Source organism: Nicotiana tabacum, chromosome 21 (assembly GCF_000715075.1).
Source record: "Nicotiana tabacum cultivar K326 chromosome 21, ASM71507v2, whole genome shotgun sequence".
Classification (NCBI taxonomy): Eukaryota; Viridiplantae; Streptophyta; class Magnoliopsida; order Solanales; family Solanaceae; genus Nicotiana; species Nicotiana tabacum.
In genome coordinates this window covers 101,297,632-101,369,720 of record NC_134100.1, presented here as the reverse complement: position 1 = coordinate 101,369,720, position 72,089 = coordinate 101,297,632, and the positions used below count along the sequence as shown (strand labels likewise).

The 72,089-nt window shown below is 37.9% G+C and overlaps 3 protein-coding genes across 3 annotated transcripts; all 3 read right to left on the bottom strand.

The window, feature by feature from the left end:
- Nucleotides 1–31,589: 31,589 nt before the first annotated feature.
- Nucleotides 31,590–35,886, bottom strand: LOC142175494 (uncharacterized). The gene is made up of 4 exons (XM_075242359.1): nucleotides 35,594–35,886; nucleotides 35,261–35,416; nucleotides 34,095–34,338; nucleotides 31,590–31,879 (listed from the first exon to the last, which is right to left on the bottom strand). Exons 1-3 carry the CDS (start codon nucleotides 35,793–35,795, stop codon nucleotides 34,121–34,123), a joined length of 576 nt encoding a protein of 191 aa, XP_075098460.1. The 5' UTR covers nucleotides 35,796–35,886; the 3' UTR covers nucleotides 31,590–31,879; nucleotides 34,095–34,120.
- Nucleotides 35,887–47,197: 11,311 nt separating this feature from the next.
- On the bottom strand, nucleotides 47,198–50,849 carry LOC142175391 (uncharacterized). The gene is made up of 7 exons (XM_075241976.1): nucleotides 50,586–50,849; nucleotides 50,166–50,372; nucleotides 49,881–50,064; nucleotides 49,338–49,721; nucleotides 48,913–48,941; nucleotides 48,420–48,848; nucleotides 47,198–48,148 (listed from the first exon to the last, which is right to left on the bottom strand). Exons 1-7 carry the CDS (start codon nucleotides 50,847–50,849, stop codon nucleotides 47,198–47,200), a joined length of 2,448 nt encoding a protein of 815 aa, XP_075098077.1.
- A 1,157-nt stretch (nucleotides 50,850–52,006) lies between these two features.
- On the bottom strand, nucleotides 52,007–59,558 carry LOC142175527 (very-long-chain aldehyde decarbonylase CER3-like). Its single transcript, XM_075242472.1, has 12 exons — nucleotides 59,434–59,558; nucleotides 59,059–59,227; nucleotides 58,471–58,691; nucleotides 58,148–58,380; nucleotides 57,801–58,020; nucleotides 57,521–57,648; nucleotides 55,330–55,586; nucleotides 55,129–55,236; nucleotides 53,975–54,181; nucleotides 53,040–53,150; nucleotides 52,768–52,941; nucleotides 52,007–52,424 (listed from the first exon to the last, which is right to left on the bottom strand). The coding sequence occupies exons 2-12, from the start codon at nucleotides 59,107–59,109 to the stop codon at nucleotides 52,248–52,250; spliced, it is 1,887 nt and encodes a 628-aa protein (XP_075098573.1). The 5' UTR covers nucleotides 59,110–59,227; nucleotides 59,434–59,558; the 3' UTR covers nucleotides 52,007–52,247.
- Nucleotides 59,559–72,089: the final 12,531 nt, after the last annotated feature.

Sequence of the window (72,089 nt, the reverse complement as noted above, 5' to 3'; positions counted from 1 at the left end):
CTTCTCTCTAGCCTCCTTAGGTCTTAGATGTGTCAAAAGTCTAGAAAATACTATTTTTCCATATATTTATACCAAGTAGGGTCGGGCCCAAATGAAATCACCATTTCCTAGACGAAATAGGAAAACTTGCAAACTTATTATATTTCATGCGTCGCACTGTGCGTAGCATTAGTGCTTTTTCCTAACAGACCCCAAAAACCCAGTCTCTGAAGTTTGCTATTTTCTGACAGATATTTACACTGATGCGTCGCACTATGCGTAGCAGGGTGCATAGCATCCGTATATTTTTTTAGCAGATTATTCTTCCTTGAATTTTGATACCCAGAAGTGATCCTCGACCCCCGAATACGATTTTGGCTTATTCCTTTGGGCTTTTACTCTGACTTCAAAGCTCCAATTACCTCGAATTAGTTCCATAACATCCACATAACTTGGAATCGCTCCTACAAGGCATTAAACATACAATTAGTGAAAAACACTAGCAATTAATGCTCAAACTCAATTAAAGTGCAGTAAATTGGAATGTAATACGCGACTAAAATATGAGATTATAGTCTACCATCAAGGACGGGTATGATATATTTAGGGTTAGTGGTTCACTCTCCTAAGCACTTTAACACATCACATGATAAACTTTAAGCAAAATTTTTTAATCCACTTCAATTTCACAAACAATATCACTCCCCAATTTCACAAACAATATCACTTCAATTTCACAAACAATATCACTCCCCACTTCAATTTATTCATCTATATCTTTTTTCTTTAATTTTCTCTAGTGGTGTATTATTCTACAAAATAAGTACACCTTTCTTTCTTTCATTGGTTCCACTCGAAAGCCACCCCACACTTAGTACTTACTTCTTCTAGCGCTCATTTCACAATTAAAGTGCTTTCAGAGGTAACATGATAAAAAAAAAATATCAATTCATAACAAAAAGGGTATAGGCTCGTAATGTGGGTACCAAACAAAATTCTATAGTCTCAAAAGGGTTTACTAGGGATATATTTTATTTGTGATAAGCAATTAAGCTAAAATAGATCAAAGAAGGCCTAAAATTATTTTTCAAACCAAGCATCACCTAAAATTTTGCTTCTGACTCATATACCGGATAAGTTCTAGACTCAATCACAATAACATGGAATACACAAAAACCTTACTACATACATGGCACATGACTCACTAAGAATAAGTCAGTTAGTGTTACATTCTCTGTGAAACAAAATATTTGACAATTAGTTTAGGAGGTTTCTTATAAGCTTTGATCATCAGAAGTGTTATGAAAAAATATTTTTCAATCAAACACCAAGGAAAAGAAGTGTTTGAGTAGGTTAAAACTCTTCTTCAAATATTTTTCATCACGCCTTTAGTTGGTATCATTCAACCCCTTATCAGTTTTTTTAGTTTTTTCTGTTATTCTTCATTTGTTCTTCATTTGTTTTTAGTGGTTCTGGCTGAATGTAAACATTTAAAAGTTTATTTGATGATTTTGATTTGCTATTCACTTTGGCATATTGTCATTCTAAGTTAACAAGTGCTTGAAGGGGTAACGACTTTATTTATCCTTTTTTGCAGGTGAAGAAAATAAAGACGGAAGAAGTAAAGATCTAAACCTTACTTAAGAAGATTTTGGAATGTTGATGAAACTTTTGATGTCTTAGAAATCTTTTGTTATCGAACACTTTGAACCTTATGTCAACTCTTGAATTGTAAAACTTATGCACCATGGTTTAGAATATTTTGCTTTTATGGATATTTATTACTACCTTGTTGGATAATATGGATTTGGATTATTGAAGTTTATGAATAGTTTTATTTTGTGAATTATATGAACGGTAAAATGGCAGTTTACAATTTATTATATATGTAAATATTTATTTATAATCAGGGTTATATTATTGTTTCAGCTAAACCTCAGCAATAGGTCTGTTGCAATAGACTAAAAACAACCGTTGCAATAGGTAATAAAAAAACCTTGCAATAGATTCAATAAATCGTTGTAATATCCTCATATAGCCGTTACAATAGCTTCTAGAACGGTTGTATAAAATTATATGGTAACGGTTTAGAAATGCTGCAATAGTCTGGAAAAATTCGTTGTTGCAGAAAGAGTAATAACCGTTGCAATAGATGGGGATACAACAACGGTTATCACAGCCGTTGCAAGAACCGATGCAATATAGCTATCACAATGCGATCTGATGTGACAGACCCTATAGCGTTGCTATAGGGAAACGACAACAGTTTAATTCTCTATGCCAACGATTTTGCATGTGTTGCCATAGACTCATTTTCAAGTAGTGGCAACTCTCCTAACTCATTACATCAAGAATATTTAAAATAGACTAAGCACAATAGTGTAACATCTTCACCTAAAGAACTAACTCAAAAGTACCATGTATTATTTACAACTTACTCACTTATTCTAATATAGAGGTCAACAACATTGCCTTTTCTTCATGAATCAAGTGCCCTCACAATAATAGAGAGTAGTTCCACACACATTAAAATTTAAGAATAATTAGGAACTCAAGATAGAAAGAATTCACTCACTCTCAGAAATAATATTCATATGCCACAAAATATGAACCATAGGCTTGCCCGTAGTGTAATACTCAACTAATCAAGCCCATTCAGTCAAGGATCAAATAGGAATTTCATTGGTTGTAATGTAAGCTGCAGGATGAGTAAGATACATTTAGATATAAGAGTGACTACACCTCCCTAAGCACTTTAATACGTACATTTCATTTTTTGAAACCCCACACTTATGTCGAACCAATACTCCACTTTTACATCAATTTACATTAACTCCCAACTTCTTTAAGCACAATTACATCAAGAGTTACCACTTATCAAGGAATATTTTTCACAATCGTACAACTAATCTCCTTCTTCTTTTTTTTTTTTATTTTTTTTTCAATTCAAGTGGCTCTTATGTCACGATCCAAAATCCAACTAGTCGTGATGGTACCTAACCCAACCCGTTAGGTAAGCCGATTACCAACTATCAAATTTCAATAATAATTATTAAAGCAATTTAAATGAATAAAGGTCTTAATCGTGTACAATCCCCAAGAACTGGTAGTACAAATCATGAGCTTCTAAGAATAGAGTATACAAAGCGGAAATGAAATAAATACATAGTCTGCTTGAATAATATATAAACAGAGCTTTTATAAATCTAAGGCAGTAGCCTGAACAAAAAGCAGCTACAACAGGAACGCAGGTACATCTTCAAGTCCCGCAACCATCGAGTACAACAACAACAACAGCCAACATCTACACGTAATGTGCAGAAGTGTAGTATCAGTACAACCAACCCCATGTACTGAGTAAGTAACAAACCTATCCGTAGGTTGAAAGTAGTGACAAGATTTTACTAAGGTCAAGTCCAAAACCAATAGTCCATAACAACAATAAACAAATAACACCAGAAGTAACTCAGAGATAAAATGCTTAGCCAAATCATGATTTCAAAATAATAGTTCTTCCTTTCAAATCCATCAGTAAAAACTCAAATCTTTTGCCGGAGTTGCCAAAAATGTGAATAGTTTGAAAACATAAAATTCCTCCCAATATCTTGCCAAAAATAAATAAGATGTTTCATTTTCCTTTCGGATAACCCGTGTAAAAACAAATGCATCACTATGCCCATCTGTCAAAAATGTGTGAAAAATCATGAATGATGTGATGTTGTACAGCATGAGGAAAAATACATCTCTATGCCTGTATGTAATGTGTGTATGCCAATGCGATGCAACTAAGTGATAAAATCATAAACAGCCCCTCGGGCAGAACAACACTCATATACAGCCTCTCGGGCAAACCTCACAGTCACTCGTGCCACTCGGGCATACCTCACAATCACTCTTTCCATTCGGGCATACTTCACAATCACTCATGCCTCCCAGTCACTCAGCACTCGGCACTCGCACTCAGTAGGTACCTGCGCTCACTGGTGGTGTGTACAGACTCCGGAGGGGCTCCTACAACCCAAGCGCTATAATCTGCACGGACAACTCACATGCTGCACAGACAACTCACGTGCTATAATAATAAAGTATGCTGCAAGCGGGCAACCCCGATCCACACTCATCCTCACAATCAGGCTCTCGGCCGATATCAACATGTTGCGGCGTGCAGCCGGATCCTATAAATATCCTCACAAATTAGGCCCTCGGCCTCACTCAATTATAAACCTCTCAAGCCACTCGGGCATTTCAGTAAAACAGGGCATTCGACCTAAAACATTTATATGCATCAAAATAGAGTCATAAAACTGAGTTATGATATGCAATGAAATGAATATGACTAAGTATGAATTTTTAATTTAACACAATAATTCACAGCAATATGGCCTCCATGGGTTCCAATAATACTGGCACATAGCCTCAACATGTTTTTTTAATATGCTTTTCAGCTCAATTTCTTTAATACATAAAACCGCATGGGAAATTCCAAGGTTATTTAACTATAAAATTCCACAAAAATAATTATGTCACAATTTCTATAGTGCACGCCCACACGCCCGTCACCTAGCATGTGCGTCACCTCCCAACAATTCACAAAATACATATATTCGATCCTATTCTTGCATTTGCGGGCCTCGCAGATGTGCATTCCCCCTTCGCACATGCGGTCGCCTCACGCCAGCCTCAGTCCGCATCTACGCAACACTTTCACACATGCGGCCTCGCAGATGACTTGCACCTGTGAGCACTTCCCAGTTCCACTCTTGGCCGCTTCTGCGACTGATCTCACGCACATGCGGCTTCGCACCTGCGATCAAAATCTTCGCAGGTGCGATCACACCAATAGGCAGCAGTTCCAGCATTTCCTTAAGTCCAAATTTGATTCGTTAACTGTCCGAAACTCACTCGAGGTCCTCAAGACGTCAACCAATTGTATCAACAAGTCCCATAACATAACATGGACCTACTCGAGGCCTCAAATCACACCTAACAACATTGAAATGACGAATTACACCTCAATTCGAAATCATTGAACCTTGAAACTTCAAATTCTATAACTTGCGCTGAAACACCTCAAATCACGTCCGATTGACCTCAAATTTTGCACACAAGTCACATTTCACATTACAGACCTATTCCAATTTCCAGAATCGGATTCCGACCCCGATATCAAAAAGTCAACCCCCTGGTCAAACTTTCCAAAAATTTAACTTTCGGCAATTCAAGCCAAATTCTACTACGGACCTCCAAATAATTTTCCGGACACGCTCCTAAGTCCAAAATCACCATGCGGAGCTATTGGAATCATCAAAACTCCATTCCGGGGTCGTTTACACATAAGTCGACATCCGGTCACTATTTTAACTTAAGCTTTAAACCTTGGAACTAAGTGTTCCAATTCATTCCAAAACCTCACCGGACCCGAACCATTTACCCCGACAATTCACACAACAACTGTAAAGTAAAATTTGAGCAGAAAAGGGGGATGTGAGGTTGTAATACTCAAAACGACCGGTCGGGTCGTTACATTCTTCCCCACTTAAACATATGTTCGTCCTCGAACGTGCCAAGAGTTGTTTCCAAGCCATCAAATCACCGTTCCATCTTACCACACACGTACCTGGGGGTGAACCTACGTCACCCTATCCCACATAGGCTTGACTACACAATACAACTGAAAATCATTAATTTAACCTTAGCTCATAAACCTTGGAGTTTAACTTCCAACCTTTAGAATTTCTTTCAAGACGCAAATCTTACATTTACACACCGTATAAGTCTGAACAAGTTGCATCGAGCTATAACTATAACCACGGATATAATCAAACAACATATTACACAACTCGCATGCTCGTAGCACCATTCCTGATTGTAGTGACTACTCCAAAACCAACTGCATACTAGTATTAAACCCATATCGAACCAAACCTCATCCCAAAACCTTCGTACACTGTTGATAATAAAAGAAACACGCAAAATTTCATGACCACTTACCAGATCAACAAGTCACGGAGCCCTCTCGCCCCAACCAGAACCATAATCCCTTTCTGAGCCGACTTTCAATATTATACTCCCGAATATACCAAAATCAAACCTGATAGTACCCATTCTAGGTCCAATGACCTTATATTACTAAACACAACTGTTCCATAGACATGCCGCACCAATATAACTCAGAGCCACAACTCGTGTCATCCGTGCACCAATACGCAACAATTCAAATGTACCCAGTCATGAAAAATGACTCAAATGAGAGAACTGCCCCGCCAGATTAACAAGTACCGCCGCACCGAAATGATGAAAATTCATCATACACCGTAGAACCATCACCTGATTCTAACACAAGGTTCATGCCTTAACATAACTCCGCTGCAATACGTGACCCCATCCAAACGTTGGTCTATATTATCTACCTCGAGTCACCCTGCTCAAAATCAATAACCACGCGCAATCCGACATCAAGTACTCAAAGTGCATTACCATAACCATGTAGAAGCAAATGACACAATGCCACACAAACTCGAAAGAACATAATCCATATGCAATCAATCATGCAATACCCAAATGCTCATATTGTTCAAATTCCGCCATAAGGCCCCAAATAGAACCGCGCCATCTGTGCACATAACCAATGAATCACAACTCCTCATAGCATAAAGGAATAAATCACAGATCATTTGAGAACACGAATAAGTTCAACATCAACCGAATGACACATTCCTCAATAATAGCAGTATGGAGCCAACCATTCCGGCTCGGTGTAAAATACACATCTTAATTGGGCCTATCAATGGACCCCCAAATCAAATCGGGTTACCCACAAATAGGTAAAAAACAATCCCTCCGAAAATCCATAATGACTGAATAATAACACATTTCATCATCTGGCTAGCTCCGGCCACAACTTCACAGTCCACAACCATGAAAAAATCTACTCGTGGGAACTCCCAATCTCCAAATCCATAGAACACGCGAATCACCATATTTGATTCCACCTCCACCGCCCGAATGCCTAACACTTCTCTCATACACGATCATCCCACGAGAAATACTTTAAAAGTTCTTCCGTGCCACTTGACAAAATTTGAATATCAACAGTCTATCAACCATGTGAGTTTCGCAATACTAATTTATACATCTGTAAGTCAAAATACAATGCGCCTTTTGAAGTTTGCCCCTTTCTCATACAACACCAAGTAGTAATAGTACTCGTCTAGTTTTTTGAAACCGTCCATGTTGTCCAACATTCGTTACCTTCTCTTTAAGACTGTACTGCCACCTTGATATGAAAACCTAGCTTTCGTACAACACATAATATCTATCTTGCCATCATGTGAAAAGCATAAGAATCTTATTATCAACTTTGAGTCACCAATAATTTACATACCATTTTAGTTAGAACCCTTTCTCTTGCTTCTTTCCAGGAGGAAATCACAATTCACAACACGTTCTCCACACCGGTAGAAACCATCAAGAAACTTTGGGATCCATTTGCACATAATCAAGCCCTTAAAACTAAATTCCTCTAACTCGACCAAGCCACGCAGGTCTCCAAGTCCAGGTGTATTGCCACAAGCACATGTAGAAAACCCCCACGTCATAAGCACCCAATGAACCGATCATATCCATTACCATACTGATCCAACCTACTACCCAGCTATCCTATTTTCTCCGAGTCCCTTCTGAATTTGTCTTTCGATTGATACTTCTTCTTGCTAAAATACCACGATCTTTAACCACAACTCACCCTACAAACCTTAGCATATAACCACAACGCCCCACAGCCCATAAGCAAATGTATTCTTCTTAAGCACCTTCAAAAATACCACAACTATAACACTCACTCTGAAAATACCTTATGTGAATTTGAAATTGTTCTTCTTGCCTTCCTTATACAAAAACGTAGAATCCCTAGTCATACAGAACTTTCGTAAGTCCAGGCACCATCAAATACAAATATCAGGTTTTATCCATACACAAGTCCGGAGAAATTATTAATTGCTATATAAAATTCTCAAACCCACTAGAATTTTTCTCGGAAGTCACCCACTTTGCTCCAATCTAAATTGCACCGCCCAAATGGGCCAAAAGACACGTGCCCCATTAGCACCACAACACTCAAAGAAGTAGCTCTACTTTAACACCACATATCAAATTCATACTCCGTACGCACTACATTATTCACCAATAACAACTCACTCATCCCGCGAATTTCATTTACTTATACGTGCAATATAATCATTAACCAGGAATTTTCCTATTCGAGTCATCCTCGATCTCAACTTTTGCAAGTCATAGCTAACCCACAAGTATGCCTCAGACCAAAATTAAAATTTAACACCTAACCATGAAATCAAATTGTCAATAGCAGACTCCCTCACTTGGCTCAAAGCCATAGATTAAAACACTTCATAATTCACAATACCCATACCCTATTACTGTCATAATACCGTAGTCAGTGCCACAAAATTCTTCTCAAGTTCATGCAACACCAACCATAAAATACCTCAATCATCCACTAAGTATGTGCTTATTTCTCTTAACACACAAGTCAACTTTCTCAACTAGATTCAGATTCAACTCTCCACCCATACACCCCGTCGGCAAAAAAGAAACTCTCTACTCACATCATCAGGAATAATCCTACGTAGATTTCTCCGCAGGGGATAATCCACCTGCTTAGCCTCAATCTGGTATCTTGTTATACCCTTTCGCATTCACAATTACTATGCAATCACTTAGTCTATTTGAGTCCAAACTCATTAACTAGACGTGAGAATTTTGTTTTATCCCAAAATTTAACAATGTGAAAGATCCTTCAAAACATTCATACTGGAGACTGTACGCCACATCAATTCGAAAGTCAAGCACCCAATGGACTTTCTTTTACATTTCAAGGAAACACTTCTCGTCATATACAAATCGTCTTAACACATCCCGCATTTGCATCATACTCATCACAAAGCCATTCTGCCGCACATCGATCCACAACTTCCACTCATAGGGATATTACCGGACATATGAGTCCAAATATACAGGTTACAACTGAAGCTACCAAGCTCAAGTTGTGGTCTAACCATTGCCTCAAGTCCTCCAGACTGGCCCATCACCAAAACACAGAATACGCACCTCGAACCTCGTTCATAGAATCATAAGTCGGCGATGCACCGCTGATACCGAGCGCTCATGTGCGCATACGAATACATGGAAGGAATTCAAAAAGTTATATTTCAAGCTGAATCAAATCCGCACGATAAGGAAGGAAGGATTGGAAGTATATATCCTAAATGCCCTGTAGCCTCTCGAAGATAAGTATGGACGTCATCATACCGATCCGCAAGACTCTACTAGACACTTGCTCATGACTTGTAGAACCTATGAACCTAGAGCTCTGATACCACCTTGTCACGACCTAAAATCCAACTAGTCGTGATGGCACCTAACCCAACCCATTAGGTAAGCCAATTACCAACTATCAAATTTCAATAATAATTATTAAAGCAATTTAAGTGAATAAAGGTTTTAATCGTGTACAATCCCCAAGAACTTGTAGTGCAAATCATGAGCTTCTAAGAATAGAGTATATAAAGCGAAAATGAAATAAATACATAGTTTGTTTGAATAATACATAAATAGAGCTTTTATAAATCTAAGGCTACCCTGAACAAAAGGCATCTACAACAGGAACGCAGGTACATCTTCAAGTCCCGCAACCATCGAGCACAGCAACAGCAGCAACCAACATCTGCACGCAATGTGCAGAAGTATAGTATCAGTACAACTGATCCCATGTACTGAGTAAGTAACAAACCTAGCCGTAGGTTGAAAGTAGTGACGAGCTTTCACTAAGGTCGGGTCCAAAACCAACAGTCCATAACAACAATAAGCAAATAACACTAGAAGTAACTCAGAGATAAAATGCTCAACCCAATCATGATTGCAAAATAATAGTTCTTCCTTTCAAATCCATCACTGAAAATTCAAATCTTTTGCCGGAATTGCCAAAAATATGAATAGTTTGAAAACATTAAATTCCTCCCAAAATCTTGTCAAAAATAAATAAGATATTTCATTTTCCATCCGGATAACCCGTGTAAAAACAAATGCATCACTATGCCCATCTGTCAAAAATGTGTGAAAAATCATGAATGATGTGATGTTGTACAACATGAGGAAAAATACATCTCTATGTCTGTATGTCATGTATGCATGCAAATGCGATGCAACTCAGTGATAAAATCATAAACAGCCCCTCGGGCAGAATATCACTCATATACAGCCCCTCGAGCAAACCTCACAGTCACGCGTGCCACTCGGGCATACCTCACAATCACTCTTGCCACCCGGGCATACCTCACAATCACACTTGCCACTCGGACATACCTCACAATCACTCATGCCTCCCAGTCACTCAGCACTCGGCATTGACACTCAATAGGTAGCTACGCTCACTGGGGGTGTGTACAGACTCCGGAGGGGCTCTACAGCCCAAGCGCTATAATCTGCACGGACAACTTACGTGCTATAATAATAAAGTATGCTGCAGGCGGGCATCCCCGATCCACACTCATCCTCACAATCAGGCCCTCGACCGATATCAACATGGTGCGGCGTGCAACCCGATCCTATAAATATCCTCAACAATCAGGATCTCGGCCTCACTCAGTCATAAACCTCTCAAGCTACTCGGGTATTTCAGTAAAACAGAGCATTCAGCCCAAAACATTTATATGCATCAAAATAGAGTTATAAAACTGAGTTATGATATGTAATGAAATGAATATGATTGAGTATGAATTTTCAATTTAACACAATAATTCACAGCAATATGACCTATGTGGGTCCCAATAATACTAGCACATAGCCTCAACATGATTTTTAATATGCTTTTCAGCTCAATTTCTTTAACACATAAAACTGCATGGGAAATGCCAAGGTTATTTAACTATAAAATTCCACAGAAATAATTATGTCACAATTTCTATAGTGCACGCCCACACGCCAGTCACCTAGCATGTGCGTCACCTCCCAACAATTCACAAAATACATATATTCAGGGTTTATACCCTCAACTCCAAGATTAGAACAGTTACTTACCTCGAACAAGCCGAATCCAATGTCGAGCAAGCTAAACAATGCTCCAGAAATCCCATTATGCGCGTATCAACTCCCGAACGGCTCGAATCTACCACAATTAATTTGATTCAGTCCACACAATTCATAGGAATTAATTCCATATCAAAATGCTAATACTTTTCACAAAATCCAAAATTACGCCCCAAAAATCACCCGTGGGGCCCACGTCTCAAAATCTGACGAAAATCACAAAATACGACAACCCATCCAATTACAAGTTCAACCATACAAATTTTACTCAAATCCGACTTCAAATTAGTATTCAAACTTGAAAATTTTATTTTGTGATATTATAGAAATTTCCTTCTATTTCTCTTGAAGATTCAATAATCTTACACCACAAATGAAGACAAATTCATGGAATATAATCACAAGGGAGTTAAGAACACTTAACCCAATTTGTGTGGAAAATTTCCTCTCCAAAATCGCCCAAACCGAGCTCCAAAATGTCCAAAATGAGAAAATAATCTCAGAACCCTTGTTTTAAACACTGCCCAGGCATTTCCGCACCTGCGCATCCGCATTTGCGGAAAAATGCGCGCCTGCAGACCGGCCCTCTAAAATCTCGCATCTGCGGCGCTATTCTCGTATCTGCGGGCCTCGCGGATGGGCATTCCCCCTTCGCACATGCGGTCGCCTCACGCCAGCCCCAGTCACACTTTCGCACCTGCGGCCTCGCAGATGCGGCCAATTCCTCGCACCTGCGAGCACTTCCCAGTCATACTCTTGGCCGCTTCTGCGACTGATCTCGCACACATGCGGCTTCGCACCTGTGATCAAAATCTTCGTAGGTGCGATCACACCAGTAGGCAGTAGTTCCAGCATTTTCTTAAGTCCAAATTTGATCCGTTAACCGTCCGAAACTCACTCGAGGCCCCCGGGACATCAACCAATTGTATCAACAAGTCCCATAACATAACACGGACCTACTCGAGGCCTAAAATCACACCTAACAACATTGAAACGATGAATTACACCTCAATTCGAAATTATTGAACCTTGAAACTTCAAATTCTATAACTTGCGCTGAAACACTTCAAATCACGTCCGATTGACCTCGAATTTTGCACATAAGTCACATTTTACATTACAGACCTATTCTAATTTCCAGAATCGGATTTCGACCCCGATATCAAAAATTCAACCCCCCGGTCAAACTTTCCAAAAATTTAACTTTCGGCAATTCAATCCAAATTCTACTACGGACCTCGAAATAATTTTTCGGACATGCTCCTAAGTCCAAAATCACCATACAGAGTTATTGGAATCATCAAAACTCCATTTCGGGGTCGTTTACACATAAGTCAACATCCGGTCACTTTTTCACTTAAGCTTTAAACCTTGGAACTAAGTGTTCCAATTCATTCCAAAACTTCACCGGACCCGAACCATTTACCCCGACAATTCACACAACAACTGTAAAGTACAATTTGAGTAGAAAATGGGGAAGCAAGGTTGTAATACTCAAAATGACCGGTCGGGTTGTTACATCTTACTTTTTCAAAATCGTGCACCTTTTTCCTTATTTCAATAGTTCCACTCGAAAGCCAAACCAACTACCCCACACTTCAATTTTTACAAAGTTCATAATGATTTCAAGTGCTCACGAGAGGTAATTGGTTCAAATAGATGATTAATTCAAACAACTAGGTAAGTCTTGTAATGTGGTTGCCAAAAAAATATGATTACAGTTCAAAATGGTTAACTACGATACATAAACAATTAGGTGGGTAAAACATATAACTAGCTCAATAAAGAAATGCCTAAATCACTTTTCAGACTGAACAAAGCTACTATTGCGCTTTGCAAACACACGGGGTAAGTTCTAGACATCAAATGCAATGCATAGAATTACACAAAAATCTCACACACACATGGCACATAACTCACTCAAGATTGGATGATCAAGACTCTCTAGTCAAAGCAGTTAAGCAAAGTTAAATTTAGACAATTTAAGGTACTTATACAAGAGTAAAAAACTGATCCAAAGTGTCACAACTAAAGCACACACTATTCTCAAGGCATAATAAAGTCAAGAGATATTGCTTCCAATTCAAATCATAGCACAAGTTTTCCTACTTCTAAAAATAAAAACTAACTACAACCGGTTCAAACAAAATCCTTGGAAAAGAACCGCGGCATAAAGAAAAATCAAGGGGGAATTATTACACTACCTAACAAAAAAAAATCTTTTTGTTTTTTTCTTTCGACTTAAATCCCTCAAGAAACCTGTCGAATGATATCCATCGTCGGGAAAAGTCAAAAATTTTAAAATTTTTATGTTTTTGTTTTCAATTTTTTTTCTATATCTACTACTCAAACTAACAAAAGAAAACTAAAACTAATATACATATATACATACAACATATCCCCCACCCCACACTTTAAGTTGTGGCATGTCCCCATGATACACAATTAAAAAGCATAAGGTAAAGAAAACTTCACTGAATTTTCTTCTTTTCCGAGAACTTATGAACTTCACCCCTAAATCTGAATTCATTCCTCGTTTTCGCTCCTTGAGATTCTTTATAAAGATCAATAAGCCCAATTATTCTAAGGATACCTGCAAGACCCGCTCTTTTCTTTCTTTCTTGTCCTCATATTGAGCAGTGATTTGCTAGTTCATGATGATCCTTAACTTGTTTCTGCATTCTTTCACAGGATCACTCCATACATATTCCTGTAAATCCCCAAAAATAAAATCCACATGATCAAGGTTAGAATAAGAAAACAAAGAAGAAAGGTCAAGTGAATATTCCTCTAGTAAGTCCAAGACTATTTGTTTCTCATTCTCTTCTATCAAATGTTGAAAATGTGGAAAAGTGGATGGGGGTTTGAACTCTTCTTTCATTGATTCATACTCAACCACAACCTTATTTTCAACAGTGAAAATAAGAGTCATCTCAGTTGAATCAGAGTCATCTTGAACAGTGAAAAGTTCTCTTTGTGGATGCTCATCCTCTTGGGTAGGCTCATTCTCACTGGGTATCTCCTCCATATATTCACCATCACAACACAATGAACTTTTTGAAAGTGTACTTATTATTTGACTTTCTTGCATTGTTAGGTTGTTCATGGTTTTATCATCTTGTATAAATCTCTCTACCGGCTCATTTATGAACTTATACACAAGCTCTTCCAAACTACCATTCTCCCCTTGAGGTGGTTGTCTCACTTCGCTTCCATTCCAATTATAATAAGGGTATTCATACCAAGAAGATTCAAGATTGTGCCCATATGAATTCTCATACCTGTACGGACTAGAAATAGAGTGAGACTATTCAAAATACAAACCATAGGACGAGTACATACCGGCTTGACAGTCAACCCGTAGATGATTTCCACCGCATTTAAAACACATAGCAGACCGCTGATAATATTCACCTGCTAACTCCTCAACCATTTTCTTAGGCTGGTTGCACTCCATCTTCACAGCATTAAGATTTCAATAACAAGAATATGCTCTTCAACATAACAAAACTAAAAATAAAAATTAAAAATTAAAAACTACTTCCTGAATTAGCACTACAAACTATTTCAAACACTATTTATTTCCAATCCCTGGCAACGATGCCAAAGTTTGACGAGCTCAAAGAACACACCTAAATATGCTCGCTAGTAAAAGATATTATAGAAAATTATCGTATCCAGAGGGATTGGAGTTAAACAGTATTTTCGTAGCTTGTAGCTAGATTGCCATCCAAGATGATCGACAATTGATATTATATGATTAAGAACTAAAACTAACTAAGATTCTAGATCTAATTGACTAATGACAATTGAACAAAATTAAGCAAGGAATATATCAATAGGAGAAAATAAGGGTTGATTGGATAGGTGAAAGATAATTATCTGGGATTTAACCCTCATTAATTCACTTCTAATGTTCAAGTGAGTCTCTTGAATTCACTCAATTATTAGTTCAAACGTTTAGTAGAAATTCTTCTCTCGATTAAGTCTCAACCTCACAATATGAACCAATTTATGCTCGGTGAAGATATGCACGAATTCGTAATAGACTGGTCTTTAGGAGAACCTCTATTGATTACCTCCTAACTAGGTCTAAACAATAATTCAACTAGCCTCTTTCGATTACTAAGAAGAATCAATGAATTCAACCAACAAGATGATGCAAAAATATTACAAGTTACGCCTCTCTCGATTACATGAATATGTGAATATAGATGCAATAATTAAATTATCCAAAATAATTCAATACATAAAAACTGGAGTTAATATCCATAAACAATCATCACAACACCAAATCCATCAATCCCTAAAGAGAACTACTCCATAGATATGGAGTAATTCATCACAAATATAAAGACAAGCATTAAACGATCCAAACTCTTGTCGTGAGTGAGGATTGAATGATGAATTCCTTGTGCTTTGGCTTCTCCACCTTCTCTCTAGCCTCCTTAGGTCTTAGATGTGTCAAAAGTCCAGAAAATATCATTTTCCATGTATTTATACCAAATAGGATCGGGCCCAAATGAAATCACCATTTCTAGACGAAATAGGAAAACTTGCAAACTTATTATATTTCATACGTCGCACTGTGCGTAGCATTAGTGATTTTTTCTAGCTCGTAATGTGGGTGCCAAATAAAAGTTTATAGGCTCAAAAGGATTTACTAGGGATAGATTTTATTTGTGATAAGCAATTAAGCTCAGAAAGATCAAAGAAGGCCTAAAATTATTTTTCAAACCGAGCATCACCTCAAATTTCGCTTCAACTCACATACCGAGCAAGTTCTAGACTCAATCACCATAACATAGACTACACAAAAAACCTCCCTACACACATGGAACATGACTCACTATGGAAGGTCTCATTCAGACTCTCAGATTAAAGCAAGCATTCAAATAGCCACGAGATATTAAGTATTAAGCACAAAGTGAACAATAGTCAAGTAAAAGAGACATAGGCGTTATAACAAGCTATCCAATTTCATCAAGGCATCATGAACAATTTCAAAATATAGGGAAGATACTCCACATGCCAAAGCCTAAATATGCTACTATCAAACAAGTCAAAGGAGCCTAAGTTCATCAATCTTTCTCCTTTTATTTCCTAAATTCCTAATCTACTCTAAAAAAGAACTATTGCCCGGTCCAAACTACATCCCATGGAAAAGAACCGTTGTACAAAGAAAAACCAAGGAGGATTATTATATAACTAAACTAACTAGAAACAAAAAGAAAATATTTTTGAATTTTTTTATTGGACCCTAATCCCTCAAGAAAGCTGTCTACAAAATCTATCGTCGCGAAAAGTCTAAATTTTCTGTTTTTTTTAACAAAGATTGTAATAGTTAAGTACGTTCATTCGCACAATAAATGAATAACCCCCACCCCACACGTATAATCGTGTGTTGTCCCCAAGTAGAGTATAGTGAGAAGAATGTCCCTCACAATACAAAGCAGGTGGAGTCTCACAATGTTACAATATCACACAAAATTTCAGTGAGAGAGATGTCTCCTAAGGGAAATTGGGGTTGGGATTCCGCAACCTTACAGAGAGAAGAGAGAGAAGAGAGAGGAAAGAAGATGAAGGAGAAGCACTTACTTGTTGTATTGGAGTTGAGGTAGTGGTAATCGTGTGAGTGGCTTGGAGTTACAGTGAAGGGGGTGTTTAGGTTGAGAGGGAAAGGAAGGAATGGGGAAATTGGGGCGATTCAAGTATTTAAAACATTTACCTGTGTGTGCCAAAGGGAATGCAATGCGTCCCAATTGATTTCCCCTCATTTCAAATGGATGCGCTGGTTGGCGCTTTGGGCATACTTTATTGCCTCGACCACTTTCTCCCTTAATTTCTGGCGCTAAGGGGGATGCGACACGTCTACCTTTTTTTTAAATGATATATACAACAAAATTTATTGTAACGACCCGGCCAATTATTTTGAGAGTAATAGTTCCGATTCCCTATTTACTGTTTCCTCCGTATCTTTTTCTGCTTATGTGACTTGCCGGGAGATTTTGTTTTTGGTTTCAGAGTGTTTTGGGACACTTAGTCCATAAAACGGAAGCTTAAGTCTTAGGATTTTGACCGTAGTCGGAACTGTGTGAAGACGACTACGGAATGGAGTTTCGTCGGTTCCGTTAGCTCCGTTGGATTATTTTGGACTTAAGGGCGTATCCGTATTGTGTTTTGGAGGTCTATAGCTCATTTAGGCTTGAAATGGTGAAAGTCAAATTTTTGAAGATTTTGACCGGTAGTGGACTTTTTGATATCGGGGTCGGATTCCAATTTCGGAAGTTGGAGTAGGTCTGTAATGTTGAATACGACTTGTGTGCAAAATTTGGGGTCAATCGGACGTGATTTGATAGTTTTCGACGTCAGTTATAGAAGTTTAAAGTTTCAATTTCATTAAGTTTGAATCGGAGGGTGATTCGTATTTTTAGCGTTGTTTGATGTGATTTGAGGGCTCAACTAAGTTTGTATGGTGTTTTAGGACTTGTTGGTATATTTGGTTGAGGTACCGGGGGCCTCAAGTGTGTTTCAGATGCTTAACGGATTAAATTTGGACTTAGGCTAGTTGCTGAAGATTTTCTGGTGTTTTCGCACCTGCAGAGGGGAGACCGTAGGTGCGGGATCGCATGTGCGAAGGAGGAGCCACAGATGCGGCCAAGAAGGATCTGGGCAGGAACCGCAGGTGCGATGCATTTCCGCACCTGCGATAGTCGCAGTTGCGATAGCATAGCCGCAGGAGCGAAACCTGGGATTCTAAGTGGAATCCGCACCTGCGATGGCATTTCTGCAGGTGCGGTGTCGTAGATGCGACAGAGAGTCTGTAGGTGCGAGATTTCTGAACAGAACACTTAAATGCAAAGGTTCGTGATTTTTGCTCATTTTCAACATTTTGAACTCGGGTTTGGCGATTTCTTGGGAGCATTTTGAGGGGTTTCTTGAGGTAAGTCCCTTGTGCTTATTTTTGATTAATAATCTTGCTTCCTCATTTATTTTCCCACCTAGTTAGTGTGTATTTAAGGTAGAAATTAGGAGTTGGAGGCTAGGTATTTGAAGAGTTTGATTTGGAGTTTTGAGTGGTCATTTGAGGTCGAATTTTGATAAATTAGGTATGGTTGGACTCGTGAGTGAATGGGCTTTCGGATTTTGTAGTTTTTGCCCGATTCCGAGATGTGGGCCTAGGTCGACATTTTAGGGTAAATTTCGGTATTTTTGTTAAAGTATTGATTTTATTAATTAGATGAGTCTATTTTGGTTGTATTTATGATATGTAATTGCTTTTGGCTAGATTTGGGCCACTCGGAGCCGGATATTCGTGGCTAAAGCATTGTGACCAATTAATTGAGCTTGGTTCGAAGTAAGTGGCTTGTCTAACCTTGTGTAGGAGAAATTCTCTTAGGATTTGGTACTATTTTGATATGTGAGCGTCGTGTAGGTGAAGTGACGAGTACGTACACGGGCTAATTATTGTAAAAAAATGATTTCTGCTAAGTAATAACATGTTTCCTTCTTATTTGAGTTACATCAACATGTGTAGTACCCTGTTAGCATAGAATAGCATGTCTACTTGTCTTAATTGCTTATCTGAACTTCGTGCAACATGTTTAGTGAAATTCCTGCTTTTCCTTGACTTGTACTTTGTCTAAATTGTAGGATTTTGTGTTGTAGCTGTTAATTCTATTGTTTGAGCTGCATATTTACTTTTGGAACTACGAAATGGTATTCCGGGAGATCCCCCTGTACTGCATATTTACTTTGGCACTACGAAACGATATTCCGGGAGATCCCCCTGTACTGCATATTTACTTTGGGACTACGGAACGGTATTTCGGGAGATCCCCTTATACTACACATTTATGTTTGGGACTACGAGACGGTATCTCGGGAGATCCCATGTTGTTATCTCTGTGTACTGAGCTATTGTCTTCTATGATTTCATTCCTATTAAATTTCAGTCTTTATTTTACTGCGGTATTTCATTCTACCTTGTTTTTATTATATATATATACCAGTAGGGCCCTGACCTGACTTCATCACTACCCGAATGAAGTTAGGCTTGGCACTTACTGGGTACCGATTGTGGTGTACTCATGCTACTCTCTGCACATATTTTTCGTGTGCAGATCTAGGTGCTCCTTATCAGTCGCACTATTAGTGAGCCGAGACAGCTTTGGAGACTTCAAGGTATATCTGCCACGTCCGCAGACCTCGGAGTCCCCTTATACTCTTTCCCATGTCCATTATCTTCTGTATTTTTCCTTTGCTAGACTCTGATGTATAGAGACTCTAGACTTTCCTTCTGTAGTTTGTGATTCACGATGTTCCGGGGTTTGGGATTTCTGTTTATTTTGAATAGTTGGTTATTGTACATGCCAGGCAGCATGGTACCCAGTTATGTTGTTACTGCTACAGTTAGTTGTTAAAAATTTATATTTATATTTTATTATTTCGCAAATATTAGGCTTACCTAGTCGTAGAGATTAGGTGCCGTTACGATGTCATACGGAGGGAAAATTGAGTCGTGACAATTATTCCTACAAGACAAAACAAAATTAAGGAATTTTCTAAAAAAATCAAATATACATAAGCGAAAGGGAAAATTTAGTAAACTATGAAAGCAAATTAAAATAGGGTTGCCTCCCAACAAGCGCTTGATTTAACGTCGTGGCACGACGCCGTCACTTTCACCAGCTTTCTTTCTACTTGGAGTACATGAATTACGCCCCCAATTTTGCTTCAATTTTTCTGTCACGTTCTTGGGACGGTGGTACAAATGCAAAAGAACCTAGTAAACAACGTCGCATCTTACACTTTTCGGCCCTTAAGTGATGTATGTTGTTTTGTCTCCTTGGCATCACAAATTTCAGAATGCATGCACTTTGTTCTCCATCCATTGATTCCTCTGTGGGCTCGAATGGATCAATTCTCGTGTCACCAACTAAGCACAATATTGAAAAATAGTTAGAATGAGGACCAATGCGCTCCAACTCTAGAATTGCTTCACTTTTAACATCCTCACTTTTACACACTTCGTCAACCTTGGCATCATTAATAATATTTTGGTCGAATAGTTGAAATTCCTCTTTTCGCTCTATAAGCTGGCCAGTATCCACAAAAATTGGTTGTAGAGCATCAAACGCCTCAACCTTTTTATTCAATTGAGCATGCACACCATGGATATATGAGCTAAATTGGTCTATCTCTTGCCTGAGCTATGTTCTTCCTTTTATCAATTGTTCTTCCATATTTGAAAGACCATTACGGAGAGACTCATGAAATTTTATTAGCTGAGCTTGTTCCTCTAGCCAAGATTGGCTCACTTTATCTGCTTCTTCAAAATTATCTTCTTGTGGGAACTCGCTCTCTTTAGCCAATTCTTCCGCCTCAGCCTTCATTCTCATGATTGTCGCACTGATTCTTTGTATAGCCTTTTGATTTTCATCTTGTTGTTTGGCCACTTGCCTCACCATATCCATAATACGGGCAGTATGTTCCACATCCCCACTTTATTGCTCCTATCAAACTCATAAACATTATTAGAACTTCATAGTAAGGGCTCAGAGAAGGGTAAAAAGAATTAGGACAACTATCCCAATGACCATCTTGATAACCACACACATTACAGAAATTCCACTGATAAGATTGAGATTGTACACCCAACTCGCTCCCGAAAATATTCTCACAATTTTGTCACAAGTGCGATCCTCCACAATATAGACAATGATTACCAAAATAAGAATAACTAATATTCGACCAATTCTCATTCCAAGATGCCATGTAAAAAATAAATTAAAGAATTACTACACCAAACTTAAATCAAGACTTGAATAGATAAAAAGTAAAAATCTAATCTAGCAAAACAGCCAATTTCAAAGTCCCTGGCAACGACGCCAAAAACTTATTGCTCCCAAACACACACGCAAGTATACATGGCCGACAAGTAATATAGGATAGTAAGTCCAGATATCGTATCCACATGGACTTGTGACTAATTATTTACTAAATTAAACTAAGATAATTAATCTATTCAAGCACTTTTCTAAAGATTATTAACTACAACTAATCTAGAGTCGAAAATTAAGAAATTAAGGAAAACAAGTCCGCAATCTTAGAGATGAATTCAATGAGAATCGATATACTAGAGTTATGGGTTAGCTAACACCCCCCTTGAGTTTTTCACTTAGATTGCCTAATTAATTTATCTGGTTTATTGGTTGACAATGTTAATATTACTCGTAGTATTCTCCTGAATTACTACTCGCCTATTCAAGCTAACCTAACGCCTATATTCCTATGGAATTAGGATTAACAAGAATGCATTAATAATACTTGTATAGTAACCAAACAAGACGATTAGGTATATTTCTATCCTAACCGCAAATCCGTCCCCGGTGCTCAGGTTCAAGATCTTGCTTTACTCAATCTTATATGCAATCTTCAATTCCCTCTCCCGAGTTCAATCCTAGATTCGTAGATAGTATTCAATTGGTGATCAGGCAATCAAATATTTAAGCGCAAGATTGAATAAATAAACTAATATGATAAAATAATGAGAACAATTCAAGTTTCAAACTACAATATTCATGTAGCACCCAAAACACTAGAACTAATAAACTATGAAATTAAAGGAAGAAAAGAAAAGAAAAACTAGTTAGAAGCCTCCTCCAAAGTGTGGTGTGTGTTCTCCTCCCAAAATATGTCAGATCTCCTAAAGTGGCGGCTCCTCTGCCTCCAAATAATATTTTATTCCCCCCAAATTAGGTTTAGAATTATTTTTATCCGCCTTCTTTTTTTTTTGGGGGGGGGGGAGGGGGGAGGGGGGGTTGAGCTGAAATACCTTTGACCCGGGCGAAATAGGAGAGACTTCCCGTCACCAGCGCCCTGGGTAGCGTGGGGCGCTACCCTTGACCCGGGCGAAATAGGAGAGACTTCCCGTCACCAACACGCTGGATAGCGTGGGGCGCTATCACTGGCGCTGGAAAAATTGAGGTTCTACCTGTGGCACTACAAATGGCTATTTTCTATTTTCGCTCCTTTTTGGCTCAAATCTCGCATATTTCGGCCCATATTGCTTCAGGATGATTCCTACACATAAAACACTAAGAATTAGCATAAACCATTACATTTCATAACCGAAATCCACGAAACACGAGTAAAATGTGAGGCGGTATACATATAAATATATATACTTTAAGCTAAATATCATGAAGGTTTTTGGTCCAAGTACAAAATCTTTCTAAAATACTTCAGAAAGATTTAGACCAATGTTAATATGCAGCACATTTTTGGTCGTGAAAATATTTGTGAAAGATGTAAGGTTTTCTGCTCATTCTTTTTGGTTGTTTGATGCACTCCTAAACATTTTTAGAAGGAGATCAGGTGTTGCATCAACCTCCAAATGCATCTATCTATAGGTGTAAAACCATGATGAATAATAATATTCATAACACACCTTGATAAGAAATATAATAGGCATGTATGTAATATAATTTATCCAATTAAAAGTAGATGTCGAACTAAGTAGAATTATAAAGCCAAATTTGAAGGACAGTCTCGAAATTATTCTGTTTTTTTTTTTACCAATGTTTACGTGAAGATCAATGTAGTACAAACGGTGAAAGTCATATAATCGATCAAACTTGTTAAGATCGTACCTATACTGATGATAAATATTTAACCCATTTATGAATTATTTGTGGGATTTCTTTTTCTTGATTGAGTCAGTGTCAAACATGGAAATCAGAAATCTTAATCTCAATCTCAAATCTCAATCCACATGCGGCTCCAAAGATAGTGGCTTCTGGGGTCCAACCAAACTATTAGGTTCCCCATAATAAGTGTCCTGTCCCCGAGATTTACGGCTATCGTCGCACATCTGTCTTGTTTTCTCCACATATTGGCTTAGCAAATTCTTTGACTTTTGTTTTTCCTCCCAAAAAACCATTCTTGCGCATGAAAAACCATTCTGAATCTTGCCCTTCTACCAACAATAACTACCCAGTAAGATCTGATGTGCGGAGATGATAGTGTGTACGCACACTTTATCCCTATCCTGAAGGGGTAGAGAAACTGTTTTCGATAGACCATCGGCTCAAAAAGACGAAAAGAGACAATATATCAGTACCATCAATAGAAACCATAAAAATAATAACAGCATCATAAGAACCAGAAAATAAATGAAAAGTAAAACAATAATCAATAAATAAGGTCCGGTGTAAACACAACATTAACCACTAACAGCTTAAGACAAAATCCTATCATGGGCGGATCCACGTAGAGAATTATGGAGCTCAAGCACCCATTGCTCATGATATCTAACATATAATTTTATAGACAATTTCACATGAAATTGATATATATATTTAGGTGAGCAACCATTACTCAAATAGACAAGTGGGTGCTACTCATTAATAAAATCTAAGTATGCTTTCTGCATGATCCGGATTTCGATTCTTACGTAGTGCACTTTTTGACTTTTTTTTTTCGTCTCTCTTTTACATGGCTTTCCTTTTTGTTCTTAACTTTGCCGTTTTTTCTTTCTACAATTCATTTAGTTCATCGTGGCACAAAAAAAAAATTAATTTACCACCACCATATTGACAGCCTATATTATCGTTTGGAATACTCACAATAATGATACCATTTAAGAAAATATCGATATTCATATTTTTCGTCATTCAATCTATATTTTATCTGTATTAAGTATTAGTGATTCGAAAATTTATCTGTGTTGTCTAAAACGTATTCAGTCTGTCCATATCAATCTGACTCCTACCATCATTTGCTAGTACTAATAAATAGTGAGCACCCATTACCTTAAAATGTTGGATCCGCCATTGAATTCTATCATACTAACTTCACACTGGTACGAAATAGAAATATACTCAATTACCTTCTAACCTACAACCCTAATACTCGACCTCCACAGTGAAATCTTCCCTTCTACCATGATAACATAATCCTGTTAGTTGCAATTGAACAGAAAACAAATATAAGTATTATTTTCCGATCCAAAATGATGTTACTATGTAATTAAGAGAGCATTGATTAGGGGATACTCCAAAAAATGTCTCCAATTATATGCTGTATGGCCACACTTGGGACTTATAGCCTAAGCCATAGGACCATTCTTCCAACCTCCGTGTTTAGCTCCAAACGGTCAATTTCACTATCGCCGCTACAAACAATTAGCGGAAATGACAGAACGCAAACGAGATAAAGAAAGCCACATGTTGGAGATTTTGTTCCTTTTCATGACTTGTAGGACTTGTCATACCGTAAAATTTATACTTGTAAAACTAGTTGAGTCGGTCCGAATATAATTTAATAGTTGGTCCAGTTTCGAGAGATAGCCTTACTGAATGAAACATTTCTAACTGAATGAAACATTTCTTTCGACTAGATAATATATATCTTTGGAATGAAAGTGTCAGCAAATCACATTCACTTAATGCGGCATTATTGCTGCAACTTGTAAATGACATTTAGTTAACGCAACTTATAAATCGCGTTCAGCACATTCAACTTATTGAGCTAAATTCGACATGCTAATTAGCAATAAAAAAAATTACCATGCTCGGGCACGCTGCACACAGCCAGCAATACATAAGGTTATGTGAAAATGAGTGGTCGCAACTAAGCAATGAAAGAAAAATACGCATGTGCACTGTCATGGGCGGCTTTCCAGCCATGCCTCATGACCCCTTGGACGTGCCCCATGGCTTCCTAGCAAGCCTCCCAACGCCTAGCGCCATGGACGGCCCCGTGATCTTGGCTGCGCCAAGTGACAAGCGCGCATGTGCCTCTGTCGCCCTACCGATAGCCCTCGCCAGCGCCCAGCCGCAGGTAGATGCCAACAGCGCCGCACGCACAGAGCGCGCACAGACCCTAATGCCAAAGATAAGGTTGCTGCTAACAGGCCTGTTTCTACCTTGTAGAAAACTAAGTCCTTTTCATTGTAAATATAGAGTAGTTTTATTTCATTTACTTCCAATGTACTTCTACAACTTAGCTAGGTCAAGTCATGTAACTTTGGTTTATTTTTTTAAGCATTATTAGGGGATCAAGCAATCAAACAATCAAGCAAGCAAACAATTCTCTGTACTGGTGTCTCTCCCCCTCGACACCGCGTGACCTTCTGTAATAGCTTTCATTCTCAATTCTCAATTTTGTTTTCTCAATTGCTCTTGACATTAGTTTTTCCGACACTGACAATCTCGTCTAGCGTACGGAGGGGACCTCGGTTGGCGGACATCAATTGCACTGACATCGGTTGCTTAACCTTACGTCGCCCTTCCAAGGAATCTCAGGAAGGCGTCGCATAACAGTTGGTATCAGAGCCTAGGCTCAAGTGCTGCCATGTATCTTCAGTGTGATGCTAAACTCTGGTGCTGGCTGAAATACGAAGCCATCAGGGCCGATGAAGATGCTCTCGAGACATGGGCAGAACTAAAAGAAGCCATACGCCTTCAGTTCTTCCCCGAAAATGTTGAATATAATGCATAGAGGAAACTACGGGAGCTCCGCCAGACCAAGTCTGTGCGGGATTACGTGCGGGAATTCTCCGCGCTCATGCTGAACATACGGGATATGGGGGACAAAGAAAAACTCTTCACGTTCATGGAAGGTTTGAAGCCTTATACCCATATAGAGTTGTAAAGACATAGAGTAAACATTTTGCTCAAAGCAATCCAAGTTGCGGAATGTCTTGGGGATTATCAAGTAGAAGCTCGGAAGGATAGGCCTCAGCCGCCTGTCCGAGGGGGACACAAAGGGGGCTAGCCTAGCAATGGTGGTCCTAGCAGAAGTGAAGGAGATTGGAGTACAACCAAATCTAAGACTCCCTCCTCAGGCAGCAATAGTGTTGCATCTAACAACAACGATCAGGGGAGGAAACCCCCTTCAGGATGTCGTCATTGCGGCGGGCCACATTGGAACAATGAATGCCCACATGCAGAAATAAACGCCTATCAAGCTTTTGATGATGGGACGGATGACAACTAAGATGATGCTGATCAGACAAAACTCGTGGATGCCTTCAATGCAATTGTTGGCTCTATTTCTTAGGCCTTAGCGGAAACCCGTGCTGGTATCCGTAAGAAGAAGGACCCATGCCCAATCACCAAGAAAGGGAAAAAAGGCGGATAAGAGGCCTCCTTAACAAGAGAGGACCTTAATGTTCGTCGAGATGAAGGTGAATGGTAGGCCCATTCGGGCGATGATAAACACGAGCGCTACCCACAACTACTTAGCCTCGACTCAGGTGGAGCGCCTTGGTCTAGTTGTGGGAAAGGGTAGAGGTAGTGTCAAGGCTATCAACTCACCACCTCAGTCAGTGGGCGGAATAGCCAAAGAAGTAACAGTGAAGCTTGTCCCTTATGAAGGAAAATTAAACCTGCGCGTGGTGATCATAGATGACTTCGAGTTGATAGTTGGGTTGGAATTCTTGAGGCAAACCCACACCATGCCCGTACCTTATGCCGACATGCTACTGATGATGGGAGCAAACAGGTCAAGTCCTGCATTATCCCGTGCATGCCCATAAAGATGGCCGCAAAGAACATCTCGGCCCTGTAGTTGAAGAAGAGAGTCAAAAGACATGAATCCATTCCTACACCTGTGAAAGAGCTACTAAAGGAGTTTGAAGACGACATGCCACAAGACATGCCAAGGCGACTTCCGCCTAGACACACTATGGACCATGAGATCGAGTTGGTGCGGGGTGCGAAACCACCCGCCCGGGCACCTAACAGAATGTCACAACTCGAACTTACTGAGTTTCGGAGACAGTTAACGGAAATGCTAGACACAGGGATCATTGTGCCCTCCAAGTCCCCATACGGGTCCCCTGTGCTATTCCAAAAGAAACATTATGGCAGCCTACGACTCTATGTGGATTACCGGGCCCTAAACAAAATTACAGTGAAGAACAAGTACCCTATCCCGCTAATGGCAGATTTGTTCGATAGACTGGGTGGTGCGACGGTGTTCACCAAAATAGACCTGAAGACATGTTATTGGCAAGTCCGGATTACGGAGGGTGATAAACACAAGACGACCTTTGTGACAAGATATGGGTCGTACGACTTCCTGGTTATGCCATTCGGTTTGACTAACACTCCAATCACATTTTGCACCCTGATGAACCAAGTCTTCCGAGAGTACATTGACGAATTTGTGGTGGTCTACTTGGACGACATTGTGGTATATAGAAAAACACTGGAAGAAAACCTGGAGCACTTGTAGAAGGTCCTAGCTCGATTGCGGGAGCACGAACTATATGTGAAGCTATCCAAGTGCTCCTTTGCTACAAAATAAATTGACTTCTTCGGACATGTCATCGAGGAAGGGCGAATCAAGATGGACCAACAAAAGATTCAGGCTACTACAGATTGGCCGGCGCCTAAGGATATCCATGCCTTGAGGGCGTTCCTTGGCCTACGCAACTTCTATCGGCGATTTGTGAAAAATTACTTCCTCATCGCAGTGCCATTGACAGAACATCAAAAGAAGGTCCCGCTTTGGGATTGGGGACCCAGGCGAGCGGAGGCCTTCAACACATTGAAAACGGCTATGTCTAGTAGCCCCGTCATGGCCCTCCCTGATTTGGCCAAGCCATTCGAGGTACAAATGAATGCCTCCGACTATACCCTTGGCGGAGTCTTGCTACAAGAAGGGCATCCAGTGGCGTATGAGAGACAGAAGCTGAAGGATGCAGAACAACACTACGCCGCCCATGAGAAAGAATTTCAAGTTGTCGTCCATTGCTTACGCCTTTGGAGGCACTACCTGCTGAAAACCCCGTTAGTGGTCAAGACAGAAAACACAATTGTCAGTCATTTTATGACCCAGCCAAAGATGAATGATCGACAGGCCAAGTGGCAGGAACTTCTATCGAAATTTCACTTCAACCTGGAGTACCGAAGCGGGAAGACTAATCATGTTGCTGATGCACTCAGTCGGAGAGCTGATCTAGCATCGGTGTGCCTACTCGCCACCCTAAGGGGGAGAGAAGTAGCCACCACCATAAAAAGACCAGATACAGGATCTACTCACCAAGGATCCTGCTGCACAATATTTGGTTGATTTGGTAGGACAGGGCAAGACTCGCTAGTTCTACATGGAAGATGGGTTCCTGAAAGTGAGCCCACTTTATGTCCCTAAAGGAGGAGATATGCGAAGAACCCTTCTGACAGAATGCCACGATACTTTGTGGGCTGGCCATCCCGGCGAAGAACGCACCATGGCATTACTTCGCGACGCATATTGTTGGCCTCAAATGGCTGATGACATCGCTCAGTATGTGAAGACTTGTCTAGTATACCATAAGGACAAGTCGGACCGCTTGACACAAGCGGGACTCTTGGAACCACTACATGTCCCAAAGAGACCTTGGGAAAGCGTGTGCCTGGATTTCATTACTGGATTGCCCATGGTCGGAGATCTCACAACTATCTTGGTTGTGGTGGATCGGTTTTCCAAGTATGCTACATTTATAGCGGCTCCACAATATATATCAGCAGAAGATACAACTCGACTCTTCTTCTCTCATGTCGTCAAATATTGGGGCCTGCCTAAATACATCGTTAGTGACCGCGACTCACGTTTCATTAGCAATTTTTTAACTCAACTCTTTAAGTGCCTCGGGTCAAAATTGAGTCACAACTCAAGTTTCCATCTAGAATCTGATGGCCAAACAGAGCGGTTCAATGGCATGCTGGAGGAATATTTCTGCCACTTTGCAACCGGATCACAGAAGAATTGGGTGAAGCTTCTGGATGCTGCTCAACTGCGTTTCAATTCACAAAAGAGCTCTAGTACCAACAAAAGTGCTATTGAAATTGTTGTCGGACAACAACCGCTACTCCCACGTACTGTGAATGCACCAAACATGTCAAAATCTCCTTGAGCTGCTAGCTTCTCGAAAGAATGGAAGAGAAATTTGGAGATAGTGCGGAGCTATCTTGTCAAAACCCAAAAGCGGATGAAAAGGCATGCCGATCAAAATCGTCACTTTATTGAATACCAAGTAGGAGACAAAGTGATGGTCAAAATTCCAAAGCGGTACTTGTTTGCAGGGGTCCATGACCCTCGCCTATTGCAAAAATACACCGGACCATTGTCCATTGAAAGACGCATTGGGAAAGTTGCATATCGGGTGGATACCTAGCCTAGTGGAAAATCCACCCCGTCTTCCATGTCAGTCTTCTGAAACCTTTTCGGGAAGACATGAAGTATCCGTCACGGAGCCAACTCACAATACCTAGTATTCGAGGCCATAATTCAATCGGAAAAAGGTGTGCTGAAGCTATTCTCGCGGATCGAGTGATTCACGCCTCAAGGAAAGACCAACAAGAGTTCTTGGTGAAATGGCAGGGCTGTGATGCAGAGGAGAATACCTGGGAGATACAAGATCCTAATTAATGATTACCTTGCAAGTAAGGCATCGAGGACGTCGCCAACTCAGGTGGGGGAGAATGTCATGGGCGGCTTTTCCCGTCATGCCCCATGACCCCTTGGACGCGCCCCAGGGCGTCCTAGCAAGTCTCCCAACGCCTAGCGCTATGGATGGCTCCGTGGTCTTGGCTGTGCCAAGTGACAAATGCACATGTGCCTCTGTCGCCCCACCGATAGTCCTCGCCAGCGCCCAGCCGCAGGCAGATGCCAACAGCGTCGTGTGTACAGACCCTGATGCCAAAGACAAGGTTGCTGCCAACGAACTTGTTTCTACCTTGTAAAAAACTAAGTCCTTTTCATTGTAAATATAGAGTAGTTTTAGTTCATTTACTTTCACTGTGCTTCTACAACTTAGCTAGGTCAAGTCATGTAACTTTGATTTATTTTTTTTAAGTATTATTAGGGGGAATCAAGCAATCAAGCAAGCAAATAATTCTCTGTACTGGTGTCTCTCCCTCTCGACACCGCGTAGCCTTATGTAATAGCTTTCATTAATGCAATCAAGCTTTCATTCTCAATTCTGTTTTCTCAATTGCGCTTGACATTGATTTTCCCGTATGACACTGACAATCTCGTCTAGCATACAGAGGGGACCTCAGTTGGCGGACAGCAACTGCACTGACATTAGTTGCTTAGCCTTACGTCGCCCTTCCAAGGAATCTCAGGAAGACGCTGCGTAACAGCACGATGGACCCTTCTTTTCGTCCTACAAAGTTCGATAATCCTACAATCTTCAATCATTAAGTTCCTCCCACCCACACTACCCGAGCAGATTTATTGCCCGAATTATGAAGAACGTGAATCCATGATCTCTTTGTCATAATAGATATTTTATGTATATATTTTCTAAAATTAGTCTAATATTATCTATTAACCTCATACTGAAAAAAATTCAATAATATACTTGATTGAATGATGAGTTGTTTACCCAAAGAAACAAGAAACACTTCCCATTTAATACTTCTATTTTCCTCCGTTTCTAGTAGTTCACCCATGATCTAGAGTTCCGTATTAGAAATCCTAGAACCACGGGGTGGTGGTATTATATTAGAATGGCAATTGCTCTTGAAGAACACATCATAAAAGGGGATATGTCACAGCCCCAAACATTTATTTCATTCATTTGCTGCCACATGCATGGACTGATAGGTACAGCAAAGAACCTGTACTACATAAGTTGACCAAAATTTTATAGGCATAGGTGACTTTTAATCAAACCACTTATTTCCCTGGTCTTTATTATCCATGTTTACGGTTTTATCTTAGACGATCCTTCTTAATTTTTTTATATGATATAGAACAGAAACATTGACTTCAAATCACGTTTATACATCAGGAAGCATTTCCAAGTAGTAAGCTCAAGAAAATTGTGCATCCCTTAAAGTAATAAATAAGTAAAACATTTAAGTACCAAGGTTCTCAAGGTTCAACAATCCCAAAAACCAACATGTCCACTCAACAAATAAATCAAAAGAAATACTTTACATGTCCATCCGGTCCAACTATCATAACTTAGTTTAACTAAGACGCAAAATATAACAAAAAAGAAGAAGAGGGTTTTTACAATTTTAATCGTACGCATATCATAGTATTCATGTGCCTATAAATGTTTCTTATAAAATAAAAAAATTTAAAATTAAATTATTTTCAAATATAATAACACAGAATAACAAAAAGATAACGTCACATAAAGGAAACACAAGGATTAATGTATAAACTTAAGTAAAGTAATGCAAGTCCACCGGACTATCCAAATAAACCACTATACTAAGATACAAAAATGTATCATAGCAAGCCAATAAAGAAAGGCCAGACGCAACTTTGTACCCATGAAATGATGCCAACCACAATTATATGGAGAACTATGGACAGAGCCATATAAATCTGCCGACCTAAGATTTTAAGCGTAGGAAAGCAGTACCCTACACACCTCCCACACCGTGAGGAGCTAATGCACGTTTCTCTCATTGATTGGATTTGGTGTTCAATAATGCTTGGTGGAAAGAGGATCTCCCTATCATACACAACACATAGCTATAGATTTGAATAGCGTACATGAGCATAGTTGAAGCTATAATTGAATATCTAAAACTACATTTAGCTGCCACACGATGTATACATTAGTCATGAACTGTCCAGACCTAAATGGCAAATTAAACTAGCATATGTACTTGGTCAACTTAATAGAACGTATACAACTCAACAGAACTACCTATGGAAACAAAATCAGCTAAGACTATCTTGAGTCAGATTTTAGCTAAGAAGCAGTGCCTGCCTCCTATTACACAAGAAAATCTTCAACTCACAAGTTTGCTCGGTTCTGTTTCTATCAGCCTTCTGCCTGAGAAAGCAAAAGTGGAATGATATGCACATATATAGAAGAAGAGGTGATAAATTTCAGCATTAACATATATAGAAGAAGAGGTGATAAATTTCAGCATTAACATATATAGAAGAAGAGGTGATAAATTTCAGCATTAACATTATGCATGTAAATCGTGCTTAAATGGATGCAATGTCTTTCTAGAAATGATCAACACAGCTCTCAAAAGTAGAATTGTAGACTAAGAATTGTAGACTAACAAGGTAATAGACGACAGCACATCTGATAATCTGTTTACCGGCAAATTTTAAAAGAGGAGAACTTAGAAGTGTGACATCCAAGAGGATAAACAAACAACAAATTAAAGCTATTCAATTCCTTCTTTAGCCATGTCCCATGTCACGCTTAGAGATCAAAACGGGGATCTAAGACCGATCATGCATGTTGCTCCATAAGAAGATCACAACATCTCTTTACTACAACTAAATTCACTATTGACTAAAAATAGCGCTTGTTGAGCATTTGTGTACCTACTACTATTCCACTGTAACAAGTGCTACACTAATCAAGGACAAATCTCAGACGTCCCACTGTTCGTCTGAAAAGAGCTTGCTTTATAGATTCTTCATATAATATGTCCGTCACATAGTCCATAGCTGATCTTCAGTGCTCAGCATAAGGGAAAGGGAAAATGCTGCACCGATTAAGACATAAAGTAGGAGATAGACCGGTATTATATTTTCTGACCGTGGCGTCCTGGCCAGCTTATGCGCACCTCGACTATTCCACTTGAATATAGCTACTACCTCCCACTAGTACAGATACAGGGTCACTTTGTCTACCGGATAACTTTGTCTACCGGGAATTAGACAGGTGGGAAGAACACACCTATCGTTGTTTGCATCTGCTGCGATTTGAACTTGAGACCACTATTTTTACAATCCCTGAATGCTTCAAGCCAAAAGTCTCACTTGAACAACATTAGCCTAGACGCCCACTACTAGGCTGAACTTGTGGCCACACACTTAAGCCTTTGCAAATGAGAATTTGATAAGCTAAAGGAATAAAGTAGAGGGACTAGGATTGACAAGATAGGCCAATCAGTGTGAACGAAAGAGTGCGAATATATTGAATCTAGTCATAAGAAGGAAAAGTATATTCCTTAATAATTCTTTTATGCAACTCAATTGGTAAAATAAAGGGCAGGTTTCTCTCCCTAGAGGCTCATTCATGAGTTTTTTGAGCAAGGTATGCAACTCAAGTTTGGGAAAGACATGGTAAGACGGAGATGGACGTCAAGGTACCTAAAAGCAAAGCCGCTAGGATTGAACATATGACCTCTGTACAGGTCTCCAGTGCAAAAAAGGTAGTTGAGGTATATTTTAGGTGCTTCTGAGGTTAGTGCAACTATGGAATACAAGGAACAGTAGAGGTGAATGAAGCAGAGTATACCAAGTCTTATGCTAAAGTAAGATATAAATGAAAGCTATCAAACAAATGAATCAAACACTAAGACGAGATAAAGTCAAGTCAAGCCTCGACTTTGAGCAACAACCTTCTATGTCTCATCATGGTCAAGGAGCACACAGCTTGTCTCATGCCAAAAGTTGAGACTATACTTTCAGCTCCAAGAAATCCTCAAGGCCCCTACTACGGTAACTGATGAGGCTACATGGAACCGTCAATTATAAAAACTGCCCTCTTCCCCAGGAGCCAGAAGAATGGCAGCGGCTGCTTCTAAGGATTAGGTGCTGAGGTGCCTTGTCAAGCCCCCTCCTAGAATTAAACTAGGGATTGTCTTGTCTAACTCCTTAAAGGTGATATCTTCCAAGAATTGAAACACGAACCTTGTCTAACTCACTTAACAGTGATATCTTCCTAGACTTGAGCCAAGTTCAAAAAACAACAACAAAGTTATAATTACCAGTAATTGTGAAATCTGGCATCATAAAAGGACAAAACAACATAGGCAAATGTGAAGTTACAGCTTTCACTGGTCTCTTTCCTCATGGCGAAGGCAAGGGAGAAAGTGTTCTCTAAAAGTAGACCCTAACGAAAAACCAAAGGACAGAGCCATGAAACATCCCGACAGCCCAAGGGCACTTGGGCAAGCCCTCCCGCTGAAGGATAGAGGGGAAAGAGAAAAGACTAAATCAAACCAAACAACCATACAAATAATGCATGCAATTATGAAACATAAGAGAAATTAGAAGAGTCGAAAGAGTGTTCATACTTGAGGATGTAACTTGCAGATAAAGGTCAGCAGTTTTGGTAAATCATATGCTTCACAGTTTCTCTACGCACCCGAGTACGGGTAACCATAGTGCTCCTCGTATCAGGAATACCATCCATGTTTTGATCTTTGCAAACTACATTTACCGTAGTCTTCCTACCAGGTTCATTCACTTTTTCAATCCCTCCTTTTATCACATCAGCAGATCTCTTTTTGTCCATTTCTTCTTGTATGGGAACTGGCCCTACAGTACAGGGAAACAAATAAGAAGAATAGCCTAAAATGGTGAGATTGAAGAGATGCAATTCAATGATGTGAACAAGATGCTTCCCAACCCACAAACACAAAACGCAAATATAGATAGTGAGTGAATACTGCTTGCACCAAAGGTAGCATTTCATGCACAATTGTCTTAACTCCTCTCTGCAATTAGTCAAAACACTATCAAAGAAGACCTAATCAAATATATAAAATTGAAAGAATCTGAGAGATGCTTTGTATATATAGCAAAAACAGAAGTTCAGCAGAAAACATAGTCATCTAAATCTTTATATCTTCAGCATAACAGAAATTTAACAGAAAAAGTTGTCATCTGATGGTTAATCAGCAAATAAAGATGACCAAAGAACAAAGATCAAATGGAGATATGCTGGGGTGAAAATTCCAGAGAACCATCTGCAATCTGCAATCCTAGTTATTTTCCATTTTGATGGCTAAAAATCACTGATCTTTCATATCAACCAAATCACGCCCCCTTTTCCTTTCCCTTTGTTAAACCTTACCTTCAAAACATCAAGTTAGGGCATTTGAATAGGCCAGAATTTGGTAGTTTCAAGCGATTGATGTAGATAAAATTAGCTTTTTCAGGGACAATTATGCATGTCCATACCACGGACAAAGCACAACAGGACAACTCAACTAACGTAGATGTTGTTCTCCATCCATGGAACGATCATACATCCCGACAGCCAATTTTCTCATGTTGTCAACCTAATCTAATACTTACTAACAACCAGAAAACTTCAGAATCAACTCGCGATAAGTACTTGAACCTCAAAAAGTAGTACTAAGTAATATACTAATACAAATACAAGATGAAAATTCCATCTCATTATCAGCTTAAGAATGTGTGCTTAGCAGAATACTTTCAAGTGAAAAGATTGTACCTTTAGATACCTTAACCGTTTCAGCAAGGATGTCAGCCGAATCCCAAGGTTGTGAAATAACCAAGGGAGCATACAAGTAGGTATCAGACTTCAAGTAATCGCCAATTTCGCTAACCAATTTCTTGTCATTTCCCTCCTTAGGTTTACTTTCCTCAACTGCTCGAAACAGAACAAACATTCAAAAAATCAATTTGCCATCCCTCACATTTCACAAATTAAAGGGAAAAAATTACGTCCTCTGTCCCGTTCTATATAAAAAGCATCATTATTTGAAGAGCCAAAAACAGTTTTTTTTTTTAAAAAATCTTTAATTGAAAAAAGAATGTGACTTACCGGTAGGAGCAGAAGACAACGACTCTGCTGATGGAAAATGAAAGTGTTGAGAAGAAAACAGAGGTGCAAACATGAAAGAGTCAGACTTGAGATAATCCAAAACTTTGTTGAAGAGTTGATTCTTCTTTTTATTACTGCTATGTTTCTTCATGGGTTTCTTCTTAAGGTGAAATGCTGAGAGCAACGCCGCTTCCTTACCCATTTTTGCTGTTCAGAGAGAGAGAGAAACGAGAGACAGAGATTTGCCGGGAAAGGAGAAACGGGGGAGGAAAATGGGAGAGTTAATTTAGGCGGTGGCGGTGGAAGTTAGGCGGTTATGAAGTGATGGGTGCAACGTGTGCTTACACTTGGCAAATAATAGAGAAGCCATCTGGCAAGGAAAGATGCGCTTTCCCTCAACCTAACTGTTCTTTTTCTTTTCTTTTTAAAAAAAACAAAATTAAAATATTTATTTAGAAATTTGACTAATGAAATCACCAAATCTATTATGGTTTGGTAATACTTTAATTTATCACTTAATTATATTAAATTAATAGTATGATTATATTCTATGCGAGATTTATTTATTTTTACTTGTGAGGTTTATTTATTTTTACTTCTTAATGTAATATCGTGTTGAAATTGATATATTTTAAAAATCGGTTGTCTATAACATAGTATCTTTTATATAATATCCTAATCTAATTTTGTACTGTTATTATGTGGTAAATCGAAAGAAATGCAAGTAAAAGCGACATGTCAATATTCTTTTGTTACACTTCAGTTCTATCTTTTATAATATTCTAGTATGTAATATTATGTACTAGAATTTCTCTCATCATCGTTGACGCACTGACGGTGACCTAACGTGCACTTTTGTCGACATGGGTAGAGGGAGACCAAAGAGAGTAGTTCGGATCACAAAACCGATCAGGAAATACTAAGCAAAACTACAGTTACTAGGAAAGATGTGAGAGACAATGAGGAAATGCATATCCCTTAGATTTCAATCTCAAATCTGCCAACTCCAACAGGTGGTGTAAGACAAAGTTCTACGCGTAGCCAAGCAAAGGAGACATCAGTTAGGGCTCCAATAGCAGAGACGACTGAGGCTGGTATGGAGAGTTAGATGAAAGTTGCAAACCAGCTTGGTACACACAAGCCAATCACGATCCAGGAAGCCCAGATTCTCAAACAATTGGATGTAGAGCAATAGAAGAATAAAAAAGAATGGGTGAACTTATTTGCTGGCAATAATTTAGCAGAAAAAGATATGAATTTTAAATTTGTCGCGCCTATGATAAAGGAGGATTAAAAAATAGTTGAACTAGATAGTGAAGAAATTGATCGAGAAACTGCAAAATGGAAGCATGCAATTTTATTGTATGTAGTTGGAGATTCCCCCTCAATAGGAGTCTTGGATCACTTCATTGCTGATTAATGGAATTTCACTGTCAAACCTAAAATTTACTTCCATAACGATGGTTACTTTGTAGTTAAATTCAACTGTGTGGAAGATAGGGATGTTGTGTTGCTATACGGTCCACACACTATAAGAAGTAAGCCTATCTTTGTCAAAGCATGATCGCCCAACTTTGATTTTGATACAGAAGTGCCTCAGACAATCCCTATATGAGTGAAGTTGCCAAAGTTGCCATTGAATTGTTGGAGTATGGACTCACTTAGCAGAATTGGTAGTGGCTTAGGAGTTCCACTCTTTGCGGATGAATGCACAATTAAAGTTGAAAGGATCTCCTATGATAGGCTACTAGTAGAGATGGATGTCACAAAGCCCATGCCTAAATCGATCAAAGTTATGGATCCGGTTGGGAAAATTTTTTATCAACATATTGCGTATGATTGAGTCCCTGAATATTGCTCCACTTGCCTGCAAGTTGGTCATGTTTGCCGGAATGAGGTGAGAACAACAAAGGCCATTCCTGTGGCCAAGCATCAGCAAACAAAACCAAGAATGGAATGGAGAAGAAGGGCAGAGCAAGAGAAAGCTGAAGCAGGGACAAAACAACGGACTCATAATATGATGTAATTGCAGACACAACAAGAATAACAGCAACTAAGCCCAGATGCTAATAATAATGAGGGAGACCAAATGACAACCTGGGAGACAACTAAAGGGAAATCAGTAGCTAGAGGTGCTCAATCCAAGATAAGGCAGTATTAATATAGTGAATGGGTTTAGCCTATTAACTATTCTAATAGCTGGAGACACACTGGACAACACTAGTGGTGAGAAGGGGCAATGCAATTATCAAGGGGATATTGGGAATCCACAATTCAAACATTCAACTAAATGAAGATCATAGCATGGAATATGAGGGGTGTAAATAAAGTATATAAGGAAAAAGAAGTAAAGAAGTTAATACAAAATAATGATGTTGGTCTGATAGCAATACTAGAAAACATGGTCAAAGAAGAGAATGCTAATAGAATAATAAAAAAGATAGCAAATAATTAGAGGTGGTGTGCAAACTACTCCTATAGTAACAAGGGTAGAATCTAGATATTATGGGACTCAAATAGAGTGGAGTTTTATGCAATTGTTATGAGTGCTCAAGCCATTCATGGCATAGTTACCAAATTCAAGTAAAGTTTACTTTGTCTGCGATTTATGGATTACATACTATTGAGTTTAGGAAGCCACTATGGGATGAGCTAAGAAGTGTAAATAACTCTATGCAAGGTCCATGGTTAACTACTGGGGATTTTAATGCAATAACATATATGGATGACAGGCAATTTGAGAACCCACTGCAAGAAAATGAGGTGCGAGATTTTAATGAATTCATAACAGCAACTGGCATGGCTGAGCTACGTGCAGTGGGAAGAAGATATACATGGATAAATGGACAGATTTATAGTAGGATAGAGAAAGCTTTAGCTAATGCTGAATGACTTCTAATATTAGCTCTGACAGAAGTAGTGATAATGAACCATGGTTGTTCAGATCATATATCCCTGAGCATACACTTTGTAGAAACTGTGAAGAGTGGTCCGGGGCCTTTCAGATATATGAATTGCTTAGTGGACCATAAAGAATTTCTAAGCATGGTGACAAATGCTTGGGGCAGCCATATAGGTATTAATCACATGTAGGTCATCTAGAGAAAACTTAAGGTGATAGTAACAGCTTTGAAATAATTAAATCAAATGGAGTTTAACAATGTGGAGGAAAAGATTAATCATTGTCAACAAAGGCTGACTGAAACACAATCACAAATGGGGAACCACGATCACCCTAGTGAGCTGTTTACTGTCGAAAAAGAATTGCAAAAAGAGCTGGAGAAATGGAGCCTTGTGGAGGAGAGTATAACAAAACAGAAGTCAAGAACGAAATTATTGGAATTGGCAGATGCCAGCACTACCTGCTTCTTTGCCAATCTGAAGAATAGGCAAGCTCAAAACAGGATTAAAAGTCTCGCCAATGGAAAAAGGAGAAATATTGCAGCAACCAGGAGACAAAGAAAGGGAGGTGACCGGTTTCTACAAAAAACGGCTTGGTAGTGCTGCTGCCCAACTACCAGCAGTGGATCATAACATCATGAAATATGGTAATGGTTTAACAAGAAAGCAACAATTATATTTGATAGCCCCGGTCACAAAAGATGAAATGTGCCGAGCTCTTATGCGTATAGATGATCAAAAAGCTCCAGGATGTGATGCCTTTAATGCTCTTTTTTTAAAAGAGCCTTGTTTGTGATAGGAGAGGACGGGGCAGATGCAGTGATTTTTTTCTTTACTAATAAAAAAATGCACAAAGCTATTAATTGCACTACAATTACATTGATCCCAAAGGTCAAGCATCCATCAAAAGTGTCTGAATTCAGGCCTATCTCCTGCTGCACTATGTTGTATAAACTTATATCCAAAATTCTCACTAGAAGAATGCAAGGTGTTATGGACAGTCTAGTGACAAAAGCCAATCTGCTTTCATTCCAGGCAGGTTGATCACTTATAACATTATACTGGGTCATGAACTTGTGAAGGATATGGTAGGAAAGGCATCACACCTAGGTGTATGCTGAAAATTGATATGAGGAAAGCCTACGATTCAGTGGAATGGACATATATTGAGCAAATACTTAGCTTCATGCAGTTCCCAACAAGATTTGTCAAATAGATTATGTGTTGTAGACTGTTTCCTACTTAATTATTATCAATGGGGACCTTGTGGCACTATTTCAAGCTAAAAAAGGATTGAGACAAGGGGATCCCTTATCGCCTTTCTTATTTGTTCTAGTTATGGAGTACTGTAATAAAAGTTTTAAGGGACTCAATAATGTACCTACGTTTAAATTCCACCCAATATGCAAGAAGCTGCAGATTATTTAATTGGGATTTGCTGACGACTTACTACTATTCTGCAAGGGAGAACTAGAATTTGTCAACTTGCTATTCCAATATTTTCAACACTTCTCGCATGTATCTAGATTGGTTGCTAATGTAGATAAAATTTCAATATATTTTGGAGGGGTGAAGCCAGAGGTTCAGCAGGCTATCTTACATGCACTACAATTCACAGAAGAAGAGATGACATTTAGGTACCTAGGGATCCCTCTTAGTACTAAAAGGCTATCAATTACTCAGTGCAAGCCTCTTATTGACATGATATTGGCCAAAATCAAGTCATGGACTACAAGATAATTATCATACGCAGGCAGACTACAGCTTGTAAAGTCAGTTCTTTTCTCTATAAAAGTATTTTAGTCGCACGTGTTTGTTCTACCAAAAATAGTGATCCAACTGGTGGAGGCTATATGTAGGAGTTTTCTATGGACTGGTGGAAGTGAGATCTCAAGGAAGGCACTCATAGCATGGGATAGACTTTGCCTTCCTAAGGCTACATAGGGCCTCAACATCCTGGATATCTATACTTGGAACTTAGTTGCTACTGGGAAATTATTGTGGAGTGTTTGCAGGAAAAAGGACAACCTATGGGTCATATGGATCCACTCTTACTATACAAAAAGAGGCATAATATGGGAAACAAAGACTACTCAGGCTTCATGAATGGTGCAGAAAATTCTCAAAACAAGAGTAGTGTTTGAACAAATAGGATTAACTGAAGACGAAGTAGCAGCAATGAACAATTATTCAACCAAGAAGTTGTATGGGCTTATTCATGGAGATTACCAAAAAGTACCATGGAGAAGATTGATATGCAACAATGCTGGATTGACTAAGTAGTTGTTTATTCTATTCCTGGCATTGCACATGAAACTCCAAACAAAAGAAAGGATTGCTTGCCGGGCTAATCTAGATGACATGGAATGTGTCTTATGGCTGAAGGAAAATGAAGACATTGATCACCTCTTGTTCGAGTGTGAATATGCTAAACAAGTATGGTCCAAATTGTTGAAATGGCAAGATATCACTAGGAATGACAGTAACTGGCAGCATGAAGTTACATGGAATGGAACATGCAAGAGGAAAAATTGTAGATCAAGAGATATATAGGATGACATTAGCTGGAGGAGTATACCACGTGTGACAAGAAAGAAATGCAAGGATCTTCAAGACTCAACAAAGAACTATTGATCAAGTGACAAAGCAAGTGATAAGAGAGATACATCAGAGAGCATGTAGAATGAATAGGCTAGATAGACACATGCGGTTACTAAATTTCTATCCATAGAGGCTGTTTTAGTGGAGCAGTAGAATGTTTGTATCAATGTCCAGCAAGTTTTGGACTAAATGTCCAAACTGCTTATTTTTGCTTTCTCGGAGTTGTAAATAATTTTTGAGTTGTAATATAAATAGTTAGTTACCAAAAAGATAAAGAACGAATTTGGAGCAAATTCAAATGTCCAACAATGCCTCCAACCCAGATTCTTTTTTATTTGCATTCTCTTGTAAGTTTTGCTTTTTGTTTGAAACTTTTTGAACATTTAGACTTTCTTTTTTCAAGCTTCTTTTAGATTCTAGTTGATAGAATTCGAGGGTCCACCAAACTATATAGAGAACCTCTATTAGTTTTCACATATTACACACACACAACAGTAAGTAAATGACATTGAGAGTTTTTACGTGGATAATTCTCAGCTCACGGGATTAAAAACCACGACCTATCATTGTAGGATTTCAACTTCACTAGTAAGCAAACTTTTAGATTACAACCTATTGTAACATAGGAATTAACTTCTTAATCCCTCACTAACTTGTAACAATTCTATTACAAGTCACTTTGTAATACCTCTATTACAAAGACTTTACAACTCGACTAACTCTAGCCAAAACACAAACGCAAGAGTTTATGATTTACAAAGAGTTTCCTACACAATGCTTCTAAGTAAGCTAAGTAGGAATTACATGTAAGAACTTTGACAATGGTACAACTCAACTAAGGGCATATAATAACTTGATATGGGGAACTGGTCCGTAGCAGTGTTGTTCTTTGTTCTTGATGCACTTGAGAATCATTTACTGGATGATCAATCACTGTGGGAGTGCTTGAGTGAATTCTCTAAGTGTACAAGTGATGTTTTGTCTTTGGTTTAATGTTAATATAACATTGATGACATCACTTGAATGATGTAAGCAACTTGGGTACGAGATCCTTCCCAATGGATTTGACTGTTGCACTGTGTTGTACTGTTGCGTGTGCAGGCAGCCACTTTTCAGCTGTTGGAGGGTTGACTGGTACGATCACCAGGGGAACTGATGTCTATATATTCCCCTTGTTGATTCTTTAGCTTCTGAAAGACTGACGAACCTCTTAAGTCTGGTTATTTTCATATGCTTGAGAATGTGTATCAGGTTCCTTATCTGGTTCTTGACATTAAGTTTGTTAGATCATCAAAACATAAAATAAGGTACTTATAACCTATCAATTTTTTCCTTTTTGATGATGACAAACTTATAATTGAAATGCCCACGAAGAACCATAATGAACCAGAAATGGCAATGCTTAACCTTGAATTCCCTCTGAATCTGTGTCCCCCCCAATCAATGCACATCACTTATTCAATTATGCATATTCTTCTCCTTTTTGGTATCATAAAAAGAAGAAAATTAAGTAAAAGCAAAAAGAAGTCCAGCGTGGTTAACTCATGCCACTTGTGTGCACACAAACATAATAGAAGACAGAGACATAAGAGCAATGTATACAGAGCAAAAAGGGAAAAGATTTATTTAAACAGTTTGGATTTTACGACAGGAGCAGTTTCAATGTTGCCAACAACCATCCACAATTCAAAACAAAAAAAATAGGTACAAACCATAGAACATCATCAGAAAAGTCATCAAAAATGGACACTTAAAACTTGACACTGTAGGGGATACTGTTTAGGGATCACTAGAGAAAGAGGGCCTAGAGGAGGGGGCAAGGGTTTTGAGGACTAGATCCATTGGAGTATTCACCGACATTTGCTCATTGAGCAGTCTTTCTTTCAGGTCCTCTACTTGTTTCTTGAGCTCAGCATTCTCCTTAGTTAGACAGACAACCTCTAAGCTTTGAGAACTACTGGAACCAGGTGCCTTCTGAAGCTGACTGAGCTGACCCTCAAGAATAGCATTCCTTGCTTTTAACTTCCTGATCTCCTCTGCAGCACTGTTCTGAGCGTTGATCAACTGAGAAATGGTAGAAGTGATTCCAACTCCTCCAACCTTATCAATACACTCACATTCTTCGAGAGTGGTCTTGGAGAAAGTTTGCTTCCTAGTGCCCACTTTAGCTTGTCCTAGAGGGACCTTGAATAACTCAAAAACCTTAGTGAGAAGGAACCCATAAGGCAGCCCATGGTTACCATCTTTGAACTCTACCATTTGTTGCATGTGTTCAATCATAATCCCAGGTAGGTTAATGGTAGTGAAGCCATCTAGTGCTTCCATGAGAACCAGGTCGTCTCTAGAGGTAATGGATCTTCTCTCAGCACGGGGAAGCAACACTTCGTTCACTATCTCAAACGGCAATTGGTACACTGCAAGGAGAACCTTCTTGTGCACCCGTTCCCCTGCTGGATTGCCTTGTCCTTAACAATAGCATTTCTGAAATTTGAAGAGCAGGATCCTTAGATTGATGACAACCCTTCAGCAGGCACACCCAGAATCGACCCCAACAAAGCAGAGTCCATCACAATGTCAAGCCCATTCACCAGTATGCAGATGTGATCATCCTCAACTTTGAAGAAGTTGGCATAGAAGCTCTGTACTTCCTCCTCATTCACTTTTGGAGCATCACTTGTAAACAAGTGCGTCTATTGTTGGAATTCACAGATTTCAACCAATTTCCGCATCCCGGCCAGCTCCAAAATGTCAGGGGAAAATGTGCGGCCCCATAGTACCTTCTAATTCGTCAATTTTTCTTTCCCATCACTCTAGGATTCATCAACATTAGCCTTCTTGGAGGAACCGGGTTCCTCTTTGACATCAACTTTCCTTTTCACAGACTTGCGAGCAGTTTTTCCCTTCTCAACGGATTTTGCAGACACTGTTTTCTCAGACACATTTTCACCAGAATCTTCCATCACCTTGTTACCAAAATTTTCACCACTATCTTGTCACCAGATTCTTCCACCAAATTTTCACTAGAGATAATATCATCACTCTTGTTTGGACTCTCAATACTCACAGAAGATTTCTTTTTTGACTTGGAGAGAGGGTGCTTCTATGAGCGCTTGTAATTCAAGGAACCAGGTTCCTCGTCCACTTCATCATCCACAGTGACAACATGCACTACCTTCTCATGCACAACCTTCCCATCCTTCACCAATTTCCTCTTCCTTTGACTGACTTGACTTTTCTTAAGAGCGTACGCAAGAGCCTCCTTCTTTTGCAACCTTGTAGTGGGTCACTTAGGAGTTGGCTCTAGAGTAGCAACTGGTCTACGCCTAGCCCGGATAAAGCTAGCAATTCCTATACTATCGAAATCCTCTTCACTATCCCCATTCTCTTCACCAGATACATATCTCATCTCAGGCACCACCACAGACAGAGGATCAACATAAAAATGAGAAGAGGGAGCAGGGTCAATACTGACCTGAGGATCTTAAGAGGACCCCCTGAGATGGATCCTCCGAGGAGGGATCAAGTCCTTCATTAAGTACCCCAGTAGTATTGTCCCGTACCGATTGTTCAACAGGCATAAGCTCTCTACCTTCTACCAAGGTCTTAGGCTCTTCCCCCTGAGGCTTAGACCCATCCTCACCTCTTTCGATAATAACCCCTTCAGCCGCTATAGATAACATATTTTCTATTACTTCTTTCTCTTGTAACTCCATGAAAAACGCATGAGAAGGATGAGTGTTACCTGTGGACTCAAGAATAGGAACTATCTTTGTTGATTCAGCATTCTCAGGACTAGCAGTTTGGTCTGTATTTGAGCCTTCTTCCATAGGAAGATTGGAGATTACCTGATTTTCCTCTTCGTCAACTGTACCCTTTTTACCTAGTTTTTCCGGCTAGGCAGGAGGAGAGCTCGTAGCCACAAACCTTTTAGGAGTCGAGGTTTTGCGGCTCTGATGAGAACCAGAACTCGATTGGGTAGGAGAGGAGACTGAGTGTGGTGGTGACTCTATCCTAGGTTTTTGGTTAGTTGTAGTATTGAGTGAGGAGTCTAACATCGGTGTTTTAACTGGTGGGGACTCAATGGGGGTGTTACTTGGAACACCCGAGGTTTCTTGATTTCCAATCTTGGTGAGAAATGATGAGTTGAAGAGGAAGGATTGGTAGTTTGAAGAGAAAAAGAAGAAAGGAAATTTTGAAGTTTGATGTGAGGAGTTGTGACGGTGATGGATGTATTTAAGATGGATGAGGGACCGGTTAAGAAAAGGCGGCAGTTTTGGGAGTCGGGTCGCATACCAACGGGTGAGACATTTGGGTCCAAAAGACGCAAAGAAAAGAAACTGACACATTGATGACATGGCATTATTTTATCCGTTCAAAATTGTGCATGAGATAATAAAGAAACTACTAACCTATGTCAGGAGAACCAAGTTCCCTGACGGATCTTGCAAGTGTAAGCTTTACCCCTTTTACCAGCATGCACTGCATAAACCGCTCTGTAATCATCATGCGTGTCTACCTGTAACGATATAGAGATGAGTTAGACTTTGCCAGAAGACACTTTTTAGCTAATTTTACCTGTACATTTCTTTCATAGCCAATCATTGAGGGACCAGGTTCTTAGTTGGGTTTTATCAACACCAGTGCCAGGCGATTTCTTTCAATATGTTCTCTGCTCAAGGCTTTGGTGAATATGTCTGCAATCTAATCTTCTGTGCTATATAATTTTATACAGATAAGCCCCTTTTCAACATTGTCTCTGAGAAAGTGGTGACGCACATCAATGTGCTTGGCTCTCTTATGTTGGACTGGATTTTTGGCCATGTTGAGTGCACTTGTATTGTCACACAGGAGGGGCACACAGTCAAAGAACACTCTAAAGTCTTCCAAATGTTGTTTGATCCACAACAATTAAGCACAGCAAGAAGCAACTGCTACATATTCCACTTCTACAGTTGAGAGTGCCACCGAGTTTTGCTTCCTTGTACCCCATGAGATTAGACAGGAACCCAAAAAATGTGCCATTCCAGACGTTCTTTTCCTGTCCACCAGATATTCTGCATAATCAGTATCAGCATACGCAATAAGATCAAAGTTGTCTCCTAAGGGATAGTAAAGAACCAGGTCCTGCGTTCCTTTAAGAAATCTCAATATTCTTTTGGCAGCCTTCAGATGAGATTCCTTTGGATTAGATTGAAACCTTGTACAAAGACCCACGCTGAACATAATGTCTGGTCTACTTGCAATCAGATACAAGAGTGACCCTATAATCCCTCTATACATGGTCTAATTTACAGGGGAACCAGGTTCATCCATGTCTAGACGAGTGGCTGTGGCAATAGGAGTGTCAATAACTTTTGATGCTTCCATGTCGAATCTTTTCAGCAGCTCTTTGATGTACTTCTGCTTACTTATCAGTGTTCCCTTTTGAGATTGCTTCACCTGGAGTCCCATGAAGAAATTTAATTCTCCCATCATGCTCATCTCAAACTCACTCCCCATGAGTTTTGCAAATTCTTCACACAGAGAGTCGACTGTGGCTCCAAAGATGATATCATCAACATATACTTGCACAATGAGCAAGTTCCTCCCTCGTTTCTTCAGAAAAATAGTGTTGTCAATTTTCCCTCTTGTAAAGCCATTTTCTAGAAGAAAGTTTGACAACCTATCATACCAAGCCTAGGGAGCCTAATTTAGCACATACAGTGCCTTGTCCAGTTTGAACACGTGCTCAGGATGCTCGTGATTCTCAAATCCAGGTGGCTGCTTGACATAAACTTCTTCTTTTAGGAAGCCATTCAGAAATGCACTTTTGACATCCATTTGGAACAATGTGAACTCTATATGAGATGCAAAGGCAATAAGAATTCTGATAGCTTCCATTCGAGCAACTGGAGCAAAAGTTTAATCATAGTCAATCCCTTCTTCCTGATTGTAGCCTTGAACTACAAGCCTTGCCTTATTTCTTGTTGTATTTCTAAACTCATCGAGTTTGTTCTTTAATACCCACTTGGTTCCTATAATAGTTCGATCTGCAGGTCGAGGAACCAGGTGCCATACTTTGTTCCTTTCAAATTGATACAGCTCCTCTTGCATGGCTGTGATCTATTCTGCATCTTTTAATGCTTCTTTGATATGTTTGGGCTCTATTTGAAAAAGAAAGGCTGAGAAGGCAAGTGAGTTTCTAGCTTTTGACCTGGTTTGAATTCCTGAGTCAAGAGGAATGATTATGTTGTCAAGAAGGTGTGAACTTTTGTGCTTCCAATTTGGTACTTGAGCCTTATTGGTAGAATACCCAAGTATGTCTGATTGAGGTTCTTGGCCGCTTCTTATTTCTGCAAGTGGAGTACCTTGGACTGCATCGACAACTCTGTTTTCAGCTTCAGTTGTTATGATTGTGAGACTGGGTTCTTCTCCAATGGATGGAGATGTAGTTGCATCATCTTCACTGGATTCATTGACATGACTCATCATGTCTACCTTTCTATTTGTCATTTCAATGACTTCACTTGGAACAGATAAAGGTTCTCCATCTTGATCATCATGTCTGTCCTTCTCACAGGAGAAGTAAGATTCATCAAAGATCACATGTATACTCTCCTCAACACATTGAGTTCTTCTGTTGTATACTTTGTAAGCTTTGCTTTGGGACGAGTATCCTAGAAAGATTCCTTCATCACTTTTGGAATCAAACTTTCCAAGCGCTTCCTCGCCATTGTTGAGAACAAAACATTTGCAGCCAAATGTCCTCAAATGCGTCAGCTTGGGCTTTCTTCCATTCAGCAACTCATAAGGTATTTTGTTTAGAAGGGACCTGATCATGCACCTATTTATCAAGTAGCATGCAGTGTTGACTGTTTCTGCCCAGAAACATTTTACAATGCCACTCTCAATTAGCATTATACTTGCCATATCTTCAAGAGTCATGTTCTTCCTATCTACAACACCATTTTGTTGTGGTGTTCTTGGAGCTGAGAAATTATGAGTAATTTTCGACACAGAATTCATCGAACTTGGCATTATAAAATTATGTCCCATGGTCAGATCAGATACAAGCTACATTACTTCCCAAATTCACTTGGATCTTCTTGACAAAAGCAACAAATACTTGGAAGGTTTCATCCTTGGTTCTGAGAAACAGGGTCCAAGTGAATCTGGAGTAGTCGTCCACTATCACAAAGATATTTCTTTTTCCTCCTCTGCTTGGCACCCTCATAGGTCCACATAGATCCATATGAAGAAGATCAAGTGGCCTTGAGGTGCTAACTTCCTTTTTGGGCTTGAATGAGGATCTGCCATGATTTTCTTTTGCACACGCATCACACACCTTGTGTTCCTTGAAGCTTGACTTGGGAAGACCATGAACTAGGTCCTTCTGGACTAGTTTGTTCAGTAGTGAAAAGCTTGCATGCCCCAGCCTTCTGTGCCATAATTCGGCATCATCATCAACAGCTCTTAGACAACTGAGATCACCACTTTGTTGGGACTCAAAATCAGCAACATAGATGTTCTTGTATCTCTTGGCCACTAACACCACTTCACTAGTCACAAGATTTGTAACTGTGCATATTTTTGACACAAATTCCACCTTGTTTCCCTTGTAACATATCTGAGAGACACTCAACAGGTTGTACTTCAGACCATTGACATAGTACACATTTTCAATGGAGTGAGAGAGTGACTTGCCAATCCTTCCAACTCCCAAAATGTATCTCTTTTTGCCATTTTCAAAAGATACACTCCCTCCTTGCAGGGCCTTCAGTGAAAGGAAATCGATTGTGTTTCCAGTCATGTGCTTTGAGCAGCCACTATCCATGTACCATTGTTGGCTGCTCCCCTTCATTGCTCCCTGCACAAGGAAATCAAGGGTTAAATTTAGGAACCCAAACAAGTTTGGGTCCCTTGTAGTGAGGAAAAGGGTGAATGAGAGTTCTTTTAGTCCAGGCAGGCATCATGCGTTTTCTATATGAGGGACCAGGTGCTCTAGCAGTAGTTACTTTCTTAGCAAAAACTTTATTTTTCTGTTGAGACTAAACCCTAGCCTTGCAGTTTTCCTTAAGGTGCCCATTGTTACCACAGTGAGTACAAAGCAAATTATCGGGTATAGTAACATACTTGCTATGAGGGTTGTAGGGAGTCTTTTCCCTTTGAAACCCAATTCCCTGTCTCTTTCCTCCATTGTTTATATACATGGCAGTGATAGCATCAGAGGACCAGGTCCATTTGAGTAATTTTTCAAGATCACTCTTGACTCTTCCTAGTTCTTCCTGAAGTTGTTTGTTCTTTTCAAGTTCAATACACAGTCTAGACTTCACTGTCTTCATCTCATCTTCAAGCCTAATATGTGTTTCATTAGCAACTTCCTTACCTTTGTGAAGAGTCTCATGCCTACCCCCTCCTTTCAGTTCCTTAATTGTGTTATTTAGATCAACTACTACTGCTAGTAGGTCATCTCTCTCAAGCTCAGTGTTAGCAACTCTTTTGGTCAAGACATCTTTTTCTTTTTTCAAACTCTCAATAGTTTCTTTCAAATCTACAACAACGGCTACTAGGTCATCTCCAGATTGTTTTGCTTCTCCTAATTCCACAATTAGAGCATTTTTATCATTTAAAACACTGTGGTATGCATCTATTAAAACATTTGCCAAAGACATGAGTTTTTTAGTAGAATAAGATTTCAGATTTCTCTGAACATCCAGAAAATTTACCTCATCATCATCGTCGTCATCTTCATCATCATCAGACTGAGCCATCAAGGCAAAAATAGAGTCATATTCAGTTGCTTCACTTTCTACTTCCATCATTGAACTATCACCATGATCATTATCTTCTTCAGATTCGCTGGAGCAGTCTCCCCATACAGCAAGAGCTTGCTTCACAACATTGTCAGCAGCATTCTTTCTCTTGAAGCATTTATCAGGAACCGGGTTCCTCTTGGCTGCTTTGTCTGTATTGTGCTTGAATTGATCTTGCTTTAGGAAGGGACAGTCCTTGATGAAGTATCCTGGATTTCCTCATTTATGACATAGGTCATAATTTTTTGGCTTGCTAGAACTGCCCCTTTTTGGAATGCCTCCATTTCTGCGAACCATTTCTGAAATCTTCTTGTCAAGTAAGCCATATCACCATCCTCACCACTTGAATGGTTATTGTCTGTCTTGAGGACCAAGTTCTTCTCTCTTTTGGGCTCTCTTCTTTCATTGTCCTTCTTTTTCTTCATTTCATATCTTTTCAGATTGCCAACAAGTTCATCAATGGTCAGCTTCTGCAAGTCCTTTGCCTATGTGATAGCGTTCACTTTGCTTTCCTAGGAACTGGGCAGTACACTAAGTATTTTTCTGACAAGTTTGTTTCTTGGAATAATTTCTCCAAGAGAGTGAAGCTCATTGATGATAGATGTGAAGCGAGTATGCATGTCTTGGATGGATTCATCATCCTTCATCCTGAAGAGCTCGTATTCAGTTGTGAGCATGTCGATCTTGGATTGCTTGACCTGTGTTGTTCCTTCATGAGCTGTCTGGAGAGCTTCCCAGATTTCTTTGGCTGACTGGCATACCGATATCCTGTTGTATTCATCAGGACCAATGCCACAAACGAGAATTTTCTTTGCATGAAAATTCTTTTCTATGGCTTTTCGGTCGGCGTCATTGAATTCTTTTCTTGTTTTGGGAATGGTTACAGTAGGGTCGCTACTGGTTTTTGTGGGAACGAAGAGTCCATCACAGATGACGTCCCAGAGCTCGGAATCTTCAGCCATGATGAAGTCGTGCATCCTGGTCTTCCACCATCCATAATACTGGCCATTGAACCTTGGTGGCCTATAGGTAGAATGGCCTTCTTCAAAGTTTGGTGGGCAGCCATGAGGATCCTTTCTAGGTGTTAGCCTGATAGAAAGAACCCGCTCTAATACCAATTGATAGAATTCGAGGGTCTACCAATCTATATAGAGAACCACGTTCTCTATTAGTTTCTACAGATTACGTACACACAACAGTAAGTAAATGACACTGAGAGTTTTTACGTGAAAAATTCTCAGCTCACGGGATTAAAAACTACGACCTACCCTTGTAGGATTTCAACTTCACTACTGAGAAAACTTTTAGATTACAACCTATTGTAACCTAGGAATTAACTTCTTAATCCCTCACTAACTTGTAACACTCCTATTACAAGCCACTTTGTAATACCTCTATTACAAAGACTTTACAACTCGACTAACTCTAGCCAAGACACAAACGCAAGGGTTTATGATTTACAAAGAGTTTCCTACCCAATGCTTCTAAGTAAGCTAAGTAGGAATTACATGTAAGAACTTTGACAAAGGTACAACTCAACTAAAGACATATAATAACTTGATATGGGGAACTGGTCCGTAGCAGTGTTGTTCTTTGTTGATGCACTTGAGAATCATTTTCTGGATGATCAATCATTGTGGGAGTGCTTGAGTGAATTCTCTAAGTGTTCTAGTGACGTTTTATCTTTGGTTTAATGTTAATATAACATTGATGACATCACTTGAATAATGTAAGCAACTTGGGTATAAGATCCTTCCCAATGGAGTTGACTGATGCATTGTGTTGTACTGTTGCGTGTGCATGCAGCCACTTTCCAACTATTGAAGGGTTGACCGGTACGATCACTAAGGGAACTAATGTCCATTTGTTCCCCATGTTGATTCTTTAGCTTTTGAAAGACTGACGAACCTGTCAAGTTTAAGTCTGGTTATTTCCACATGCTTGAGAACGTGTATCAGGTTCCTTATCTGGTTCTTGACATTAAGTTTGTTACATCATTAAAACATAAAACAAGGTATTTATAACCTATCACTAGTTATTTAATCACCATTTCACTTGAAAATGAAAAATAGACTACTCCACTTGGTACAGGAATTTGGGGACTAATAACACAAAGAAATAGTGAAAACATAGAATCATGGATTTTAATTGAAATTCTTAAATATACATACAGAATGAAATACTGGATTATGTAATTGTACCACAAATCAAACTAAATGTAAATATCTAGCCAACTAAATTAATTTCTGTTTCTCCACACCTACAAATGGGATGTTAAGAACATTATTATTTAACCACTTTCTCAGGTAACTATTGAATTGGAAATTTTAATTAATTTCCACATGTTACTTAATCACACATTAATCAATCTGTCTGAAACTTGATACTGGCTTTAATCCATGTTTTAAAGCTGCCTCCCAAACTAAGTCGATCCTGTGCACATCAATAGCTCCAACTTCATGGTGTGTCCAGCCTTCCAATGAGTGAACCACTCCTCCTGCATGGCATGCATGGACTACCCCTCTTTCCATTGTATACTGTTTAATTATTCATCCCAAAAAAAAATTAGTTATGAGAATTAATATAGAGAAAATATATATTTGCAGGTTGCTTTTAGGTGTTTCAAAAAGTTTACTAAAGGCATACAATAAAATGGATAACTCCAAGTGATCAGAAAATAGTGTGGTGGCGGAGACTAGAGAGTGGTGAATACATGTTTCATTCTTAATAAGATATTTCGGGTATGGAGTCGTCTCTGGTTGGGAGAATTTTACCCTCAAAATGGGACTTCCATGCCAAAATCCGGATTACTCAGGCCCAAAGCGGGTACCGGATATCGAAAGGAAAAAAAAAAAAAGAGACAGACAGAAAATTGTATACCTCACAAGATCCAAGTCCTTGAACATCTAGAGGCAATCTCATGGCAGCAAGATCACCATAAGTACAGTCACTTCTAAAGGGAAAGACAGGAGGTACCACAAACTGGTGGAAATGTGCTGCTGTTGGTGCAAAATTCTGCTCACTTGGAGTTATCCATTTTCCAACTATCCATGTCTACAAATATCACCGACCAAAACAATCATATAATGATAATATATTTGAATTATTTTGATGAAATATTTCAGAATTAAATTATGCAATAAGACGTTTACCTTGCAGTTTTTTGCTGCCTGATACTTTGTCACTTGGACTAGGTACTTTTGGTATTCAGAAGGAGCTTCCTTTTGGATCTTTTGAAATCTTTCAGTTGATGAAGTTAGCATCTGCAAATTTGAATAACATAGTCAATGATTAATTGAACATATAATTGTTCAAAATTCATGATTTTAGTATTATGACTAAATTGATATTAGTAGTAATTCTTGTGCTTAGACCGCAACAGGAAAACCAAATGGAAAAAATCATTTGGATAAAATGGAGCAACCTCTTGAATTCCCCCAATAGTTTAATTCAGTTTCAAGTAAAACTTAAAGATCAATCCACAACTTTAAATGAACTTGGCTCACTAGACTACACGATTTTGACATAGGACATTATCATTAATATACACAACTTTTCATGAAACAATCGAAATTCAGAACTCCTGGAAAAAGAAACTAATTAACATAGTGTAACTTTTTCCTATATGGACATCGATATAAATGGACCCCCAGCCGCTACTTATAAAAGCCTATCTTTTATAATCCATGTCAATGTATACAGTACAAAACTACGTTATCGCAATCGGCATAAAACCGCCCATAAAAGCAAGTGGTTCATCAAAATAACTCTTGTGAAAAGTAAAACTACAATCTTTTTTTTTTGTCTGTATGCACTTGGAAAGCATTTGTCTTTTTAAGGTTTCGATCGTCATAAATGTCAAAACTATAAAGACAGTCCATGAATTGATCTATGGTGGGGCCATTGGTTGTTGAATCTAAAGAATTTTCCATCCAAAGAAAATTCGTACCCAAAAATTATAGTAGTATGGTCTTAATCATAAATTTTTGACAAACCAGCCAAGAAAATGGCTATACATGGATAAATATAAAGCCAAAAATTGAAAAAAAATTAAATTTAAAAGGGAAGTAGAAATTATGATACTTACAAGCACACGAACTTGTCTTGTGCAAAGATAAAGAGCAATAGCTCGTCCAAGTTTAGAGGTGGCTCCAGTTAAGAAAACCTCAGTGATGTCCTTTGGAATTTCTTTAAGGATAACAGCTGCAGTTAAGGTATTCCCATGTACGACTCTTACTCTAAGGTTAGGATGCTTGTTCACAAATAGTGTCCCTCCTCCATTTAGTGCCTCGTTCTGCATATATAACAACAATCCAAAATCAATGCTACTTATTATTTACAACAACAAAAAACCCAGTATAGTCCCAAAAGTGGGTGTGGGGAAGGTACACAGGTAGTGTATACATAGACTTTACTGATGGATCCATCCCATGTGTAAAAAAGACATCTTCCTCTTGGCTTTGAAATGTCAAAGCAACTAAAGGAATAGTAAGGAAGATTTTATGGCAAATATTTCTTTGGTTTCACATTGAATATTTGACTCTTGCCAAACTCATGAGATCATTGATGACATCAATGAATCAATCCTAAACACTATAAATAGGTGTCTTGCTCTCATTGTAAAATACACCAACAAAGAGAGAAAGAAAGAGTGAGGTTTCAAAGATAAGGTATAAGAAAATAGTCTGTGAGAAAAATAGAGAGTAAGTGATATTATAGTGAGGTGGGAATATCAAAAGATTCTTTTGAGTGTTATAGTGGTCTTTGGAGTATTTTACTCGAACCTACAAAGTGTAAAATTCCTTGCTATAGTGATATCAGTTGCTCCTCTCAGGGCCGTGATTTTTCCTTATTCAAAAGAGTTTTCCACGTAAAAATTTTGGTGTCGTTGTCACTCTTTTATTCTTGTTAATTACCGTATTTAGGTGCTACGTTATTATTGTGAATATTATTTTTGTAGGGGGTTTATTCTCAACACTTACCCCTACCCTGCAAAGATAGAGAAGTTGTAGACCCTCGGCTCAAGGACAAAATGAAGCAGTAGCAACAATGCTATTATATAAGCAATGACATTTGCCATTTGGTACATGCACAAGATTCTTACATTTTCACCTTATTTATTACTTAACCGAGATAAAGTGCATTAGTTTGTTAGATTCTTACATTTTCACCTTATTTATTACTTAACCGAGGTAAAGTGCATAGTTTGTTAACATCTGGTGCGAGTAAGTTAAAGAGTACCTTGTTTAATGCAGCAAGGCTGATGACTTTGACACCCAATCTATCAGCCCTAAGAATTGCTTGCTCTATTTGTTTATTAATGCCTTGTGCTGCAAATGGCAAGAAATACTGCCACACAAATATTCACAATAAACCAAATTAGTATATTCATATCTAAAAACCGCAACTTAATAAATAGGAAAAACAAGAAAACGTACAGACCTGGAAACCAAAGCGAGGGACGACCCAAGTTTGGTGCAAGTAGCCTCTGAGGTAGTAAAAAGTGTTCAAAAAGGGCTTGGAGTAGAGCCACATTACAAGCATGGCAAGGAAAGAAAGAGGCAATAATGGTATTAAGAAGAGCTTTGTGCTGAAAGGAGTTGAACTGAATGATCTGAACATATAGGGTACATGCAATGCCGATGTCATGTCTACTACATGCGCCAAGAACACAAAATCTGGCACCCTCCCATTCTTACCTGAAATATAGTAGTATTCAAATTTTAGGAAGAACTAACCTAAATATTCGTTCACCCAGCCGACCTTTATATATCATATACATATATAATATATGTATAATTTATTTATGATATATTTATAACTATGTATAATCTATATATACATATTCAGAAATATAAACAGTGAATCAGATCGACTGACTATTTATATACGCCGGTTTGACAACCTAGATAAAAATAATGGCAAAGGGTCAAATATACCCTTGTACTTTCGAAAATGGTCTAAAAATACTCATCGTTATACTATTGGGCTATATATACCCTTCCCGTCATACTTTGGAATAAATATACCCTTATTTTGGATGGAGTGTCACGTGTCAGCACCAGATGAAAACGACCCATTTCTTTTTTTTATCCGATCCGTTTTAAAAAAAAATACCACCCGACCTGTTTTAAAATTTAATTTTTTTAAAGCATATATTTTGTAAAATCTGGAATTTTTTTTTGTAAAAACTGAAAAAAAAATGAATTTGCAAAATATATATTTTAAGTCTTTTCAGTTTTTAAAATATTATTTTTGTAAAAACTGAAAAAAAAAATTATAAAATATTTTTATTTTTTTAAAACTAATGCATATGTAGTCCACTGCTTTAGGAGAGTCATTTTTGTTTTTAATTTTTTTTTTTAAAAAAAAACAGTTTTTACAAAAACAATACTTTAAAAAAACTGAAAAGATTTAAAAATATATATTTTGCAAATTTATTTTTTCTTTTTTTTAAGTTTTACAGAATAGTTTTTAAAGTATTTTAAAAAAATAATAATGTTTTTTCAGTTTTTACAAAAATAAATACTTTAAAAAAACTGAAACGACTTAAAAATATATTTTGCAAATTCCTTTTTTTATTTTCAATTTTTACAAAAATCAAATTCCAGTTTTTACAAAATATATGCTTTAAAAAAACTGAATTTTAAAAAGGGTCGGGTGGTGGATTTTTTAAAACGGATCGGGTAAAAAAAAAAGAAATGGGTCGTTTTCATCTGGTGTTGACACGTGGCACTCCATCCAAAATAAGGGTATATTTGTTCCAAAGTATGACGGGAAGGGTATATATAACTCAATAGTATAACGAGGGGTATTTTTAGACCATTTTCGAAAGTACAGAGATGTATTTAGGCCTTTGCCGTAAAAATAATTAGAAAGTTATGATGATTAACAATAATCAAGTTGAATCAGGAGGATTGACAGTGTTCTTATTTAGTTTTTACGTGACTCAAAGTTCTGAATTATTAATTCGATCGTAGATGTACCCCACTAAATCAATTCTCTCTATGCAATTAGAAGTATTGTGACAAGCAAGCGTACAATTTTATTGTCTTATCCACCTTTTCCATTTGGCAAGACATATCGAGTACAAGATTTTTCATTTCTAAATTTAGTATTGCCTTGTACTGATCAGCCTTTAGAGTACTTTAAATTATTGGGGCCTCAGCAACTACCTACATCTAACTTCGTGCTACATTTTCGCCAAAATAAATCAGCTTACAATAAATTTCAAAAAAATATTCGTCATATTACTTTCCAACAACTCTGCCCGAAAGCTAGCAGGTGTAGACCTTATATACAATAAAAAACTGTGAAAAATGTACTCTCTATATATGTTCTGAATTTATTGGACCCATAGTAATGTACTAATAAATTTTCACAGAACCATAGTACACAGATAAAGTTAGACATCTTTTCTAAAATAGGACAACAGAAGCTTCAGAGTTGCAAAAAAGGCATGTACTGCTATCATAAAGATGAGACGGATTCAATACTGTAGTAATAGATGTGACCTGCCACACCTACTGCTTTTCTTTTTTCAAATTATATATACGTTGAATAATTAAATCACATTTGTTTCTAGGATACTGATTATAAATTCGTACTTATTAGATTAGACAGAGATGTTTACCTGATTCAACACTTGCTTTTGTGTGCATGTCCCATGATTTTGGGTTAAGAGTGTTCCCTAGCACATCAAAAAGTGGCATAAATAGGCAATAATTGGTTTCTATCTCCGTGTGGTGTAGGTTGTGGTACCTGTCAATATAAAGAAGAATATTAAATTTTGATAAATAAAATTTTCAGCACAGGACATAGAATAGATGAATTAAACTAGCTCGTTTGTGGTACAACTAATACTTGTAAATTTAGCGTATGCTAATATGAAATTAGAAGAAGCATTGACTTACGTTGGAGTGTAAAGAAGATACTTCATAAATGGAAAAACTAGAAAGAGCTGATGAGGAATAATCTCGAAATTGCAATGCCCCAAACATCTTAAAAAATCAAAGATCAATACATAGCCATAGATTATAGCTACTGATCCATATCCCATGAGACAAGACCCTAGAATTGGAATTCCAATCACTCCACCTAAAAGAATTTGCTCCAAAAATGTTGCATGACCAGCTGAATATCCCATAAAATGAGAAAAAACAAATAAAAATCAGAATTGCAGTAGGTGTAACTAATTAACTAGTATAGTTTAAGTGACAAGAAATGTTATTTGAAAAATTAAATTATGTATTTCTTTTACCTGTAAAAGGTTGAGGTATAGCTGAAGAATGATGAAGTGAATGATAATGGCTGAAAAGATAACTTCCATGGAAGCACTTATGTAAGAAGTAGTAAAGGGGTTCTGAAATTACTATATGAAGGATTGTGATCACCACTAATCCACTTAAATCCCATATAGGAAGATTAACAAGGTTTGGGAACATGTAATAGGCTAAAGTAGCCATTAGAGCATGAAGAAGTACAAAATTATCCCTGAAATATAATTATTAATATTAGTCAAAAGATTTGGAAATTAAAAAGAAGTATGTGCAAATTAAGATGATTTCAAGATTGAACATATACCAGTCCCATTCTTTGTCAATCTGCCTAAAATCAACTCCTCCTTTAATAATACGGCGGTTTCGAGTTAAGAACAACATGTTACTGAAAGAAGACCATAGTTGATATATGAGACCTCTAAGTGAACATAATATGAGAACATGCAGACACCAAGTTGCCCAAATGCTGTCTTCTTGATATCTTGAGTACATCACTTTTGCAAAAAATGGTCCATACAGTAAATACTGTTCCAATAAACAAATAAAACATAAAACATTAAATATCCAAACGTTAAAGGCTGAATACATAGACTGACATCTAAACTTTGTCATATCCGGGAAAACCAAAGAGGAAGAGCAAAAGGAGGGAAACATAGGAAAATAATGATAAGTAGAGTACAGTCAAACCTCTTTATAACATCTTCGTTTATTCTGATTTTTTTGGCTGCTATAGTGGAGTGTTGTTATAGAGGACATACATTATAACATAACATAAAAATCGATTCCGGAAAAAGCTTGACTTTTGTAGTAAATAATTGTTGTATAGAGATGTTTGTATTAGTTTTGAGTTATCATCAAGCTGGTTAGAAAAAGGGGTTTTAGCAATATGTACCTTGAAACTTCCCAAGTTCTGCCATGGCCAAGATGACAATGGAGCTTCCATATTTATGAAAAATAACTCAATTATTTTTTCTCCTCTGCTTCTTCTTCTGTTTTTCTAGCTAGTAGAGATCCCAAAACGAAGAGGAAGTGTGGTAGTGACAACTTCTCAACTATTGTACCTATATTCTTGGAAGAGCATGGGTTAGTCTTGAATATATATAGCTGATGTAAAGAAAGGAATAAGGAAAGTTAAACAAAAGAAGAATTTTCTTGAATTCTACGACTTATTAGTTAGCTAAATTTGATTTTAATGTACAGTTGAGCGCTCTCTCAATCTTTTCATACACATATACACACAGAAACTGTATCATGGATCTGTCCATACTTTTTCTATTTTCCAACAGATTGACGGTCGTTGACCTGCGAATATAATTGCGCCAATTAATTTGTATATACTTTGGAGGGTCGGACTGGGGGAAGCATGGGCAACTATATTTAGGGTTCTCTTTCCCACATCTTTGACATGTGGCTCCTAAGGGTTGGCTCCTAATATATATTTTCTCAGATATAGAATCTAAGAGGACAAAAAGTAACTTTTGAGATAATACCAAAAGTACCATTAGAACTAATTGTGACCGTAGATATGATACGACACTTTTGTGATTATAATAACATATCATTTAGAATTAGATGAGAACATTTAAAATTGAAGTGTTTTAACATATAGGAAGATGTTATTTATTTATTTATTTTGCATTAAAAAAGAAAGAAAGAGTGTAAGTTATCAACATGCCACTAATTAGAGTTGGATATAGGGGAGTTTTTCTCGTCTAATCATGTCCTAAATTTAAGGGATCACAACATGACCAAGATAATTGCACGGAATGCAAAAGACAATTACGATACGTTTTGTTTATTTTATTTTTTTAACAATTAAGATGATAGGTTTGTAGCCTCTAATCTTGATTTGGGAAGTCCAAATTAGGAGAGAACTATTATGTGATCAAAGTCCAGCCTAAATTTGGAAACTTCCCTCCTGAGCCTTGACCTTTCTTACCAGCACCCACCTTCCCAAAAGGAAATGATTATAGAGAACTTCAAAGCTTAAATCAACCTTTTAAGTTTGCAAGTGATTCATGTAATGTTAAAATCAACCTTTTAATTTTGCGAGTGATTCATTTAAGGTTAAAATCAACCTTTCCAGTTTAAACTTTTCTAGTATCTATAATTCTAATATATATTAATCTTTTAATATAACTGTAAAGTAAGATCAAGTAAATGTATCTTTACCGATTAATCAATTTCTAAACGCTGGAGTAGATCCTAAAGAGATACCACTTCCTCATGAATTTATCTTGAATCGAGATCTTTTGGCTCAACTTTATTCTAGAGCAACCCCATTTTTCACCTTGAATTGGTCAAAATATGCGAACTTTCTTACTTTTTGTGCAATAAAAATAGTTATCTATCCATATTATTCAGTAAAATTAGGTTGGATAAAAAACTTTTTAAAAATGGATCAAATACGGAAAAAAAAAATCCAGATTTACAAGTGAAAATTGAAAAATAGTCATACTTTCAAAAGTAATCGAAATTTAGCCATTTTTTCATGTAAAGATAAAATTTGAACAAAAACATCCTTAAGAATCCAGAAATATTCCAGCATAATATGCTGGAGTTCGAATTTTTTACATATGAGATACCAGCGTAATATGCTGAAATTTCATAATGTGCTGGAGTTCCAACAGAAGTTTAAACACAAGAGACATCTATTATGTGATCAAGTCTGGCCTAAATTTGGAAACTTCCCTCGTGAGCCTTGACCTTTCTTACCAGCACCCACCTTGTCAAAGGAAATGATTATAGAGAACTTCAAAGGTTAAATCAACCTTTTAAGTTTGCAAGTGATTCATGTAATATTAAAATAAACCTTTTAATTTTGCGAGCGATTCATTTAAGGTTAAAATCAACCTTTTCAGTTTAATCTTTTCTAGTATCAATAATTCTAATCTATTAATCTTTTAATATAACTGTAAAATACATTACTAGAAAACCGACCGACTTCAGTCGGTCAAAAAACAGACCGAAGTCTGTCGGTATTTTAAAATATTTTATTTTTTAATTTTTTTATGAAATCGACCAACTTCAATTGTTTTTTTGGCGCAAAAATATGGAAAACTATTTTGATATCCTGCGAAATTTATTTTTTAAGAAACCGACCAACTTTGACCGGATCCATATTATCCGTCATGTATAATATGGATAATATCGTTCGTTTTTTTTGAAGATGCCGTGGATAATATGGATATCCATATTATCCGCCGGTTAACCTATTTTCTATTCGTATTAAATATGGATCGGATCGGATATTTTCTCTGTTTTTACATTATTCATTTTTTACCTGCTCATATTCGACCCAACCCGCCCGTTTGACACCCCTAATTGAGACTAATTCTCCCTATATCTCACACTATTAGTCAATTTCTTCATACGTTGTAATATTTCGTAGGCAATGTTCTTATTATATAAGCTGGTACCTTATTATTGAATTTTACGAAAGACAATCTCGCACAAAAGTTATGGGACTTTCTAATAAAATAGCACTAGAAAATGTCCAGTGAATTAAAGAACTCTCAGATCCAAAGATAGAGAACTTTTCTTTCTTCGAAGTACTAAGACAGGAGGAGGGAGGACAAATATGATATTGTTAAAAAAATTTATTTAGTATTCATGTTTGCATGTTTCAAATTATTTATTTATTTTTCATTTCATTCTTTATGGGTGGAAATTAGTTGTAAGACTTATGAATATCGTTCACCGTCCTTGACCTAAATTTTTGTAATATCCAACTACTGTTATGGTCACCTAAGTTTTGATAAAAAATATATTGGGGGCCAACTCTCTTAATTGAGCATGCTAGAGGAAGGTGAACCGGCCATGTATATACATGCATGGGGGTCATCACCTGCATTTATTTCAAAACTGTATGGATCAGACTGTTTGGGGAAAAATATGACTTTTGCACAAATAACCGGCCGGCGGATTCGTTATTTATTTTTTTAAGATCAGTATACTTAAATTATACAAAGTTAAAAACATATTACACATAGACTACATCTTGGTTCTCCAAGTACACGCAAGTATACGTGGCCGTCAATAAAGTGATTCGAAAATTAGATATCGAACCCACGCCTACACATAGGGCGAATACAGTATACAATTATACTTTCGATGCGAAGTATAAATTTATATGTAAAAATTACTAAATTTACAATAAATATATAATAAATATGAACTTATAACTTTAAAATATAATGAGTTAAATACTAAAAAATTTAATTGTTGCATCCCATATGCCAAGCAATCAAATCAAAAAAATGTCCAAGTTCCAACTTCCATCTACATCATTTCTTTCCTCTCCACTTCAATTTATTTTCGTTTACACATTTAAACCACCAATTTGTCTCTTCACCCCCCCCCCCCACACAGAGCCACCCCCATACTCTATTTTGTTTGCTTCTTCATTATTATTCCCTCTATATATCCTCTTCTTCATTTAGCCTCACAGCTCGGATATGGTTGGGTATCTAGACCTTAGATTACATGAGAACTCAATATATTTTGTCCAAATCTTATATTTGTCTTGAAAAATTCATTAAATATATATATAAATTATTATTTTATAACTCAATAACTTAAAAAAACTAAAATTTCAGACTTATAAACTTTAAATCCTGCGTCTACTATTGATTTTGTTAGGCATTCTAGGAATAGCAACTCATCTTTAAACCTTAAACTAGTGCATGCTGTGCAGTGCCCAAAATTAACTTTGAATGAATACGACACCTGACTGTCAACAATACTACTTATTAATAACTACTGTTTTAACCTCAAATTAAAGGCTCAAACATTACTCATATGCTCCAAAGTCGCATCTTGACAGAGACTAATGCCTCTATCATATCACTTTTGCTGAATTTGTTTGGTGAAAGTGGTTTAGAACCTCTGTTGATTTGAATTGTGAACACCAATTGGGAAAACAAACACGGCACGTACGTGTATGATAACCATAAAGTAGACCTCTTATTAATTAGACAATGGGGATCAACAGTTTATATACAATCAAAGATTTTATTTCTGTCCTATTTGGACAGTGTAATTTCCGGTTAAGAGTTAGCTAACTTGCCTAATCTCATTACATTCCTGTCCATGACATATATAAGACTGGCAAAAGGATTAAAACATTTCTTTAGATCATAGGTTTAAATCTTAATTGTGATATTATAATATATGTTTTGAATCTCTTTATACGAGAACCTGGCTTCACCACAACCTAGGTTTTTCGAGAATGTACAAGTTATAGTTTGATACTATTATTTGCCTAAACGCATTTAACTATGTGAAAAAGTGAATTTATGTCTCTCTTATATATTAGATGAAATGTGATATATATAGTGTCTTAACTTCTATAGCCAACAAGTTAATTGATTCACTAATTTTACAATTATGTACATTAGATACTCCTATTAGGTAACGACTTGATTGCTACAATCAGTGAGTATCTAGTTCACACATGTGAAGATAATGATTGTTAGATACTCCATTCGATAACAACTTGACTTCTATAGCTAATGAGCTTTAGTTTAATTGCACCGTCAAAGTTTACCACAGGAGGTGTTGTTTCATGGCCCTTTCCCATTTCGTTGAAAATTTTGAAGTGAAGAAAATATTTTAGTGTTTCCAATAATAAATTATATCCACAAGCAAAAAGAATACTTATCACTACAAGAAAATCACGTATTACATGGGAATTTTGTTGGGTATTATATAAGAAAATTCGTAGGAATCTTAGTTTCCTGCGAATTTTCCTTCCGAAAAAATTCCGATGGGAAAACCTTCGTAGGTAATTATTACCTGCGAATTTTAAAAATCCCCAGGTACGTTACTTGGAAATTTTGAATCCTCATGTAAATTACAAGGGTTTTTAAATTCGCATGTAAATTACCTGTAAATTTTTCATAGGAAATTCTAGATATTGCATGAAATTTTTGGTAAAATGTTAATAAAACTTGGGAGTTTTCTTGCGGAATTTGATAGAAAATAACAGCAAGTATATCCCATGAAAATTACGAAGTGCATGTGTCGAAATTTTTAGACGCAAAAGTAAAATTGCTACTATATTTTTATGAGTCAACTGTACCATATACTTTTTGTATATTCTATATAGACCTCCCCCACCCACAGACAAGATACTACTTGCACCAAGTAGATTATTTTTATCAATTACTAACTAGTAGTGTTAATAATCAGCAAGTTGGTAGTAATAACATTACAAAATGTATACGTAACCCACCCCTGCATTCTCGTGGTTTTCTAAACTCTTACCTGGGCGGTCATTTCAGTATGCTCTGCTTATAAAGTGTAAATATCTATAACTCTTGGCCGATGTGGGACAAGAGTGTCCCAACTGCCACTTCCCAATGTAGTACTTATTATTTACTTACTAAAGTTTACCTTTTTTTTGTGTGTGTGGGGGGAGGGGGGGGGGGTGTTTGTAAAAAGTAATAGCAAAGTACATTTATATTACTTTTAAATTTAAGATATTCTTAGTTATTTTTCACAATTTCATTGATATTCTCGAATAACATATATAGTTTTTTTTTAATCAAAGGTCGATCATCATGATGGGGTTAGGCAGACCCCAACCTGTATATAGCAAAACTAATAATTACACGGAGGAGGACATATACCTTTGCCTCCCACACAAAGTGTAGATTGTACTCGACCACTCTAATGAATAGTTGAATGATATGAGATAGTCTCACATTAAGAACCACAACATTGTTGATAGTGCACCTATCTTCTATCAAATATACTACACACAAGTTCATCAGTAGACTTCTAATCATAACAAGTTCAAATGATACCATGATCAACCGTGAATTGATTTTCCTTTCGCTTGATCCTTAGTTAGGGTAGGCCATCTTGTTCTAACTTCAAAGAGGCTCTAACTTGTCTAGGAAGAGAAACAACTTCATTGAAGATATGAAATGTCCTTGTATTTTCCCCAAAATTAGCTAATTGATCTGCCACCACATTGCCTTCTTTATATGTATGTGCAATACAGAAGGTTCTTGTGCCAACATATTCTCTGATCTGCTCAAGCATATGTTTAATCTACCAAGGAGGTCTCATCTTTTTGTTAATCATATTCACTAACAAAGAGTCTGATTCCACCAACATATTAGAGAATGTGTATTGCCTGCACATATTAATTCTCTGCAATATAGCCTTTGCCTCAGCTACATTATTACTACACCGTCCATAACAATCTGAAAATACCGGGATCATAACTCTTTCATGGTTTCTGATAATTTCACCCCCTCCAGTTGAGCCAGGATTACCTTTACTACAACCATTCACATTCAGTTTAAACCATCCCAATCGAGGTCTTTCCCATCTGATCACCTGGGAATGAAACCTTTGTTTAACATTCTCTACAACTTTACATTTGTCAAACCAAAATTGAGAGAATCAACTATTCAAGATCAAGGTCATTGTATTAGTGATTTGCTTTATGATATACCAACAAGACATATGTTTGTTTCCAAATCTTGCATCACACCTACTCTTCCAGATATTCCAGCAAATCACAGAAGGTAGGCACTGCAGCAACACCGCATGCACTTCATTTCTAGCTTTCATCAACCACCAAGTCATAAGAACTTATCTAAGTTGACTTTGGCTAACTTTGATACCACAGGCTTTGAAAAAATACCTCCAAACTTGAGAAGCTATCAGACTCGAGGTAAGTAGGTGATAGGCAATTTTCTTTTCATGATCAGTACAATAACTGTATTTGGGTACGATCATGAAACTAAACCTCTCCATAGCATCGTCGGTTGGAATTTTGCATTGCACAACTCTCAGCATGAATAAAAATTTTTTAAAAGGAAGTCTTTTGTGCCAAATAATTTTACAAGTCAATGATGTCATTCTTTTTGGCTCACACATTGCTATGTTGATTTACACAAGAACAACCTTGTATCTTCTGATAACCAATAAGGGCAATCCAATTTTATTTCATCAAATTTGATCTCCGGTAACAATTGATCACTGGACTAGATAAATTATCAGGTAATTTATCTCTTAACCACATTTCTCCCATTAAAAAATCTTGTACCTTAGTGCTTTTTGACGTGTCCCCTGACTAAACTTGGTTAGCTAAGGCCCCTAACCCTGTCCAGTTATCCCACGAAAATAAGGCATCACCTCTACCAACTTTCCAGAAAATAAATTTCTCTGCATCTTTCTTTGACTCCATCAACCTTCTCCACGTGTGAGATTGACCATACGCCCATTTCTTTGCCATATGATGTGACCTTTTGCAGTATTTGGCCTCCAAAAAATCTTTGAGTAAAGTCTTTTGAGTTCTGAAGTTCCACTAGAGCTTAATAGAGAAAGCATTATAAATGTCCTTTATTGCTCTAAAGCATGCCCCTCCCTCTTTTGTTGGAAAGAATATATCACTCCATGCTTTCAAATGTGTTTTATTTTTGTTGCCGTCTTTTGCCCAAAATATATTTGCCATAATCTTCTCAATCTGGTTCAATATTGTCTTAGGAGGATGTAACACAGAAAGAATATGTAAATGTAAAGATTGTAGTGTTGATTTTATAAGCACAACTTTACCCCCATATGATAGTAATTTACTCCGCCATCCTTGCATCCTATTATCCATGTTAGCAATCATATCACTGAAATACACTACCTTTTTCCTCCTTAAGTACATAGGACATCCAAGGTATTTCATAGGAAATTGACACCATTGAAAACCAGTGATTCTATTAATGTCAGTAATCCTCTAATCATCTTCCTGAAAAGGAACATAAAAGCCAGATTTCCTCTTGTTCACCATTTGCCCAGATCTCTTCTTATTTTCATGCAATTTAGTTATCATAAGCTACATAGAAACGAGATCACATGAAGAGATTAAGATAGTATCATCAGCATAGCACACGTGAGTGATTTTGGGACTCTTCTTATCAACAGAGTATGGAATACAACCAATATTGAGCATACTATCCATAAGCATTGATAATAGTTCAGCCCCCAGCACAAATAGAGAAGGAGATAATGGATGTCCCTACTTGATTCCTCTACTTGATTTGAAAAAATCATGTCTGATTCCATTAATGTTAATAGAATACCACACATTGGACATTAGCATCCATATACTCCATATCCAACCTTCTAAGAAACCCATATGCCTGAGTACTTGGCAAAGAAACGATCGCATAGCTCTGGGATTTTGTGACTCGTGAACGCGTGAAAATGGCTGCAATCGCGTAGAGCTGGAATCTTGTGCTTCGCGATCGCGTGGACGAGTCCGCGATCGCGTAGGTCTGTGAAGTTGTGCATCTTGATCGCGTGGAAGAGTTCGCGATCATGTAGAGTTAATTTGGGCAGTGAAAAAATTGTGCTTCGCGATCGCGTAGAGCAAATGTCTAGGCAGAGAGTTTAAGTTCTGAAAATGGGACTTCATCCCATTTTTCATTTTTGACAGATTAGAGCTCGGGAATAGGCGAGTTTTGGGAATTCTTTAGAGAAAATAACGGGGTAAGTGTTCTTAAATAAATATTGATTAAATTACCCAAATCCATGGTTATTTTTAACATTTAATTGATGAATTAAGTTGAAAAATTGTGAAAACCCTCTTAGTTTAATTTGGAGATTTGAGGGTCTAGTTGATGTCGGATTTGAGTAAAATTTATATGGTTGGACTCGTGATTGAATAGGCGTTCATATTTTATAACTTTCGCCGGATTCTGAGACGTGAGCCCCACGGGCGATTTTTGAGTTAATTTTCGGATTTTTATGGAAAATTAGTATTTTCTTATGGAATTAATTCCAATAAATTTTATTGACTGAATCGAATTATTTGTGTCTAGATTCGAGGCGTTTGGAGGCCAATTCACCAGGAAAAGACATTGCAGAATTAAGAATTTCACGATTTGAGGTAAGTAACAGTTTAAAATCTGATCCTGAGGGTATGAAACCCCGAATTTTTGTATCATGTGATTATTTTGGAGGTGACGCACATGTTAGGTGACGGGCGTGTGGGCGTGCACCGAGGGAATTGTGACTTGGTCCGTCCCATGAAACCGTAAAGTTGAATAACTTATTGCTAGCTATATGCTATCTATGTATTGAAGAAATTTGATTGTAAATCATGTTAGAAATCATGCTTAGGCTATGTGATAGTACTATTGGGACCCGCAGAGGTCGTGTACTTGTTGAATTATTTGCTAATTATTGTCTTGTACTCAGTCATGATTTTTCTTGCGTATCATACCTCAGTCTTTCTTGATTTTTGTTGATACACTATGTTATCTTTGTTTGGGCTGACCTTTGTGATTTCCGAGAGCTCGAGAGACTAGAGAGGTTGATGACTGAGTGAGGCCGAGGGCATGTCGGTGAGGTATGGATATTATAGCACATGAGTTATCCGTGCAGGATAATATAGCACGTGGATCCAGATATTAATACTATAGCACGTGAGTTATCCGTGCGGATTATAGCGCTTGGGCTGTAGGAGCCCCTCCGGAGTCTGTACACCCCCAGTGAGCGCGGGTACGCATTGAGTGTGAGTGCTGAGGGATGAGAGCCGAGTGGTTGAGCTATTGTGACAAGTTGAGTGACTGTTGCTCTGAGAGGTTGTACTTGCTTTTCATTTGTTGTTGCACTTAGTTGCTATTGGTCATTGTTGTGAAATTTTCTGAAAGATTTTATATCCAGAATACATGAACTTGAACTGTATAAAATTTATTTGACTTAAACTGTTGGATTTGAAAGCATGTATATTCTTTGCTGGATTTACTGAAAGTGAACTACAACTGTGTAGCTCGTCACTATCTTCAGTTCTTTATTTATTATTGTTACTTACTGAGTTGGTTGTACTCATACTACACCCTGCACTTCGTGTGCAGATCCAGGTATTCCCTGACATAGCGGGTGTTGATTCTTTTGCACAATTGATTTTCGGAGATTCTGAGGTAGCTGCCATGTTTCGCAGACCTTGCCTCTCCTTCCCTATCTTCTTAGTTAATGCATTTGGTCTCAGACTATTATGGATCGTATTTTTCAGACTTGTATTCATATTAGATGCTCATGTACTCAGTGACACCAGATTTTGGGAGTATTTATATTTGTACTTATGAGATTTCTTCCGCTTAATTTAATCATTCTCTTTTCAAATTTAAAAGAATACGTGGTTTATTGAGATTGTCGGCTTGCCTAGTATTGAGATAGGCGTAGTCACGATGAGTGGGATTTTGGGTCGTGACAATAGTAAACACCACATCCCTTAATTCCCCCATTATAGGTATTGTTGTAAGCATCTCATTATCAACATCATTGATGATCTTTGGAATACAGTCCAGGATAGACATATCACAATCAACACCTTCCTTCGTGAATAAATTTTGAAAGAATGAGACAGCTTCCCTAGCAATGTCATCATCACCTTCAATCCATGTACCATCCTCTTTTTTAATCTTCTTTGGTGTTATTCTCTTTTTTCTTCCTCTAACTACAGAGTGAAAAATATTTGAGTTAATTTTACCCTCCACAAACCATTTTATACCTGATTTTTTCTTTCAAAAGAACTCTTCCTTCTTATAAGCTTTGATTAGCATTATATTCGCCTGGTTTAGTAAAGCCTTGTTGTTCTCAGAATTATCCAAAATGGTGTTATCTTCCAATTTAGCCATTGTGTCTTCCAGTTCCTTAATCCTGTCAAAGATGTTGCCAACAGTATTCTTGGATCACTCTGATAACTGTATGCTAGTATTCTTTAACTTCAAGTGGAACCTCCACATTGGAGATCCCTGGACCTTTATATTCCAGGCTTGTTGCACCACACTTTTGAAATCTACTTCTTCAACCCAGAAGTCAAGAAACTTGAAATATTTAATTGGATTCCTCTGATTAATCTTGGCAATAAGGAGAAGAGGAGAATGATTAGACTCGGTTCTAATCAAATAGTTGACATTAGTAGAATCAAAGAAGTTCATCCATTCAAGATTGACAAGGATTCTGTCTAATCTCTCACATATCCTTTTGCTAGGACTCCACCCATTACACCATGTAAAGATAGAGTCAAAATACCTAGGATCCAATAACTCATAATCCATGATACACTCCAAGAAAGGCAAGCTTTTAGACATCCTATAAGGATTGGCCCCTTTTTCACAAGAGTCAACAATACAATTAAAATCACCCGCAATCTACCATGGTAACTTATACCAATTAGCAACATCTCTTAGACTGTCCCATAATTCCTCCCTCTGTTCTACACCACATTTAGCATACACAGAGGAAATAAGTAATGACAAACCATCCCATTTAACTAAGCATGTGACTTGTTGCTTGGTTGTATCCACAATCCTACAATCAATCAAAACATTCCAGAAAATCCAGATTTGGATGTTGCAGTTGGAGAAAGCATTCTCTAAACCCAATATTCTTTTATACTTGTCGAATTGGTCAGCTTTACAGAAGGTTCACTTTATTCTACAAAAGGAAGTTTTTGACTAATTGGATAAGTGATGTTCCTGTGATGTTCTCACAGGTTGTTGATTGAGATGTCTGCCACCTCTTCCTCTTGTTGAAGTTCTGCCTCCTCTAGTGTTGCCTCTGCCTCTCCCTCTACCTTTATGAGATAAGTGTGTAGTGTTTATGACATTTCTAAATATTGAGGTTACATTTACATCCACGACAAAAGGTTTGCACTAGTGTATCTGCATACTCGTCACTATCAATTTCTTCATTGTCAACACTTGCATAATCTGCATTGGACACTGAATTTTCTTCATTCTCATAATCTGACTCCTTTGAGATAACTACTTCTCTAGTGTCTATTTCACCAGTTTCAAGAGAAAACTCATCCTCACTATTAGGATCTTCTGCAAGAGTTGTACCACTGATAAGCTTTAGGTAATTGTTTTGAACTTCATCAGCATCAATGTTATGTGTTGCTTCTATATTCTGTGGTTGCTCTTCTTCTTGATTTTCTCCTATGTTCTTCTTGGGAAATGGGCCACTTTCAACTTGTGCTGCCAAATGTGACAATTTCTTTTGATTGATAACTCCACTGGTGCTACCAATGAACACATCATTATGCTTTATATATCTTGATTTAGTTACCTATTTTATACTTTTGATTTCCTTTTGAGAGACTTTTTAGGATCTCTATCTTCATTGCATGTGCCCTGTATCTTCTTCTTACTCATGTTTCTTCTTTTATTATTTTTGGTACCCTTGTTTTCATTGTTATTATCTTTTTGTTCCTCTAAATGAGCTTGATTCGTAGTCTGTCCTTCATCAGTGACAATCCTTTTGCCTTTTCCAGGGACTTCTTCAACCACATGTGTTTGTTGCGCAGCTGAGTGCTCATTGATAGTGATACCTTTATTTCTTTTGGGAATCTGCTTCTGCTTCTCATTCTAACTTATCTTATTCTGAACCACCTCCATGGGTTGTTAGTTATCACTAGTAGCTTTTTGCACCTTTAGACCTTTCTTCCTAGTCACAATTTGAAATTCCTCATCAGCTTTACCCTCATTTTCCTTTCTTTCCTTCTTCATGATTCTTTGTTCTTCCTTTTGGGTTTTGATTCTCTCATCTCTGATTTTATTTCTGCATTGACTTTCCATATGACCTTGGAGTTTGCAATAGAGATAGTAACTAGGAACATTCTCACATTCGATATCTAGCCACTTTCCATCCTCAGTGCTGTCAAGTCTATTGTAACCTAACCAGATTTGATCTAATTTAGGTTTAAGTAAATCAATCTCCACCTTAACTTTAGCCACATTGCCTCTTGATTTCGAGTATGTTGCTTGATCAGGGGCAACAACTACACCAACCTCACTCACCAATCTTGAAATAATTTTCCACTTGAACAAGTGCCATGGCAGCTGGTGTATTAGAACCCATACAGGGACAATAGACATTTAGTCTTCCGGTTTAAAATCAGGG

Bases quoted from the DNA above. Each gene is read 5' to 3' on its own strand.
- LOC142175391 (XM_075241976.1), bottom strand. From the start codon at position 50,849: ATGGCTGAAGATTCCGAGCTCTGGGACGTCATCTGTGATGGACTCTTC. The intron at 50,373-50,585 runs GTCAAGCAATCC...GCTATCACATAG, and splicing joins CTCATGAAGGAACAACACAG to GCAAAGGACTTGCAGAAGCT. The intron at 48,149-48,419 runs GTGTGTGATGCG...GAAGTAATGTAG, and splicing joins CAAGCTTCAAGGAACACAAG to CTTGTATCTGATCTGACCAT.
- LOC142175527 (XM_075242472.1), bottom strand. From the start codon at position 59,109: ATGGAAGCTCCATTGTCATCTTGGCCATGGCAGAACTTGGGAAGTTTC. The intron at 57,649-57,800 runs GTAAGTCAATGC...TTATATTGACAG, and splicing joins TATCTTCTTTACACTCCAAC to GTACCACAACCTACACCACA. The intron at 53,151-53,974 runs GTAAGTATCATA...TCAAATTTGCAG, and splicing joins CAAGACAAGTTCGTGTGCTT to ATGCTAACTTCATCAACTGA.
- LOC142175494 (XM_075242359.1), bottom strand. From the start codon at position 35,795: ATGGGTAAGGAAGCGGCGTTGCTCTCAGCATTTCACCTTAAGAAGAAA. The intron at 35,417-35,593 runs GTAAGTCACATT...TGTTTCGAGCAG, and splicing joins GTTGTCTTCTGCTCCTACCG to TTGAGGAAAGTAAACCTAAG. The intron at 34,339-35,260 runs GTACAATCTTTT...CCTGTACTGTAG, and splicing joins AACGGTTAAGGTATCTAAAG to GGCCAGTTCCCATACAAGAA.